Source organism: Chanos chanos, chromosome 1, assembly GCF_902362185.1.
Source record: "Chanos chanos chromosome 1, fChaCha1.1, whole genome shotgun sequence".
Taxonomy (NCBI): Eukaryota; Metazoa; Chordata; class Actinopteri; order Gonorynchiformes; family Chanidae; genus Chanos; species Chanos chanos.
Genome location: NC_044495.1, coordinates 38,159,388 through 38,231,476, shown reverse-complemented (window position 1 = coordinate 38,231,476; position 72,089 = coordinate 38,159,388). Strand labels below are relative to the sequence as shown.

The window sequence follows — 72,089 nt, the reverse complement described above, 5'->3', positions numbered from 1 at the left end:
CATCCCCCCCTCAAACCCCCCAAACTCCCTCCACGGGGCAGAGCAATAAATTACCTTCTAATATTAAATGCTAAGTTCTGTGGACAACCAGCCGTAGTGGGACATATTCCAAAGCTCATAGGGATGGCCTACCTTTTGGCTGGGCATACATGGGGTCAGTGGTGCGATGTCTCCTAAAAAGGCCTGAGGCTCCAGAGCTTTGACACAGCCTGGCTCTTGGGAAGCCCTATTTAAATAAGAGAGGCAGGTGAACGGTTGGCTTACACACTCTATCTGTTTTTCTCTCTCTTCCTCTCTCTCTCTCTCTCTCTCTCTCAAGAGAGCAACTTCTCTTCAGCTCTCCAGGGGTGAGTCTACCATCTGAGGCATTTTCCTTAAGCTGACCACAATGGCTCTCTTCACTCTAATGATTTTTTTTTTTCTTTTGGTCTCATATTACAAATGGAAGCAGCTTAGCAGAACTATGACACTCATCCTTATTAACAACACAATTTTTTTTTCTTAGCTAATTTGGACTGAATGTACAGTGGTACCTTAAAATTACTTTATGTAATAGAAATTGTATTAAAATGATAAAACAAATTACAAAAAAAATTATACTTTAGCAGGAGGCTTACATTAGCAAGATGTCAGTGATTAATGTTGTTATGGTAGTTACAATGCAATATCAATTCCTAAAGCATCTTGAGTGGGACTGTTTTGATTTTAAAAAGTGCTGGAAACATAAATTTCTGACATTTGTTAAAATTCTGAACTGATTTTTGAGCCAGACTAAGAACCCAGGGACTGAGTAATTATAAATGAAACCATGGAATAATTAAAGTCAAAGTTTTTAGTAATATTATGCTGGGTGGTGATAAGTTTCTTTATACATATCTGTGTGTGTGTGTGTGTGTGTGTGTGTATCTGTGTGTTGTTGTGTGAGTGTAGGTCCACAGCTGTCTTAACTAAACATGTGTGATGAGGAAGAGACCACTGCTCTGGTGTGTGATAACGGCTCTGGGCTGGTGAAGGCAGGCTTTGCTGGAGATGACGCACCCAGGGCTGTCTTCCCCTCCATAGTGGGTCGCCCACGTCACCAGGTGAGCCCCTCACCCTACCTTTACCCCCCTCAGTCCTGTCTTACATGTGGAACTTTTTAGGTGGAGTTTTGTGCATCACAGCACCGATCATTTAAAGATACAGAACTGTTTGTGTGAAATGCTAAGTTGTGAAAATGACTTTTGGGGGAAAAAAAAGCACAATTTAAAGGGAATATAATTTTAAGAAAAGTTTATAAACAGCTATGTAAACCAGAATTAGAGAGCATGGTAAGTAGGTGTGCTCACTCTGTGTGTGTGTGTGTGTGTGTGTGTGTGTGTGTGTGTGTGTGCGGTGTAGGGTGTGATGGTGGGTATGGGTCAAAAAGACAGCTATGTTGGAGACGAGGCCCAGAGCAAGAGAGGTATCCTCACTCTCAAATACCCCATTGAACATGGCATCATCACCAACTGGGACGATATGGAGAAGGTACACAGCTTTCTAAAGCTTTTTGAACTATCCTACTGAAAACAGCATGTGTAAAACAAAACAATAGCCAAGGCAGCACAACAATAACGTTGAATTATCTCTGCAAGAATTTCTATCCTGGTCATTTATGAGATAGATGAAGTATGTTTATCTTCACTGTGTCTGTGTTTAATTGTTTTTTTCTTTTTCTCTGACTCTCGGTGACAGATTTGGCACCACACATTCTATAATGAGTTGCGTGTGGCCCCAGAGGAGCATCCAGTACTGCTGACAGAAGCTCCACTCAACCCCAAAGCCAACAGAGAGAAAATGACCCAGGTGTTGCATCACTGTCTCTATAAAGGCTACCCATAGAACATAGGTCATTTATTTTCCTCCAGGGTTACATGCTATAAAGGCTGACCCCTACCCAAACATAGCTAATTAAAGTAATCAAAGCATCCAGGGAACCCACTCACAATTACATGCAACAATTCATGGGGTTAGATGGCTCGACTCTGATGAAAATCTACATCAACGACATCTGCAAGCTTGCTACAGCATTGCTGTAATGTTTCATGAATGTCTGGTGTTAGAGAACGGTACTGACAAGAGGTTTGTGCTTCACTTTCCAGATCATGTTTGAGACTTTCAACGTTCCAGCCATGTACGTGGCCATCCAGGCTGTGCTCTCTCTGTACGCCTCTGGCCGTACCACAGGTCAGAAAAATCCCTTATAAAATGTATCTAATTAGGGTGTGGGAATTTAAGAAATACTTAATTACTAGTGCTTCTAATTATAACCTCAGTGCAATTACGGAGACATATTCTAAGTGCAACGAGAAAAAACAACACAGGACAATTAAGGCATGTTGTTTTGAGGCACTGACATGTGCGCATGTATACCGTGCAGGGATTGTTCTGGACGCCGGCGATGGTGTGACGCACAACGTACCTGTGTATGAGGGCTACGCCCTTCCCCATGCTATCATGAGGTTAGATTTGGCGGGCAGAGATCTGACTGACTACCTAATGAAGATCCTCACAGAGAGAGGCTATTCCTTCGTCACCACCGGTAAAGTTGCACCGCGTTTTAGCGCAATACGCACATATCTCTCGTGTGGCCACATGCATCAAAAATTAAAGTAGTTCTGACGATGATTAAATAATCTGTCTGTATTCAATGTCCAAGCTGCATGAATGATCGGTTTAGATCGTTTTCATAGCTTTAATTGGAGTCATTGTTTTTGCGTCGCAGATAGTTTTGGCTAGTGTATAAAGTGCACGGGACCTCTGGCTCTTGCATTATTCATATGTTACGTCTACTTCCTCACACAGCTGAGAGAGAGATTGTGCGTGACATTAAAGAGAAGTTGTGCTACGTAGCGTTAGACTTTGAGAACGAAATGGCTACTGCAGCTTCTTCCTCCTCACTGGAGAAGAGCTACGAGCTGCCAGACGGCCAGGTCATCACCATTGGTAACGAGAGGTTCCGTTGTCCAGAGACCCTCTTCCAGCCCTCTTTCATCGGTCAGTCTTTCATCACTGTCATCACAGGAAACCACATACATTCTTTTCATGTCAAAAATGAATTTTGAGTCTACTTTGATGCATTTCAGAGTGAAAGTAACCTACATGCAATATTAAGGGGAAGAAAACTATTCATAATAGGTGACCTTGTGAGTGTTATATCATTATTATATCATTTCATTTTCATAAGTTCCCATGAGGTAATTGCAGATACTAGGAAATTTGCATATCAAATATATTTACTCTTTTGAGCCATGGCCAGACCTCCATTCGATTGATGAAAAATTCATTTCATAAATAATTCCCCATTATTCACCATCAGAACATGTGCAGGCAAAATGATTAATTCCTGGAACTAATGACAGAATGTGGAGGACTAAGGTCATGGGGCAGGCAATTATATGACTGCTTTTCAAAAGATGTGAACTTACTATCTTACACACACACTCGCACACACACACACACACACATACACACACACACGCACACACACACACACACACACACACACACACACACACACAGCTGAACCATTAGGAAAGGTGACAATTTGACGGATCACCTTTTGGCAGGAGCTAATTCAGAGAGGTGTTGGGTTATAGCTGGAAGCTCTCGGTCTATTTATGGAAGAGAAAAAGTTATTGGTCTTGTGTCTTGGCATTAGTCATTGTCGTCTTCTTGAAGTGAAATTGAAGTACAATTCCTTTACAACATTCTGTCCCTAACCAATCAAAGAGCCGTAAATCACCAAAATATCACAAACCTTTCTGCATTTCTATACAAATATCATATTTGATTTAACACATTTTCGACAAAATCGTAGCTTCAATCTAAAAGTGAGATAATGGGCTCTCTATTACCCTCTAGGACTAATACGACTCAGACTATAGTTGGGTATAGATGTATATAAACCATGACTATAATTATATGCTATTTACTTTCTATGACAACACTATGGTAATTTTCATCAGGTATGGAGTCTGCTGGTATCCATGAGACCACATATAACGGAATTATGAAGTGTGACATTGACATTCGCAAGGACCTGTATGCCAACAATGTGTTGTCTGGTGGCACAACCATGTACCCTGGTATCGGTGACAGAATGCAGAAAGAGATCACTGCTCTGGCTCCCAGCACTATGAAGATCAAGGTAAATCACATTTTCGGCTGCGGGTATATTGGCATCTTTCTGAGGTGGAAAAGGTTGTTGACATTTATCAAAAGGTTATGTGTATCATTCAATTCTGACTCACAACTTAGGGATGTGAAAGGCATAGATTAATGTTTGACTGTGCGAGACTAGACACGTGTATCCTCTATGGTAAAATATCCCTCTATTTTATGTTAAACTAATTTTTCAACTTTAGAAAAACTGTACATAGAAACAGCAGTAACACTGATGTCAAATCCATCTGGCAACCCCAGGCAGGTACCATTTCAGACCAGCAGGGGGCACTGTAACCATTTCATTCAGGGCTGTTCAGGTGTTGTCCTTAAGGGAGGCAGAGTCCTACTACCTTTTGCTCTTACCTCATAATGAGGATCTTTATCCAGCTGGGAAACAAGACCTCTGGGTTTGATCTGACCTCTGTCTTCTGCAGATGATTGCTCCACCTGAGCGTAAGTACTCTGTGTGGATTGGTGGATCCATCCTCGCATCTCTCTCTACCTTCCAACAAATGTGGATCAGTAAAGATGAATATGAGGAAGCCGGACCATCCATTGTCCACCGGAAATGCTTCTAAACCACCTTCCTCTGCTCTCCTTCCCTCTGACGGCCATGATCCCTGGACTCCTCCATCTGTCTTCTCTTGTAATGTTGTTTGTCTCTTTCTGTCAAAGACAAAAAAGCCCAAAAAAAGGTTTACTGTTTTGTCCAATGTGCTCCTGCTCACGGTTTTGTGCCCAAGTCCACAATAAATTGCCAAATGATCAAATTAAAGATGTTTTACAAATGTTGTTTCTCAAATGTGAGTGGTATACATTTGAAATCTTTTGGTTACTGAATAAACACGAAGACACTCCACATGTACTGGGAGGACCACACCTTTGAGTGCTGAACACAGATCTATGAAAAGGCCACTGGATGGCAGGCTTCTGCTATGAATGGCTTTAAGAAACCATTCATGCAACCTGAACATCTTGCCGGCTCAAGTTGTCACAATTCTACCCATCCCTATATTTACAATTGTGGAGACTGATTCTTACATATTTATATTACCTTATGATTCCTCTGTCTTACAGATCATTCAGACCACACCTGTAACAAACTAGTTTAGTTTGGCTACATACTAAATCGAAGTCAAAGTCTACCATAAGTCAAACTAGAAGTATCTGAAACTTCATCAGTTTCTCTGATCCAGCTATGACAGTAAAGGAGGTCAGCTCAATGTAGGGCAGAGACGTTGCCAATACAGGCTGACTAGACTATAGCATAAAACTGTCTAACCCCACACAAGACTCTCTCGTTAAGCTGAATTCATCTTGGTCAAAATGATAGTATCACAGACTGTTGTGACATATGATTAATTGCATTGATTTTTTTTTTTAAATGGACATCAGGATATTGAGAACTGAGTGAATCATAGATGAAGTTTAGAGTAACCTAAATGGTTCAGTGTCACCAGTTAACGTTTCTATATCAAGAGTGATTAGTTCGAGTTCACAAAAGGATCAAACGACACAGTTTTCCTCTTCTTAACATGTCCATTAACAGAGAAATAACAGCAGTCAAGAGTCCTCTGAGTTTCACTAATATTCTGAAAATGATGAATCATCAGAGAAAGACAGAGCCAGTGTCCCTCCTTTTGTAAATCTCTTTCCTTTTCTAACAGACAAAACCATATTGAGTAAAAGAAGGGCATTTTTGAATAAATGAAGAGGATTTTTTGAGGTAACTTGTAACCCCCTTTTTTGTTTACCATATCCTATTTCCCTGACATTTTAAAACATTCCAGCTTATTGTTTTCCCCATTAATAACGTCCAGCTCCACCTTTGTGGGACCTAAAGTTTGCATGTGATTTTTTACAGAGCGTAGCAGAAGGTTAGGATGCCAAACATAGTGCTGCTGCTGCTGCTGCTGCTGCTGCTGCTTCTGCCTGTGCCCCACTTTTGACGGGCAGAGAAGTCAAAGACAAATGAAGGTGAAGGCATCTGGGAAGGGCAAGGTGATTGACGGACTGCCACAATGTATCCCACTCTGCTCTGAGACCAGACAGAGAAACAGAGAGAGAGAATGAGATCTAAAAGGCAAGGAAAAAGAGAGGAGACAGAGAAGGGAGAGAGCTTGAAAACAAGAGAGAGTGAGAGACAGAGAGAGAGAGAGAGAGAGAGAGTGTTTTGTCACCAGGGGCAGTGTGCCTCTTTTTTACTTTGGCCCTGTGTGAGCAAATCTACAGTATGACTGCTAGTCCATAGGGACAGTGTGTGACTTGCTCTAATTATAGTGGTGTGTGGATTTACCAGAAGTCCCTCTCGACTGGAGGAGGTGTGTTCGTTAACCTTTTCTTTGCCAGTGTTAGGTACAAAGCGTTAGCCAAGACAGTACACATGACTATGAAAGCTGCTTATTTATTTAATTAATTTATTTGGCAGGGGTAGAAACCTCTCTGTTTTTGTCTGAAGTTTGTTGCGTCAGAGGAATGCACATAACCAGTGAAAAAAAGAATCATTACTTAGGCTGTCAAACAAATGGATGGTGTAAGAGAGAGCAAGCGTTAGCTCATTTTATCGGTCAGCAAGGTAAAGTGACTTTCTGATAACGCTTATTTTGCTATACATTTAGAACACTGTCTCCAAGAAATCTACAAAGCGGTTTCCATTCATCACTTTCAAATGTTCGGCCCATTTTTCATGGCTGTTCGTTCAATACTGATTTCAGAGCATCCCTACTCTATGAATATTTCAGGAACATCTCTCCTGATTCGAACACCTTCCGTGTTGAGCGGGTTGTTCGTTCGTGTAAGAGCAGCGGTGAGTCCAGCTCCTCCTCCAAAGGTAACCTCAGTTGCTGCGCTGTATATGTTTGTGAGGCGTGTAAATCTTCGGCTGGTATTTTCCCCTCCCCTCTTCATTCCCCAGTTAGCAAAATCTGCGCATCACAACACTTTCCATTTATGCGGACCATTCTGTCTAATTTTCTCGCAGAGGTGTTAATAGATTACTCCTCTAGAATTCTGCGGCGCGCGATCGACATTTGAGAAGAAAAGTGTTGTTTTGTCGCTCTGTCACTTTCTCTCCTATTTGTCAAGGGGTAACGCTGAGCGGTAAGTGTCTTCCATTGTTCTCCCAAGATGTGCACCAATTTTTTCTCACTTTTGCCACATGGTTGCTTGAGAGTGTAATTCGCCCTGCGGTAAGGATCGGCTGAACCCAAGAATGGAAAAAACAAAAACAAAAACAAAACTTGGATTTAATATGTCTCTAGCTCTTACCCATAAAATGTTATATTTCCCCCTCGTTGATACGCAAGGTGCAGAGTACCTTTTCGGGCTGTTGCGTTTATTGCGGTTTACAAATTGCATCTCATAGCACACATCATGCAGTTGTTCTTCGGCTGTACAGTAAGATTTTGTACTGTTATTTTCGTGTAATTACAAATCAGATGGCCAAATTACCGTTTCGAGGTATACTGTGGCTTTGCATCTTATTTTTGATATATGCGAGCCTGAATCTAAGACCTTTGTGAGTCACTCTAAAAACTAATTTCATCCATTAGTAAATAAGTTTGTTGTCAATTATAAGTGCCGCACTTCCCTAATTTGGCACAAAATCAAATTATGCTCCACCTGACACCACGCCATTGTATAAAACAACTTGCATTCTTCTTTTTTGCGTATGATGCACAAATTGCGCAATCTTGCAATATTTGCCAGTACCTCTTTTATTTGGCGCAACCCTTCTAAGGTTTGGTCTGACATGTCTTTTTGCTACGATTTCTCATAGCCTAAATGAATGACAAATCCTGCCGTTTACCGTCATCGGCAGAGGTGGCAGAGGGAGTAGGGATAGCCCATAATTTATAGCATCCTGACATATTTATCGGTGTCGTCTGAAAGTCGCCAGTACTCCCATATATTTGTAATGGGATGAAGTCAGCCTGGTTGTTGTCAAAAGCGGATGTGAGTTTATAACTCAGGCTGAAATTATACTAGTGGTTCCTTTGGAGACAATGATGATGCGTGACACTAAAAGACATTAAAGACAACAAATAGCACTGTATGTGGAGCTGTTGATAAGACTCTCTAATTGTGTCTTAATGGGCTGACACAGTACTTTAATGCACAATGTATGTGCTGGTGCATTTGCTTATCAAATAATTGGCGCTGAACAATTACACACACACACACACACACACACACACACACACACACACACACACACACACAGACAGAGTGAGTGAGAGAGAGAGAGAGAGAGAGAGAGATGTACAAAGAAAATGATATGTGTGTGTGTGTGTGTGTGTGAGAAAGAGAAAGAGAGAGAGAGAGAGAGAGAGAGAGAGAGATTTAGATATATATTATATGTCATTCTATCACTCTCTTTTCAAATCCATTGGTATTGTTTATGGTATTCTATTCTCAGTGTTTGAGAACCAGACAGAAGATTTTTCAGTTCACCAGGATCTCTGACAGTAATGAATGCGCTTTTACTTTCAAGAGTTTTTAGGTCAGCATTATTCAGACCCAACAATGTTATTCATATTCTCAGGTTTATTCTGGTTCAGGCGGGTCTCCTGGACTTTCAAACTGGTGACTCCATGGCAACGGACGAGGCAAAACTCCAGCTGTGACAGTCACAAACATGTTGTAGAATAGTGTAAGCAGGCTACGCCTGGACTGGGCAGTTAATCCACCAGTGCCCAGTGCGCAGGTTTCAAGAAAGGATGTGTTTGTTTCAGCTCCTGCTGGCAGAGAGTAGAGGCTTTGCAGTAGCGTTGTGAGTGAGTAATGACCTAGAGGGTATCAATATTTAAATCTATTAATGATCTCCCCAGCATGGATTTGAAACGGACAGGCAACAGTGGAGTTTCAAAAATGTCTCTTTTCACAGGGATGTGAATGAGAGCTCTTTGTTATTCTATTCCCTGCTGAGATGAAGAGAGAGAGAGACAGGGAGTGAGCTGGAACTCAGCATGCTTTGCGTTTTTACTCTGTAGTGTCCATTTCCAGTAGATTTACGATGAGTGGGCCACCCAGTGCTGAGGAGACACAGTCTAATATGCAGAAAGTGCTTCTCTTAATTTACAGAAGCAAATACAACCAGAGTTCCACTTCATCAAATCAGTGCACAGCTGTGCCAATATTCCCTCTGTCCTTCATGAGTTTTTTTTCCGTCTGGATGAGCAATGCTCTGTTCAGAGGGAGCCTCACAAATTTGAAGGAATTAAAGAAAATACTCAAATAGAGAGCACTTTTTTCAGCTTTTTTGAGATTTGCTTTAACTTGGTAGATGGATGGATGGATGGATTAGTGAGTGAATGGACAGATGGAAAGATTAACAAAACATACCTTTCTGTGATATAGATATGTTTCTTTTTTGTGCTGACTGACAAATCATAGTCCCAGTTTGGTTGTCACAGCACCTCTACAACTCTATGGCTTTCCTGTAATTTGCCTCTCAGAGGCTGTGCAACACTGCTACTGGAGCTTGCTTTGCCCTATTTACAGTGGGACCATGTTGCTATGAAGTCACCTGGGGTAAGCTGAGCGGACGCAGATCCAGGCCAGCGCTCCCCCTGTCTCATGTTTTTTCCCTTCACTGTCCCAAAGCTCTCTCTCTCTCTCTTTCTCTGTCGCTCTCTCTCTCTCTCTCTCTCTCTCTCTCTTTCTCTCTCTCCTCCCTCTCTCTCTTCCTCTATCTCCACTCTCTCTTTTCCACTCTCTCTGTCTCCCCCCTTCCTCTCTCTCGCTCTCTCTCTCTCTCTCTCTGGCTTCTCTTCCGCCTCCCTCTTTGGCCTAAATGAAAACCACTCTTTATTTAACACAAACAGTTATACCCTTCACCATTATGTCTTTCCCATGGTGGTTGTTTCAAGAGGATTTTGTGTTTTATTGGTTTTTAAAATGAAATCAGCAATATTGTGAGAGAGACTTACAAAAAGCTTGCAAGAGCATTAGACACGACGCACCCTCAGTGTTCCGAAGCATGGTTAGGAAATATGAAAGGATCCATGCAGCTGCTGCAGTTGTTATTTGCGACATTTTTCAGGGGATTTACAGAAATACCACTAATATATTGTTTTCTTTTGGGTCACTGCTTGGCTCTTTGCTGTAAAACTCTGTAGAGAAGGGGCTGTGCAGTTTGTGGTCCTGAAACTGCAGTGATCGGCTTATTTGGTTAGGCTCATTCATCTTACATGGATCGGAAGTGAAAAAAAGAAAAACACAGTAGAGCAACTAAACCCATGTCTTTATGCTGTTTTTATAACCCACACGAAATTGGATCTTTTTCCCTTTCCCTGATCTGTTCACTTTAATTTCTTTACCTGAGTCTGAAACACTGATTTATTGTTGTGTTGCATTACTCTGTAATATGCGTTCCCAATAGGGAGAACCCAGGTACTGATACATTGCCACCATTCAATTAGCCTTTAGATGAATGGCACAGTGGCCAAGCGTTGTTACGGGAGAACTGAGCTTTAAGAGCACTGAAACTGTGGTCTTACTTTAATCTGAGGAGTTCTCAGTAATGTTGTACTCAAGGGATCAGCTGCTTATAAAGTTCTCCGTGTTCTTTCATACAAATAAGCAACTGAAAACTAAAGGTGTAGATTCATTCTTTTTGATTGGCATACGCATATGTGGATACATCTTTAAGGTTGTCTTTTCACAGCTTGAGAAAAAGCTACATTGAAGAACAGTGCACATATGTGAGTTTAGCAGGCAAATCACAGTATTGTGAAATAACATAGCCATAAACATTGTGTGAAATTGCAGTAAAAATAGCAGAATTTGTTGTTAAAGTAAAGCAGGTCTTGCTTAAGGAGCAGGAGAGAGCATGCTGTAGTTTATACGCATCAGCTATGCATTTTCTGAGTTAAACAGAATCAAAACACAGTCCACAGTCCCAGAGCTGCATCTACAGGAGGTGCCAATCTTCATGTACATCAGTAACAGCACTCATGCTCTTATCTTCAAGACTGAAGTGCTACAGTCCAGCCATAAACCTTCATTTTTTTTCCGGTCTTTTCCTCACTGGACATTTGTGTCACTTTGTAAAGATGTGGTCTTGAAGTGATAAATATATGTGACTGTGAGCTCTGTCAGTGAGAAGAGGTGACAGTCCATACAGTACGGTTAGCTGGAACAAACGCACGCGGCACGCGGTAATAAGACACACATAAGCCGCTAACAGTGACGGATTTTAAAGCACCGTCAGGCAGCATTTGCCTCATTACTATGCGTCGTCAGTACGCGGGTCAAGTTAAGGACTGTGGCTTTCGCTTGAATATCCTGGCTTTTGCATCTCTGGATTGTCCTCACTTTCTCTCCCATTCATTTCTGTTGCTGTTGTTGTTCTTCTTTTTTTTCATAATAAGCTTTATTTCATGGTAGAGATGAGAAGACAAAATGAGGAGATGGAGGTGGTGTGGTGTGTGTGTGTGTGTGTGTGTGTGTTGGGAGGGTGTTCGTCTGATGAGAAAGATAATAGGACTCAAACTAAAGTGCACACAAGGGCATAAAAAATACTGGAAGCGCCTTATAAAACCATTAATTGCCTTCCAGAAAAAAAAGGGGCGAGAATGCTGACTTCCTTTGGTCCTGTTTTTTCTCTCGTCGCTGATTTAAGGGGTCAGGGAGAAGGGGTAGTGACACTGACAACGATGATGAATGATGGTGCTGTCTGGCCATACTCGAGGGACAGCCAAATCCTGCCAGAGCCTTGTTTTATTGAATACATTTATGACGGTGGACTGTGATCTGAAGGCTGAGAGACTGAGAGAACAGACTGAGAGAAAAATGGGTGCGCTCTACTGCCTGCTCATTTCCTCTTGAAGTGCTGGTTGTTTAATGTGACTGTGGACACTGTGTGGCAGAAAAATGAATAAGCCTCTGTTTGTTTGTTTGTCTGTTTGGGTTTTTTTGTGTGTGTATTTTTTATTGAATTAATTGACTATGAATGGGCTTGGTCAGACACACGACCTTTTGGCCAGTTGATTGAAATAAAGCTTGATCAATATTGATCTCACAATACTAGCACACATGGGGTTGCCTGTTTTATGTTATATTTCTCTCTTTTCCTCTTATATATGTATTTTTTTTTGTTTAAAGTTGTCAAAATTATAAGCAAGCTTAAAACTTATTAGAAATAAACTCTGACAAAATGAAATCTGCATTAACATTCAGCTGTTATAAACTTCATCTTAGTCTTAAAGGGCGTTACATTACCCTATTATACCTGACTGTTTCACTAGAGTATAAAAATGAGTTACTTTAATAGCCATGTAAAATCAATTTGTCATCCATCATCGAGACTCGCTCCCAGGGTGGGTTGGGGGTGGGGTCACAAATGAAAAAAGGCAAATGGTTGTTGACCTTCAAAAATCACGCAATGTGTATATATATTAAAATAAGAAAGTCTGCAAAAACCTAAATATGCCAATTACTGAAGCAGAGTAGTGCAATTATTTCCTTTTTTCCCCTCTCTGTCTCTCTCTCTCTCTGTTTCCTCATTCCTGTCATTTGTGCCACCAAGCTATCAAAACAAGTAAAAAAAAAAAAAAAAGAGGCATAACTGTTTGTTTGTGTGTGATTGTTAGTCTGTGTGATTATAAAGTGTGCTTCCCAGCAGGCTGTAAACTAGCTATTGTACATTTTATTAGGATGGATCCTGCTCCTTGGTGCTTTGAAGACTGTTCAGCAGGTTGTCCTCATTAAGTCTCTCTATGGCTGCTGACTTTCCCTCACTCTCCTGTTGCCTGGCACTCACAAATTAAAGACCAATAAAAAGGTAAGCTCATCCTCTGTTTTTGCCTACCTGGGCTGAGATTTATCCCTTATCTGAATAAAGGATATGTTTCAAAGAGAGGACTTCCACAAGCTCTGATGCAAACTAGAAAGGAATTCTTAGGAGTTAATGGGCAACACCACCAGTAGAGAATGCACCCTGAACAGGTGATTAATTTCAACCAGATATTCAGATATTTAGAACAGTGTATAGGAATAATTGCATCATGCTGTTCTGTTTGTTTGTGTGAGTGTGTGCATGTGTGTGTGTGTATGTGTGCGTGTTTGTTTTTGTATCTGCATGCTTTTAAAGTGCTCTCTCAAGCTCTATCTGTGTTGTGTTGTTTAATATACCTTATTAAATATATGTTTATTAATTTAGAGAATTGTGCCCCCATCCCTCGCTCCCTCTCACACACACACACAGCTGAGCATGCCGCGGAGCCCCACGTCAAGCGAGGAGGAGATGGCCCAGAGTTTCTCCGACTCAGGAGGCTCAGAGACGGATAGCTCCAGAGAGGAGATCCCTGTGCTTCGTCCAAGCAGCGGACGAATGCCCACCAATCAGAGAGACACCCTCCTCATCTGTGTGGTTATCCCTGACCTCCAACAGTCTGTGAGTCCTGCATAGCGCTCAGGAATATGCACACGCTTTCTGCTCTGAGGCCTGGGGCTATGAGGGCCATGTGGTTTTGTCTGAATCTTATTATCACAGTGGTGTCTGCTTTCTGTTTGGCCAGTCCTATTCCTCCTTAACCTCGGATGCAAACTAATGCTGCTGTAAGAGGAAAAGAAGAAGAAGAGCAGGGTCATTTTGAAAAAAAAAAGTGTAACAATATATTTAAAGGCCAAAAGACTAAAGTTAAGTAGTTGTTTTTGTTATGGTGTTTTGTTTTGTTTTGTTTTGTTTTTTAACGGAGGCAGACAATATGCCTTCAGTTTTTCGGTATTTTAGTTCAAATTAACTTCTTAAATGTAGCTTTTCTGTTAGGTTCCCCGTTTGAATAAAACTGATTGGATATCATTTGCACATATTTTTTTAAACAATGTGTTATATCATGAACCTGCTGTGTTTTTGGCTCTTTGAACAAAGACTACCTACTCAGAGTTGGCGGGCGCTGTGAGCCTATTGTTTGCAATTGTCCATCTGCAAGCTTGTCTTTGCCGATTCCTCCGAGGACCATGTCTCTCTTGGTCTGTTTCTTCGCCCAGAAATCGATGAGGTTCAGACCCGATGCCACGGTATGGGTTGCTAAGCAGCAGATCCTCTGTACACTGACCCAGAGTCTGAGGGACGTGCTAAACTACGGCCTCTTCCAGCCGGCCGTCGATGGGAGAGAGAGCGGCTTTCTCGATGAGGAGCAGCTCCTTGGAGACCACCCCTTGCCTAGCAACAAGGGTGTGCCAACTCTAGAGGTACTGTCCTATCTTGAAGTGTGAATTTTTGTGGGTCCATGCTCTCAGTGCTTTACTGTCAGTAAGATGGTGAACATCCTATGTTCTGTCAGTATGACCAATCACAGCACATTGGACAGAAAATGACCAGTTTATGACTTTGATGCAGAAACTATTGCTTAAACATACACGGCTTGGTGCAATACTTTAAAAGTGGTTTGCAATTTTTTTTTTTTTCCCTCGGGAGAAGCAACTAACAGCTTGTTTGTCTTTTTCATTTTGCAGTTCCGCTATAAGAGTAGGGTTTACCAGCATCCCAGTGTCAACGAGAAGCAGATTGCGAAGCTTCATACGCAAGTAAGAGATAAGAAATCAAACTATTTTCTGTCAGATTAAACTGAACCAACTGCGACTGATTTTCAGTGATGGAAAGTAAAATAGGAAAGCGTTTCTTTTTTTTTCATCAAGAGCATGTTTTTATTTTTCATGAAAAAAAAAATCCTAGATCATACTGCAGTGATTCACAGTAGTTGAATTAGAGTAGTACTTTCATTTAGTTGCAGAAGTGTATGCATAAGCAAAGAATTCTGGGATACGAGTGAAGAAGAGGAGAAGATGAAGGAAGAGGGCTGCAGCTGTGAACTCAAAAGCACCATGTCTTCCTTATCCAAGGGGGAATACTGAATTCACAACATTAACACTAGCTTTCATGAATTAATAAAATAAGCACGAATATTTGCGTTTTTTGACCTGCGACTTTCCATTAACTTGACTGAACTGGTAATGTAGATCGTTTGAACCAATATTTTTATAAAATCATGTTGGTTGTGAGAAGTTGAACACTCCAGCAGCTCTTCGAGCCAAACATCAGTTGGTAATTCTGCATAATTGAGTTGATCCTGAGATAAACTTTCTACGCTGGGCAATGTTCTTGCGGAAAAAGCAAATAAATAAATAAATAAATTGCTGGCTACACTGATGCTGAGAGTAGTTGCTTCTACTATAAAAAAAAGGGGAAAAAAAGAAAGCAAAAATGAAATAATTTAATCTCGCCGTGTGCTGCCAAGCTCGTAGTCTCACCTGGGCTTCTTCAGGAAAGACTGAACACTCTGTTGTGTGTTGAGTTTTCTCAAAGTTCTCTGGTGTTTGTAGTTCAGCCTACATTCCGCTTACTTCAGTTAGGATATTAATTCATTATAAATGTGATGTGGAAAAGGGGGTGGGGGGAACTTGGTTGAAGCAACAAGGTTGAATTTTAGGAATCATGGTCTAATATTTTGTCAAGTTTTTATTTTTAATCATTCAAGAGAGTCAAGGCTGAATTGTTTTACACCATCAGTGCAGATGTTATTAAATGTGTACTTGATGTTCTTCTCTTGTAGTTATGGTGATGGGTCTGAAGTCACTGCTATGAGTGGAGGTGTTAATTATTCAAAGGTAGCAGAATGTCTACTAGCGGGTTACACAGCAGCGGCTAAATAATGCACAGCTTTGTTATTGTTGTTGTGATGGGATAAAAAAAAGTGGTTTTCCTTTCCTCATGTTTTTACTTGGCTCTTCGCTTTGGCCATTCTGTAAATTTGTGTGTGTGTGTATGTGTGTGTGTGTGTCTGTGTGTGTACATGTGTTTGTGTGTGGTTGGGTAGTCGCTGTAAGTGTGTGTATTTGTGTAAATGGTCCAGCCCCCAGGGGGTCCCTATCCCTTTTCCTCCCTAGAGGCAGCTGTGTTTTCTCTCTCTCTCTCTCTCTCCCTCTCTCTTTCTCTTCCCCTCATTCTCTCTCTTTATCTGTCAAGCTCTCTTGTTCTATCTATCTATCTATCTATCTATCTATCTATCTATCTATCTATCTATCTATCTATCTATCTATCTATCTGTCTAACTATTCTGCTCTCTTAACGTCCCAGCTATCAATTTTTAAGTGGACTGCTAGAGCGTCTCAACATGAGAGAGGTGCTGAGCAGGGGACCCATACAGCTCATTCAACATTCATACTCCTGTCACATGTACACCCCCCTTCTGCCTTTACCCCTTCCCCACCCATTAATCTGAACAGTATCCATACCCTTCTGCTGGGCTGTCTCCTACTGTGGAAGACAGAACCCTCCCTACATGATACTGTGTGTAAGGAACGACTAGAAAACACAAGGTTCTCCCTCTCTCTCTCTCTCTCTCTCTCTCTCTCCCTCTCTCTCTATCTCTCTCTCTCTAACTCTATTTTTCTTTCTTTCTCTGACAGGTTAACCTGAGGAAGTTTATGGATCATATCCAACATCACCAGCTGGACAGAGTTACTAAGATGTTGGAAAGAGGCCTTGATCCAAACTACCATGACCCAGAAACTGGTGGTAAGATTTATTAGTACATATTAGCACAGCCCTGTTTAGCTTTAAAAGTGAGACAGCATCTCATGTAGAAACGGACTTGGTAATGAAAAAAAAAAAGAAAAAAAAGAGCACATCCACATTTCTGTTCTGTTTCATTGTGCTTCATTGCTTAAGAACCCTTTTTCGGGCTAACTAAAACGATCAAAAATCATAAAAATTGGATCCTTTTTCTGGAATTGTGTTTCCCGGCTTGTGGCTCATCTGCATCCGGGCCTGAGCCCTTGGGAGTTGCCGTATTCTTCAGCTAGAGCCTTTGACTCTGTTCCAGCACCACTTCCACAGTCGCAGTCTCTCTCTCTAAGACCGTCTCAGTGAGCTCAGCTGGAGATCACATCTGAACCCTGCCACGCTCTCTCCTTCTCATTGCAAAGGGAATGCTTAAGCCTGAAAAAAACTACCCAAAAATATTGTTTTCATATATTTTTTTTAACGATTTAAGAGCTTTTTAGCTCATGATGATTCATAACTTTTAGAACTCATAATTTTTTTGTCTATTATATTTGTCTTGCAAGAATAAGGAAATGAATTCATAAAAATATATTGTCACTCGTTCACTTTAGTTTTTTTTTCCAGCTTTCATCAACAACAGACACCGACCATAATGTTAGATGGTCATTTACTCCATTTTGCATTCCTGTATAAAGTGAATGGATGCTGATCTCTTCTTGCATTTGCTCATTCTGTTTGACCTGGTGAGTTCACACTGTGTTCTGAACCTCTAGAGACTCCGTTGACCTTGGCCGTCCACCTGGACAATATAGTGGAGATCATCTCAGCTCTTAAAAAAGGAGGAGCACATCTGGATTTCCGCTCCAAAGACGGGATGACTGCTCTTCATAAAGCTGTCAGAGCGAAGAATCAAATTGCTCTCAAAGTAACTTACTCAGTTCCTCTCTGGCTCCTTCAACTTACATTTTTGTGTATAAGTAGGGAGATCATTATAATTATGGCTCGAACTTTTGTGTTGTTAATAGTTTAATGACAAGAGTTTTCAGCAGTATCTCTTTTATTATTGCTGCTTCTAGAGCCAACACATTACAATATAAAGCATTACTGTGGTTTCTCTCAGTTCAACACAGCTGTTATGAAACTAAAAAGAGGGAATATTGCCATTACATTTGCATCTCCCTGGTGGAGCTATATAAAGCCTCCATCTCAAATTATACTCAGTTAGTGCTTTTGTCTCACTCTGACTTTAACTGTGTGCTGTTCACAGGCTGTGACTTTGACTGTGCTGTTCATAGGCTCTGACTTAAACTGTGTACCGATCACAGGTTCTGACTTTAACTGTGTGCTGTTCATAGGCTCTGACTTAAACTGTGTGCTGTTCATAGGCTCTGCTGGAGCTGGGAGCTTCCCCTGACTATAAGGACAGTCAAGGGCTGACTCCGCTGTACCACACTGTGACTGTAGGGGGCGACCCCAGCTGCTGTGAGGTGCTTCTCCGGGCCCATGCTGCCGTGGCCTGTCACGACGAGAATGGCTGGCACGAGATCCACCAGGTACCACCCACTGTGCCCGCACCTGTGGCACCTGTAGGTGTGGTTTTGATTTAGGGTATCCAGAGTACTTTGGATTGAGACACAAAGTATTTCATTTGGTCATCAGTTGGTATCATTGTTTTACTATTTTTCATGATAAAATGTTTTTTTATTGTGCTGTTTATTTATTAGTTAAGTTATGATGAGTAATATGTAAAAGAAAAAGATGTTAGTTTTGGGTAGAATCTCGTAGAAGCTTCTGTCCACTTCTACTAACTACACACTGACATCTAGTGTCAGGATTCATAGATTTCATGGTGTTGTCTTCTTAGAGCTGAGGAGGCAAATTGGCTTGTAATTCATTAAAAGTGTACAGTTTGATTCATTTAAGCTTTACAAGCAGGGGACTTGCTCATCAAAATTTAAAAAAAGAAAAGAAAAGAAAAGAAATGAAAACTCTAAAAGAACGATGCATGATTTGCTGAATCCTAATGATAAACCAATTTAATAGCGAAAATCAAAATGATACTTCAAATGTTGAGTGATTTTTCTGTTATTTCCTTTTAACGAAGCCATGCCAAGTGAAATCAAATCTCTGTAATCTGGTATCTAATAAGCCCTTAGCAACAGACAGTGTTTGTTTTACACCTGAGCTCCACATGCAAATCTGACATCTCTTTGTCCCCCCCTTCTCTCTCTCTCTCTCTCTCTCTTTCTCTCTCCCTGTCTGTCTGTGTCTCTCTCTTCCTATCTCTCTCTCTCTGCCTCCCTCTCTCTCTCTCTCTGTCTCCCTGCCCCCCCCTCTCTTTCTTTGTCTCTCATCCTGTCTGTCAGGCATGTCGATATGGCCACGTTCAGCATTTGGAACATCTGTTGTTCTACGGGGCAGACATGGGCGTGCAGAATGCCTCTGGAAACACTGCTCTTCATATCTGTGCCCTCTACAAGCAGGTGTGTCAAATGACCTCAGCACTCCCCTCCGCATTATGCCCACCCACTCCTCGAAACTCACTCTGTACAATAAGCACAGAGATTAGAGACCTTTCAGAAAGAATAACCATTCAGTGGAGACAGCCCAACATTTAATGTGTACATTTCATTTTTGTAGAAATGGTCACAGGTGAAAGAAAAAAAACCCCTCATCTGTGTCAGTTCAGAGAGTTAAGGCTAAGGGCAGTTGTGGTTTACTAGGGGAGGGAGAGAGAGAGAGAGAGAGAGAGAGAGAGAGAGCATGGACTATGTCCTAGATCAGTGGAGGAATTCACAGCCTTAAAATATCTGTTCCCCTGAGGACTGCGTGAAGGTTGCGGTGGGGTGAAGGAGAATGACGCTTTTGTCATATTCATATCTTGTTCAAAGTATTGCATTATTGAAATGTGTGTTTCCATAGAAATGAATAATTTAAATTAACGCTCGCCTGGTGGATAAAAGTAAAATCGGCGTTAAGCCTCTTCTGAATGAAAACAAGATCAAATGGCTCTACAGCTGTCATTCATATAGCTTGCTTTTATTCTGTGTGGCCAGAGAAGTCACCTTTGGGGTGAAATTTTATACTAGACTGAGTGGGTTGTGTCACTTGGATGGTTCAACATAGAAAGGGAAAAATGTTGAGAGGGTTTGTCATGATGTACAGTGGAAAGATACACTTGAGAGGATATTCATCCTTTTTTTTTTCCTTAGAAGAGTCTTCTCAACCTGACTGAAATGGGAGGAGTGCTTATTCTAAATTACCCTTTTAAAACATTCTCATTAATAAGCTCTATTAAATCCATATAAAAAGACATGTATGTGGTTAAGTAAACCTTCTAGTCACTGTATTGTATTGTGTCATTGTAGTCAAGCCATTTTTGCCATACCACTCTCCCCCAAGGCCTACTCACTAGGGATCTCATACGCACGAGTCTGATATGGTGTAACAGCACTGCAACAAGACCAATGCCTTTCAGCTAGTGCAAGGCAGTTGGTTCACTGTTTTCTGCCACAATTTATTTCACTTTTTATTGACAATTGCCGTGAGCCTTTGTATTCGGTCTGAAATTTTAATGTTTCAGTTCGGGTCTTTATTCTCTGACCTGCAGAGTGCAAATGATGTTTTAGAAGTCTCATAGCATTTAACTGTGAAAGACATGAAGGGATGGGCCAGCTCCCCTGCAGTTCATGGGTTCATTAACGATGGATGCAAACGAAGAATGGTTGCTTGTATCCATGGCGTAAAGTCATTCGAGCGAGTGATCTTCCTTATGGTCCTACAACAAGGCTCCAATCTGCACCATCTCCTCAAGGGTCACAAAAAAAACGTACTGTCTGGAAGTGTTTCAGAATTACCCTGAATGTAACATTCTGTCACCTTCCCGGCACAAACTGTAGGACCACATGCCATATCCTTGGATGTAGTTCTGCTTTTCCAGATGTTTCAGATGGTGTCATAGTTGCTGCTGTTTGTTGGGTTGAGGAATTGGTCGTTCCCTGATGCCATGCGAGTAATGGTCCGTTAGAAACGTGGGGGTCGGGGGTGGTCATCGACTTGCTGTGAATCATTCTGACTCTCTGTGGCGCCAGACGACTGGGTCATTAGTCAATGTAATCACAATCCTTTGTTTATCGTAATATACTGCTTCATCGACCTGTAGCCATGAACTCACCGCGTGAGCCTCTCCATCCTTAATTAATCACCTTCACTGTAAACGAAACACCTGTCCTGAAAGCACATATCGCTGTGGCAATTGGTGCGAGATTGTTTGTTTGTTTGTTGTTTGTTTGTATTTGAAGATGTGGTTCTAATCGTTGGGGAGCTGTGCCAAAAACAGGGTGGTGACATTTGCATGTGCAGGTAATGGAAGAAGCATTTATCCCTTTAACAAGAGCTGTCAGAGGCATTCAAAGTAGTATGAGCAGAAAAAGTGGGAGGGGAGCATTATGTGTGTGTATGTGTGTGTGTGTATGTGTGTGTGTGTGTGTGTGTGTGTGTATGTGTGTGTGTTGGTTTGTGTGCTGTGGCAATCCGTGGGTGGGCGGTTGAATTCAGCTGGCTGGAGTGGGCTGTAGTGCTACAGTGCCTCAGCTCCATAGGCACGTTTTTTCTTTTCCTCCCTCTCTCTCTCTCTCGCTCTCCTTCACTCGCTCTCTGTGCTATCCTGCAGATCCCCTCATCTTCTTCACTTCTCTCTCAGCTTTTGGGTGTTGATCAGGTTATTGAACTGTTCAGGCTTGTGTTAGAGGCCAGAATATGGTTGGAGAGCTCTGTCACATATGAGGGGGGAGAATTAAAAGAGGGTGAGGTGAACCAAAGCTTCTTTTCATTCATGAGCTTTTCTCAGGTTTACTTTGATGAACATCAGCGAGGAGGGTCTGGTTTAGAGAGCTGGCACGCTCACCTGAAAGAAGAGCAGATAGCTTTCTGATAGAATAGAATAGAATAGGACAGAATAGAACAGAATAGAATAGAATAGAATAGAATGGTACAGAATAGAATAGAATAGAATAGAATAGAATAGAATAGAATAGTGATGAGTGGGCAGCAAGTAATGTGAGTCTCTCAGTAGACACTGATATATATTTTTTCCTTCTTAAGGAAAATTGCGCCCGAGTTCTCCTGGTCCGTGGAGCCAACAAAGAAGTCAAGAACTACAGAGGACAAACGCCCTTCCAGGTATGGCAATGCCACACACACACACACACACACACACACACACACACACACACTCTGCCTTTTCTCTGTCGTCAGAAGTAAGCTGTCAGTGAGCAACCTGTTAGCATGCATAGCACTGTTTTATGTCTCTTTCACTGGTGAAATTGCATCCCAAATAATTTCCTTTCTCTTTTTAACTCTCTCTCTCTTTCTGTCTCCCTCTCTGTCCGTCTCAGTTTGGACTAGTGTTTAGTAGTTATGTTGAGCTGTTTAATTTTGACTTCCTCTTTTTATGATCATGTGTGTGAATTATTGAATGACAGAGTTCTAAGCCATATAAATGGAATAGTAATAGCAGTCATTATAATAATGATAATAATTGCTACAGCGTGAATAGTAGCAGTACCCTTTTAATGTATTATGTTGCTTAATAATTGAAAAAATAGATAAAAGAGAAAAGCAAAAAAAAAAAAAAAAATTTGGTCAGTTTTTTATTTTGCTTATTATTGAGTTGCTCACAGCTTTTAATTAATTAGACAGCATCAGGCACATAAAAACCATGTGGAGTCCTTATGTAAGATAGAAACTGTACAACAATACATCAGCCGTGGGGTAATTATTCATCTTTTAATGTTTGTTTACATGTGTAACAAGCACCTCTCCGTAATTAGTGAGGTGAACACAGAGAAACTGGGGAAATATTGAACTAACTCAAGTAGTGGATTGGGATTATTTGTGATTGGTTTCGCAAATCTGCGAGAAAGCATTCACCCTGGACAGTTTTGGTTTCACATTGACTCATACATGACCGTTATGGTTTGTGTACGAATTTTTTGTTTGTTTGTTTGTTTTGAAATGCTGTGTATGAATGTGTAGGCTATAATTTTGTACAGTTATTGTTTAGAAGGGTTACTTAACTTGCAAGATGCCTTTTTCGCAGTCACTGGATTTTTTCCCCCATCACCCCTATGCAATCTCTCGTTTCAATTTGGTTTCCTATAAAATTCAGATCATGCATGTATATGTGTGGATGTGACCCATAGGTACTGCTGTCACGAAACTTTTAATGCCTGACAAAGCTGAACAAATTTTACTTACTTTCTATGGAAGCCTTGGTTATCCATTAAACCTGAATGGTATTTTTCTTCTGCATAGAACTTCCACTGTGTTCCTCATGCATTGAAACCGATTTGGAACCGCACTCTAGGTTTTGAGAAATGAGCATGATACATATTTCAGACACATATCGTAATTGTCAGGGGTCATGTTGTCTATGTTTGCGTTAGTCTTGTATATTTGTATCTTTATTTTCTATCTTTTCTGTTTTTCGGTCTTCCGAGTCTCATTCTTCCAATAGAAGCTTTGTTGGTCAGGTCTCCCATGTCCTCGCGCTCTCGTCTGTGCCTTTCTGTCTGAATTTGATTGCTTTGGTCTGTTCCTGTTTCCCTGTCTCAGCTTGCCAGCTATGGACTGACCTCCCCAGGGTCTATCTCTCTCATGTAGGAGTGCTGTGTGTTTATGTAATGCTCGGCTCTGCAGTTCGTTGATGCATTGTTTAATGCTCTGTATTATTCATCCCATGCTGCTAAAATTATGTTTCACGCCTCAATAGCCTCCTAATTACAGCTCATTTGAGGAGTTCATAAGCCCTTAGCCTTGCAAGTGAAATGTACCGCTCTGCCTCGTTAAATAAGACTCTTCGAAAAAAAAAGAAACAAAGAAAAGCGTGCCATCACTGCTCTGTCATGTATAGCAATACCAAAGTCAGATGATCTTACAGTCCAAGACCATCAATGGACTTAAAGACTGCAGACACTGAAAGGTCCAGTGCCTGACTTAAATAGATACTATTGATAAATAACGGAGCACAAAAACAAAAATGTCCTAGAGAGGCCAAGTTAGGCAGGATTGTTTAATGCTCCATTGGCTTCTGTTTAAAAGCCCGTATGATCTTGGTTCAGACCCTGGTCCTGAGATACTGGCTCTGCTGATCCATGACAATAATTCAGCCCACAGTCATGCCTCTGATGTATGACTACTGATCCGTGCTTAGAAACAGAGAAATATTTCTCTCTTCAAGGTTTCCGTTTGCTTTCTGAAATCTCTCTCTTTACACTGAGTTGTGTCAGGAAGGATCACAGAATTTGTTTTTATTATTTAATATTGATGTTAGACTCTTTGGTTCTGGGAAGAGTAGTAGTGAGTTTTTTCCGGAATATTCCACCGCTGTGATAGCAGTGTTTAAAAGATGCATAGCCAGTGTCATGTTGGCCAGATTATCACAACAGCTTATGATAGTTTGCAATGAAACATTCGTAGCTGATATACAGCTGATGACGTGGATATTGGAAACAATCGCTACAAAACCATGGCAACATAGACACCAACAAAAAATTTTTTGTTGGCTCCTGTGTCAGAGAACAGAAATTTTCCTCAAAATAAGCCCAATACGTTATTGCCACTTTTAAAAAACGTTATGTCATTTTACTGGGGGACACAAGAAAAATGGTCTTTTTTCCTTTTTTTGTGGTGGTGTGTCTTCTTCCATGTTGGATTTACAAGTAAAGAGATAGATACTGTGCTGAAAGCAAACAAAGATCTTTCCAAGGTCATCTGTGCTTTGTTATACCATGAGATGTTTGCCTCTAAAGGCATAACAGAGATGGAGGTCTATGTTATGCAAGAACGGTCAGTGAGGCTTCAGAAAAGTATGGCCAGTTTTGTCACTGACTCAGATTCTCTTTTATTGTGTCCAACACCCACTATGCAGCGCAATGCGAGTTTTTCTTTCTTTTTTTAATGTCTCGTTTAAATCTCTGCAATATTCATCGTCAATAAGGGAAAATATCATATAGTGTTTATATGCTACAAAAGAGTTAGCTGTGTCCTTTAGAGACACAGCTGAGCTGTCCAAGCCTGAAGTTTTCAAAGGACGACAGAGTGAAGTTTGCTCTTCTTTGTCTGCCTGGAAACTCCCGTTAAAAATGAAAACCCACGGCTATGCAGTGATGTTGGCATGGAGAGCTTAGAGCATGGAGCCTTAGGCCAGTCTTACTCTGATTTTACTGGAGGTCAGAGGAAATTTCGGATAGAGAGATGGCTGTAGACATGGAGCCCAGGTTGATTCTTTCCATTGCTGTGCTTCGTGGTGAAATGCCTCCTCCTTTTGTAGTTCCTCTGTGACAGTGGAATGGACCTTGGGCAGTTATTGTTAATGATGCCCTGGTGAACTGGAGAGGCAGTTACAGGTAAAGAGTTGGGGAGCTGTCCTTGGTCCTGAATGAAGGACAGTACGAGCTGCTGGGTTTGGTGTGTTGACTGCTAATGTGCTGAAGTTGAAGCTTACCTGCATGCTGGGGTTTTTTTTTTGTTTGTTTGTTTTTAAACCAATTCAACATAAAATTGCTCAAGAGTAAATAATATAAGTAATAATGTAGGTAATGTTTAAATTATATGAATATTATGCTCATGTAATTATTGTGTTGGATATAATCAGAGAACTGTATACGTTGGGCCATTATAAACTATCTGAAATTATCTTGATATTATAATATTGATGTACTGTATAATTCCACTTAGTACATGCTGAGGATTTATTTATTTATTTGTTTGTTTTTGGCTATTTTAAACAGCAACAGGTTCATCTGAGACCAACTTGTGAAGATGTGTTGGTGTATTGTTTGGCAGCTTACAATGCACCACTAGGTCTTTGCTTTAAAAATGATGACACTATGTTAGAATCATAAAAAATGGTGTTTCTGGTTTCATGTGCTGAGTGTTTTTTCTGTGTTTTTTTATATATATATATTTTTCTTTCTGTGTCAAAGGTGGCTATTATCGCAGGGAACTTTGAACTGGCAGAGTTCATAAAGAACCATAAAGACACTGATATTGGTAAGTCCCTTTAATAACTTACCATATTCTTTTCATGATAATGATTCTTCTTTTTCTTCTTCTTCTTCTTTTTTTTCTTCTTCTTCTTCTTCTTCTTAAACATCTTATTCAGTCCTGTTCTCTAATTCTGGGCATTTCTTATGTTTCATGACTCTTTTTATACTAAGATATTCTATGTATGTTAGATGTGAATCTCAGGTTTGTGTCTGCCCCATCCTGTTTAGTTTCCTTAATGCTGTAAGTAAAAAAAATGATTGACAGGAGGTGGGGAGGGGGGCAGTTGGAAGAAATATGGATACTACTTCAGACTTTTATTTTTTTCATAAGAGTTCAGTTACACCAGTCTGACACTTCTAAAGATATGAAAACTTTTTTGTTGTTGTTTCTGGAGAAGGTGATGAAAGAAAGCCGGTAATTATAACGTGAGTGCATAATTCTCACTGTATTATTTAACATGCTTTCCAGTGCTTTAGCCAACGAGTGTGAAACTATTCTGAGCGTTTCACATAATTAACAGCCTTTGCACAAGCATATCTATAATTCACCACCTTGTTCTGAATAGTCAGATCCTGGTCTTTACATCTCAGTGTTTGGCTCGCCAGTCCAAGGCGACCGAAGCCAAACTCCCGAATTCATTCGACACGCTTCACGTATGGAACGGTTGTCCGTTATTCTGCTGCTGCGTACGGTGTATTTCCATAAGCTTTGGACGCATGCTGCAGGTGTCGGAGTCGGTTTTGCTTGCATTAAAATGCATCAGCCTATTTTGATGACGCTCCCGACCGTGAGGAGTGGAAATTTTGTTGATTGAACATGCTCATTTCAATTAGCAGAATGCATAATCAACTGCCTCATTAAAACGCGGGGAAGCATAACAAATTGAATTAATCATTAGATGGCATTAAACTCTGGTATTAAAAAAGAAAAAAAAATCAAATATTTTTGTGTCAGAATGAAGTGTTATGGAGAGGGCTTCAAACCATACTGAAGGAAGCGTATGTGATGTATATAATATATGCGTGTGATCAAAGATATGTATGTTGCTAAAAAGCGATTCTTGTTTTTTTTACCCCTGGAGGATGTGCTGTGATGAGGTAGGTCCTGTCAGCACATTCACCCTATAGATGGTTTCTAGTGCTGAACTGGAACGTGCATGCGGAAAGAGAGAGAGAGAGAGAGAGAGAGAGAGAGAGAGAGAGCAGGACTCAGTGGAGCTGACCTACATACATAAGATCCAGGCTGTACAGGAGAGAGAGAGTGAGACATATGCATGCATACACATGCAAGCGCACGCGCACACACACACAGATGTGCACACACACACACGCACATACATTCTTACACTGTCACACACATGCAAGCACGCATGCAGTCACTCACACAGTCGCGCGCACACACACACAGACACACATACACATACATGCACATACTCATACACATACAAATACACGCTCTCACACAGGCACACAGAGACACTCCCACATATACACACATGCAGTCACACAGTCACTCACACAGTTGTACACATACACATATGCATGCAGATACATGCTCACGCACGCACACACACACACACACACACACACACACACACACACACACACACGCAGACACAATGATTTTTTTGTGTTTCTACAGTCTTATTCGGGGCAGCGTTTGGAGCTGAATTCATATCCTGGAGTGATTATGTGATCAGAATATATCAGCAAAGTAATGTTCTCTTTTTACCCTTTCAGCTGACCTGTTTTTTTTTTGTTTGTTTGTTTACAATGCCTTTTTGTCTATATCTAATAAAGCCACTGAATGCTATAGGATAACTTTTCGCTTCCTCTATATTGACAAGAAAAAGACTTTTCTTTGTTGTTGTTTTGTTCTTGCTGTTGTCTTTTTTCTTCTTCTTTTGATCTTGATTGTCTCAGTGTGTGGGGTCAGCATGCTGTTCTCAGTCTAACTCCAGTCCCAGGCTGTGGGACTGGATGAATTGCTCCGTTCATTCTCTCCACATGTCAGTCTTCAGCCAGCTGTCAGAGGCTGCCTGTTACCCCTGGGTCATAGGGTTTGACAGTAACTTTATGTCAGCAAGTGTTTGGACATTCATCTGCCTGCAAATGTCTCCCCCTGCAAAAGTGTTCTTCACAGAGATGGCTTGTCATCTCTGAGAACATGATCGTTTTTCACTTTTGCACGTGGGCCTGTGTGTGTGTGTGTGTGTGTGTGTGTGTGTGTGTGTGTGTGTGTGTGTGTGTGAAGGTTGCTGACAGTGCTGAAATATTACTTTTTATGAATCAGAGTATACAGTCCTCATTATATTTTGTTTCAATAAGGCTCTAATTATGGTTTACCAAACCTTTTGAAGTGAAAAGGCCTTTTAATAAATCCCCACAGGTAGAGCACCTCTTAATGAAAGAGACTCTATTGTTTTCGCCTTGTCACGCCAGACCTATATGTTTCAAATCTGCTCCAACCAGCAGGCAAGTATGTAAATGACTGTCCCATTTAATGCCACCCTGTGGTTGCTATGGTTCCCAGATCCATGTGATAATTGGCTTAAGAGATCTGAAATTTGTCTAGCGCTGGCATGTTGCAATTAGGAAGGTGAAGAGTCATTTGTGCTTGTTTATCAATGCAGACAGAAGATTCTAGAATATGTAGGTATTTCCTTTTTTCACTGAGCCATGCTCGGGTGTGTGACGAAGATTCTCCTACTGGATTGATGTTGGATTACTTTGTGAAACTGGATACAATCAGAGTTAACAGTTATAAACGTGCGCTAATGTTATTTCTAGATGAAATAAGAGACAATGTGGCAAATTACATTTTCCCATAACATTTCAGTCAGCTACAAAACAGTCTGTTTATGCAGGGTTTTCACGTATTGCGCATCTAAATCCTGTTGGCTTAATAAGTTTATGTCTTTTCAATGCAGAGTCAGTCCACTGAGAACAGTAGAGTTGTTGTTTGGTTTTTTTTTCCATGTTAAGAGTTTTTTAATTGGGAGGAAAACACTATTCATCCTTTATTTTGTACTAGACACCAGTAGGATTAGCTTTTGCTGACACATATGAAAAAATGCTTTCTCCATTAGGGGAGCTATTAATCAAAGGAAACCAGGGTATGGTCCTCTCTCGCTCCAGAATCCTGTACATCTACTCACTAATGGTCTGGCTGAGGGAAGAAGAAGAAAAAAAAGAGCGGAAAAAGAAAGAAAAAAACAGAAAGGGCAGATTGTCTACAGGGTTTTTTCTTTCCATAGCAGGGTCATCATTAAGTTGTTTTAGAGGGTGACTCACTTTATTTTTGAGACACGTTGAAAAGATTACCTCCCTTCCAGATCACTGACAAAGCTCTTGTGAGAAATGCTTAAGACATTGGTTTTGTATAAATGTGAGATTAAACAATTGTTAGCTTTAATTAATTAATCTTAATCTAAAATACAGTGAGTAGAGCATCTTAATCCAGTGGATTAACAGTTTGAAACTTGAATAATTGTGTATTTCTCAGTCTTTCACAATAAGCCTTGCGACTTCTACACAAACAATATCTAAAGCACACAGTTAAATCAGTAAAGTCTTGTTTAACGTGGCGTCTCATATGTCCAATCACAACCTCACAGCCTCCTGGTGACTACGTTTGATTTATGAGGAGGTTTATCACTCGATTTAACCTTCTGTCAAAATTACAGCCCTGACATCACATTCTGACACACACTTCCACGTATAGAATTCTTTTTTTTTGTTGGTTTTTTTTTCAAACGTTGCTTTCTTTTCCCCCCTCTTATTTCTCAGCAAATGAGAATTGTGAATTGCTAGTGTGAAAGGACAGCCCACATACATGGGGACTTGGAAAATTTCACAACCGAGCAACTTGCGCTGACTAATTTAGACATCCTCTCTTGGGTTGCCTAGCAACACTCAGGGGCTTGTTTCCCATACAGCTGTTTCATTGAAAAGAGGGGTTAAAATCCAGTACCCTGACACCTTCTCATTTCTTTATATGTTTATTCGCTTATTGTTACTTCTCACAGTATACATCAGAGTTACGGGCCTTTGAAACGCCAATTTAAACCAAGCTTTCAAAGGAATTTATAGAAAATTATGATGTTTAACCCAGCACTTTTAATTATGCACAATCTTCCTTTGAGGCGAACTAGCATAACGTGATTCAATCCTTTGGTTTCATGTGTTGATCCAATCTCAAACCACACCTCCTTCTTCTGTCAGTGTTGACTTCTCCTCAGAAGCTTAGGAGCTGATTCTGTATGTGTTTGAGAGAAGGAGAGGACAGAGAGAGAGAGAGAGAGAGAGAGAGAGAGAGAGAGCGAGAACGTGCGAAGCTGGTGTGGTCTGTTTCTTCCTCTCAGTCACAGACAGCATCATGTGGGGTGGGTTCTGTCACCGCAGTGCCTGCCTAACCAAGCTCCCCAGAGGAACCTAAAGCTTGGAGACCTCATCCTTTTGCTTGTTCCTCGTATATTCTTGACTTGGGAAAAGAAAAGACGGAATAACTGAGCAATAAATAGAAAAGGGAGAGATGAAATCTTTACTGAATGCCTTCAAGAAAGAAGGTAAGAAGGTGACACTTGCTCTTGAGATGTTTGAACTGGAGATGTTTGTTTGGTGCTGGGTTTAATTTTTGTCTAATGGCTGTCACCTCTGGCCCTGGTAACTTGAACTTTGTGCTGTGTACCTACTTGCTTCTAAACTAGGAGTGCAGAAGTGTCCTTAGGAGGTGGTACTGTTTTTGACACAGATTTAAAAAAAAAAAAAAAAACTTGCTTAATTACTCAGGGTTCATTGGGGACTGAGAGAAAATATATACTTTTGGGCTATTGCTTGAACATTTTTTTTTGTACTAACATGCATGTTTATGCCACTTGTCACATTTCCAATGTAACAGTATCTGAAACATAATGTTTTGAGTTACTTTTCAAGACGTCTGCTTTGAGTGGAAAATAAAAGAACCTGGACTAGGAAACTTTAAGACTTCCTGTCTCATCCATGTTACTTTTATTTTTAAGATGATTATATGAAGAGTTGTGCATACTGACGAACTGCCTTAGCTTTCACAGTTTAGGATAATCAGTGAGTGACTTTCACGTGTTTTGTAAACGTAACGAGTGGAAAGAGAATGAATGAAATCGGTACTTTTGACAGTTTCCTTATACCAGTATGCGCCAGTTATCCAGTGTGACCATGATGTCACCGACTTCCGCCACCTTGGGAAGAGGAGAGCAGTTTGTTTTTCTGCCTTTGTGACGTGAAGGATGTGTTGAGTCTCCTCTAAAGCTGTGGTCGTTCTGGTTCTTTACTCGAGTCCTGTGTTTTGTTTTGGGTTTGTTGTTGTTGGTGGTGGTTTCTTTGCTGTTGCTGTTATTTTTTTGTTTTACATTATTAGGCTTTTTGGTTTTGTGTTTCTATAGTATAAGGTGTGATGTTGCAAGCACCCAGTAAGGTCAGGTTGGGGTGGTGGGGTTGGGGGGGGGGGGGTGTACGTAGAGGACTGATGGTGGAGGTTCTTAAGCTGTTGTGGGGGGAGGGGTACTTCCCACTTACAGCTGTGGTTTTATTCATGATAGTGAACATGAGGTTTGCTGAGAATCCACTGTATCATCATGAACGGCATGACAGTGATAACTGTTTTTACAGAAGAGGCACTGCAGGGCTACCGTTGCCTTGCTCACATTAATGAATAGAGCAAGTGAAACGTATGCATTTTTCATTAAAGGCAAATCTACGTCTAGTTACCCAGAGTTATCATTTAGCATGGAGGGAAAAAAAAATTCTGTCTTTGAAATTCAAATGTTTCTGATTTATAAGCTGCCTCAGTTGAACTCCTTCTAACCTCTATTTAGGCAACAGCAAAGACGTAAAAATCATTATTCATGTAGTTCAGAAAACAGGGCATCTTTCAGGCCTGGCTATCAAAGAGAGTTTAGAGAGGGTTTTTTGCCTTGTTTCTGTAAGCTATGGTAACCTCTAATGAGATGTTGAATGACTTGCCTGGTGCCTGATGTCCATCCCCACACATTTGTGAGAGCGTTTTGCTCAGGGTGAGAAAGTGAAGGGAAAAAAACCCCTTGCTTCACTTATCTCAAGTTCAAGTCAATAAAAGGTCAGTTCAGTTGATCAATATTCCAGTACTCTCTCTGTCTTTCTCTCTCTCTCTCTCTCTTTCCCTCTCTCTCTCTCTCTCTCTCTCTCTCTCTCTTTCTCTCAGTGCACTCCAGACCACAGGAGGTTTATTGGCTTTGTTTCATCACTTAAAACATGACCAAAAACAATGACAACAAAATGATAACTAAGAGAACAAATGAATGAACAAATAAATCTTTCTCTGTCTCTTCCATCAGTGCCTTTTCGGGAGGCACCGGCGTGCCCGACCAGCAGGCGGCAGGGTGGTAAAAGTACCCTCGCTGCCCCCAGAGTGCTGCTGCGTTCCAACAGCGACAACAACCTCAACGTGAGCAAGCTGTCTCCGAGCCGCTCGCGATCTCCGTCCCCCTCGCCGGCCGCCTCTCCCCTGCGCAGTCTCTCGCCCCGCCTGCCCCAGCAGATGCAGAACAGCCCCAATGGTGCGCTGAAGAGCATGGGCCGAGGCTCCCGCACGCCCCGTAGCCGCTCGCCCTCGCTGGGACGTCTGGGCGAGGAACCGCGCAGGCAGACTCCTCAGCGCCATGCTAGGTCAGTCGCTGACAAATGTATAACTGACAATCGCAGTGATGAGCAGTTGTTTGGTATCTTCGTGTATATTGGATAGCATGTTGTCCACCTTTTCTAAAAAAGAACTTTTCATTGGTCAGAACCCAAGAGCGTGTTTGTCACCTCAGTGTTCAGCGTATGACAGTGTTCATTGTGGAATGGAAGGCAAAATTTCATGTAATAAAGGAATGAGAGCTTGTTTATCATATATATATTTCACGTGACTTTTTGTGTAAACGTGCATGCACACTGAGGGATGGGGGGGACAACACTGTGACCACTTTAAGAAGGAAGAACTGTCTCTGGAAATGGACAAACTGAAAGTCTGTGCGTTTGTATGTGCAATAGCAGTTGTGTAGTTCTCAGCAGAATGTGAATTTGTGTGTGTGTGTGTGTGTGTGTGTGTGTATGTATCTGTGCCCATGGGTGTGTGTGTGTGTGTGTGTATCTGCGTACATCTGTGGGTGTGTGAATCTTGTCACTCATGGGGGGTTCTGAAATGATGAGTCTGATCTCAGTAAAGTGGGCCATGATGAAGGAAAAAAAAGGAAAGCAAAAAAAAAAAAAAAGTCATTTAATTAGATGTCATTTTAAAAGGGAAGAATTAAATCCTCTGGTATTTGACCTTATTCTCCTCCAGCTTCTCCAGTTCCACATTGTAGACTTGTGCTTTCTGTGCATCCGCCACCAGATTAGCAGGAAGCAGACCCGTGAATATATTATTGGCTCCCATGCCTGAATGTAGTGTTAAAATGGGACACCATCCCTAGTTACAGCAGCGGTTGCTATGGCTGAGGCCGTATGGCGCACGCGTTTTCAGTGTTTCAGCTCTGTGGTGTATTAGATAATGTGTCTAAACCATGGGAGCAAGAGGGTAACAGAAGCAGCTGTAGTCAGCTGCGATGTCATTGGCTAATTGCAGGTTGGCGCTGCTTGTGATCTCAGAGGACAAAGTGGAGTAGGTTTGTTTTTCCACTGACTTGCTGTTGCTGAAAGTCGGGAATACACTAATATTCGTGCTAATGCACAGTCTAGACATTCTTGTTTAAGGTTTCTTTCTTTGTTTTTTGGGGGGGGCTGGGTGGGGGGCACTTTGGTGTAGAGGTGCAGAAGATTTCACAGAGCTGTGGTGAGATAAGTTTGTTCTAAAGCTCTCATAGACTTCTATATTCACATTAATGATATACATATAGTCCTTAGAAGCCACTGTGGATAATGGAGTGGTGTATGTATGTGCGAATGTGAAGGTATGTGTGAATGTGTGTGTGTGTGTGTGCGTGTCTGTGTGCGTGTGTAAGCGGATAGTTGTGCACAGTTGTTATAGCTCAGTTTATAACCCTCCGAATAAATTGATAAATGGGTCAATTTGTGAAAAAACAGAAAACAGAAAAACAAATAAAACCCCTCAGCTGTGTTCTAGCCACACGCATGCACAAAAACACACACACACGCGCACACACACAATTTGTGTGTGTGTGGCGCTAAAAGACAGCTGTGGGGTTTTTTCAATGTTTTGATGTCCTTTCACAACAGTTCTCAAATGCTGTCCTGGCTCCACATTAGAAAAATTCATTTTCCCCTTACCCAGCATTCCTATACCTGATCCAACTGGTCAACAAGCCTGAATGAATAGCTAATTCAGGTTAGTATTTCTACAGAGCTGGGACAAAAGTGATCAGGTCTATTGGGGTATTTGTGTTTGATTTTTTTGGGCGGGGAGTTTTAAGCCACAGCCTCATCAAAACAGTGTTTGTTCTCATTACAAAAAAGAATCACAAGCTAAGTAGCATGACACACATTGCTAAAGAGACCACTTAGCCTACTCTGTGTCGTAAAGCATGTTTTAACATCATATGTCATAATTAAGACTGAAGCATAAAGAGATATCACCAGCTCAGTTGGATGAAAAATCTTTGTGGTTCACATTGAGGTGATTCTAACATGCCATGCTGTAATGGCTTCGTTTGATAACGTTGCATCGATTCGTCTGAAGATGCAGAGTCCTTGTCCTATCTCCTTCAGTGCTCAATTAAAAATAGATCCAATGGTGAGACTATTCATACGACGCCTTAACCAAATGTCTAATACTTGGAGGACCTGTTTCTTTATCCCTGTTTTGCATAAACACATCTGCCCACATTGACTTTTTCCAAAAATAAAACCTAGTGGAGCAGAGCTTATGTAATTGTCATAGGTTGGAGTTGGATATGTACGAAAGCAAGCTCCTTTTTTGGGTTTGACAACCAGGTGCATCAGCATCGTCTCTCTCTGTTGGGGCTTTCAGATCCCACAAGACTGTAACTAGACGAGCTAGCGACATATGCCACGCTAACACGTTTTTTTTCTTTCTCTTTTTTTAACTGCTTACGTTTAGTCGAGTGCTGAGAGAAGGCACAAATGAAAACATGCATGAACATTTCTGGAAATTCTTTTGTTTTGTCAGGGGAGACTGTAAGGTTCTTCTAATATAGCACCATAGTGGAGCTTTTTTTTTTTTTTTAGGCTAATTTGGTAGTCTCTCCACTTTTATTTTCCTAAACCTCCAAAGACTTTTTTTTTCTCTTTTACATTTCTCATTCTCCTGTGTAAGGCTGTCAGGACAGAGAAGAAATATGAAGGCACTTTGTTTATTATGTATCTTGTTCAAATAAGAGCTGTCATGTAAAACACAGCTCAACACATATTAGATCTGAAAGGGAACCAAAAAGGAAACCTAGGTATGTTCTTGTCTGTCACTGTGTAACTTTAAGAGAATAGCACAGTAGTACAAAAGGTAACTGCTCAGCGTCATGAGAGGTGATAAAGGATGTTCAGGTTTTCACAGTGTGGGTTGAGGGTAATAAAAACGCTGGCTGTTTCTTTTCTCGAGTTAGCAATTTCCATTCATTTGCCCTCTGTAGTACAGTATTATATCAGATGGATACTGGCAGCTTAATCGTAAGCTTTTTTCTTTTTCTTTCTTTCCTTTTTTCTTCTTTTTTAGATTATTGTGGATGATGTTTAGATTATTTGTGTATGCTGTTAGAGGCTATAAATGATAAAAAGCCTATTATAGAGTTAACTAGCTAGTTAGCTGCAGGAATGGCTGCCTTTGGCAGTGACATTGACTAGATCCCATGGGAGGCTTAATAAAGCTGAAGCCACAGAGGGCATGTGTAGGAACTATGTCCCAATTTCACCCTCCATGGAGCCTCTCCCCGTCACTGTGCCCTATGGCTGGAGCTGAGGAGAGGTTTCATAGCGTAGGGTATGTCGCAGTCTTAGTCCAGAAGATTTATCAAAGAGCTCTAGAGTCACAGGAGTTCTATTCTTTCTTTCTTTTTTTTTCTTCTTATATTATTGATTTACCCTGTTGCTGTTTTTATTCTTTTCGTGTGAATTGTTCTGTTTTGTGAATTGTGAAGAGTCTATGGTTGAATCCTTTGCCTGTATTGTCCATGTCAACCTCACGTATAAAGCTGATGTACACCTGGTTTGTTACAAAAAAAAAATGTTTTTTTTTTAAGTCATAAAGTTATGATTATGGTTGTCCGAGTTTTCCTGATTTCCTGGACTCTCTTGTATGTGGACTGGAATTGTGGGAGTTCCTAAACCATATAATGTTATGGCTTTTTTTAGTAGAGCGTCCAGCTGTCTCTGGCTTGAAAGGCTTTCGTTTCTGCGGTCATAAATCCACACATGTATTTCTTGTTACTTGTAGCCAGCCTCTGAATTTTCAGGGCCTAGGAAACTTGACTGATGACTTTGCCAAAGGACAGGGTTGCATTTTTAAGGACGGCAGCTGGTGCATTTAAAAATAGACAGATGATAATCATAACAATCATCAAATTCCGTAGCTAGTTCATAGACACGCTGATGTGATACTGTGGCGTAATGTGAGCAGCGATGATCACACATGATGATGTAGTTCTCTAATCTCTCTAACTGAATAAAGCTGGCCAACATGTTAAAGAACCTTCTGGAATTATGCATTGCACACTTCTCTTTGTTTCCTTGCTGAAAATTCGTTCACATTTTCTTTATGGACAATAAAGAGAGGGACAACAGGGGCTGGTTTATGGGCGGAGGAATTGTCAGTAACATAAAGGCAGGGCTTATTTCAGCTCTTTGGCAAAGATTTCTGATTGGTTTTCTATCTCTGGAGTCACCAATAAAAACTGCCCTTTCATATCACTTTTAGGAAGGCAAAGTTTACTGAACATTGAGAGGTGGAGAAAATGTGAGAACACAATACTAGCAAGACTACATACACACTTTATGCCAAAAAAGTAATTGTTTTCAGCTTTTTTTTTTTAAACTACATTATAGATCTGGGGTCAAGCTGTCATTACCGGAAATGAAAATTACATACCGTTTTAGTAATTGAGTGTGGAAAAGGAAGGAAATCATATGGTCATGACATTCACAGATGAGAGTAACTGCACTTAAGGATCTGATTAGAATTAGACTGGGCACGTCAGGAGGTTCCAGCTCCATCTGATGTCCTTTCTTTCCCTTTTAACAGTCACGCCTCTACAGTTATTTTCGCACTCAAATCTGAACTGTTGGAGCAATTGAAGTGGAAGAGACTGTTTGCATATGTTCTCAAACACCAGTCACACAGTTTTGGGACTCGTTGCCATAAGGACAGAATGATGACGTTGTACGCATGTCACAACAGACATCGTAAGCAGTCATGAGCAGCGATGAGTTCATTTTATTTTGTAACATGAGTCACAACACAATTGTTAGTTCTGACCTGTTATCACGCAGTTTGACACGGCAGCTTGTGGTAGAGGGAAGATTTTGCTCGACAGCTACCCAGTTTTGTTTCTTAGTTCTTGCAATGCTGTACAGTTCTGTTCAGTTTCACTGTCTCATAGTCGTTTGTTGTTAGTATTTGACATTTGGCATAGTTATATTTTTTAGTTGTGTTCATCTGAAGGTGTGCTGTGGTTTGGGGCCACAGGAGTGACTGTGTCTTGCCACATTGTTGAGGGCTGGTGAATAAAGTCGAGAACAATTTCAGTGGACAGGTGACTCCATACCTGCTTTACTAAGATGCAGGGCTAGCGTAACAATGTTTTGCTAGTCATTACAGTCACTTGGCAACTTTGCCTGTTACTATAACTTAATGATGCTTTTTCATTTGGTTGATGTGAATATATGTATAGATTGTTTTAAACAATAGGCCTATGACAGCATTTTCTTTTCCTTAACCCTTAACCTATGTCAGAGGTCTCTACATTAAAAACATATGGTACAGGAGACTATGTTATACTGTGCACTTGGTTTAACCTGCCAATCTCTGTCATAACAGATGATATAAGATTTGCAAAATCTGCTGACTGCCATGAGTTGTTATGGCAACCTGTGTTGGAAAATGTGTGTCAACAGCATCAGTTGGAAAACCTCTAACATGACAGACATCATGTGCTGATATTAATGCCGTGTCTCCTCATGGCAATATGTGGTGATACACGTGTTCAGTTATCCTTCTGGGACAGGGATTCAGTCAAAAAAATGCGTCAGAAATAAATGTGACAGAGGATGCTAGTCCTTCAAATGTGTGTCTCCTCCTCCCGTGATGCGTGGTTTTTGAACAGAAGATGGCACTGCAAATAAGTTTAATTCAGATTGGAACACAACTTGTGATTTGAAACGATGATCTCCATCCTTAATATCCAGCAGATGGAGCCCTTTTGCAACTAATATGTGCATTCTTTCATTTTTGAGTTTGAGAGCTTTAGTGCCGTTGAGTGAGTATTTTTACACTGCCTTTCAATTGTGTCACATTTATCTCACAGTGAAACTCTGAAGACTGCAGTCAACCACTCATATGCTTATGTAATTCAGTACGAGAGCTTTTTTAATGCTCTGTTACAGGGTGGGAGATCACACTTGTCTGCTCCTCTCTCTCTCTCTCTCTCTCTCTCTCTCTCTCACTCACTCTCTCTTTTCTCTTTCTGCCCTGTCAGTCCACGCGCCGGCCGAGAAACTGGGCCAGAAACTCCTGGGACCAAACGGAAGCTGTACAGTGCGGTTCCTGGCAGGCACTATGTGGTGGTTAAGTCTTACCAGGCACAGTCTGAGGGAGAAATCACCCTCTACAAGAACGACAGAGTCAAAGGTGAATGTCCCTTCAGCTGTCTGGGTTGAGACACTCAGAATGAAACTTTGCATCTGTGTTGTCTCAGCGTCCAGTGTATTAGGCATGACACCCTGTTTCATAAATGGATCACTCCTACAGACAGTGAATCACATGGCTGTCACTTGCTACAAGTAGTAGGCAGACAGGTTTGGAGGGATCCATTTGCCATTAGAATGATTAAGCATTAGAATGGGTAAAATGAATGACCTGAGTGACTTTGAACGTAGTATGATCAAAAACATTGACTGTAGTATTACAGAAAAAGCTTGACCTTCATGGACTTCCACCCATGCTGCTGACAAGGGTTTATAAAGAATGGTATGACAGACAATAAGCATCCAGTCATCATCAATCCGGTGGTAAAATAATTGCTTTTTGACAAGGTTGAAGGAGAAAGCATCTAACAGATGCATCTAAACAGGTCTGCAGAATGACGTCTCAGAATGCCAAACTCTTTGGTCCATTTCATCAGTAGGGTTATAGGACAACCACGTCGGTTTCACTCCGGTCAGGATGTGGGTCAGTGCTGGCATCGACAGACCGGGCTGGCGGCGTTGGTGTGATGGTGTGAGGAATGTCTTCCTGGCACATGTTAGGCGCGTTGATACCAGCAGAGCGGTGATGACCAGATGCATCCGTTCATGACTAGAGTTTACTCTTTGTCACATGGGTACTTTCAGCAGGATGACATGCCGTTTCACAAAGCATGTATGGCCTTTGGGATTCCAGGAATGTGACAACAACCTCACTTTACTTTGGTAGCCTATGCCATCCCCAGACCTCAACCCAGTAATGCATCTTCACAATGAGACGGAATAGGACATTCTCTGCATGAATGTGCCACTGTCCAATCAGAAGCCATTGTGTTATGCTGTTGTGTCGGCATGGACTGGCACCCCTGTGGAATGTTTCACACACCCTGTAAAGAGATGCTGCTTCTTAAGCAGGGGGAGGTCCACCCTGTTACAGTAGATGGGTGTATTTAATAAACTGACCACTGACTGTGTTTCTTGTTGGAGTCGCAGACCTGGTGCTAATTCTAGTTGGACTGTTCACACCCTGTCGTGCTGTTTTTTTTCTCCTCCATATTGTAGTAGCCTGAGATTTTAATTTATTTGGCCATTTGAAGGTACAGAGGTATACTTGTTGCTGATGGTTAGAGGTTCACGCAATATGTTTGAGGAGTGAGTTTATTCTAATCATTGTTCATTTCTAAATGTTAAATCTGTGATATTTAAAAATATGATACAATTATGATGTCAGTGGTCAAGCAACTGGGTCAAGAAAAAAAGGCAAAAATGTGTAATTAGAACCGTTTTGTGTGATGTCATTTTATATTACAGCCTATAAAATAATTTGATGTGTCATTCTAGTTTTAACCGCAGCTGTGTGAAAATATAAAATTGAAGAGGGCCGTAATATGCCTCATTCAAAATGACCGCAAAGGATGAAGCAGATTACTTGATTAAAAAGATTTTTAACAAACTCTTAAATCAACTTGATTTGTTATATTTACTCTTATTTGCTTGTTTAATGACGATGAGTAAGAGCAATTATGCCCATACATACATAAAGTTATATTAGTGAGAAATGTAGGACCACCTTGTTGTGCTGTTATCAGCTTAAATTGCGTTAATGCCTCTAAACCGTCACACGGCATGTGTTTATGACCCCTCTGTCTCTGTCCTTAACAGTTCTCAGTATCGGAGAAGGAGGATTCTGGGAGGGTAGTGCCCGCGGGAACGTGGGTTGGTTTCCGGCAGAGTGTGTGGAGGAGATTCCAAACAAGGCCAGTGAGGACAAACCCTGTGAGTTCACGCACACACACACACACACACACACACAGACACACACACACACACAGAGAAAGAGACTGTGCTACTGTGTGACTGATGAGAATTCCCAGAATCAGAAATTCAGCAGTCTCTTCATCAGAGAGTGGAGTGCTGGGCATATTACGCTGGTAACACCATTTGTCAGGCATTTTCTTTCTAACTTTCTACTCATTAAATCAGCTAACAGGGATCCATGTGACCCGGGGATCCACGAAAATATACAGAAACAGACCTCTATGGTTTGTCAATACTTTTTTGATAGGCTAGACTTTATAGCAAGAATTGACAGAATTGATAACTGAGCAGTGCGATGGCCAACATTCCTCCTCTCTTTCCGCTTTGTTCTACCCTCTCCATCTTTGTCTTTCTTTCTCTTTCTCCTTAACTCTCTTCATCTTTCTCCTTCTCTCTCTCTCTCTCTCTCTCTCTCTCCCCCTCACATTTGTTTCATCTCTAGTGCTGAACTCTCAGTGAGATGCCTAATAGCCAGAACATCCTCTGAACCCTTGTACACACATAACGTACACATCTCACACAGTGTCCAGACAGTACAGTAGCCTTTTCACAGGCACCTCTTATTGCCGCTGTGAATTTTTCAGAGCCTGTCGTGCTGTAAGCCATCCAGTGTAGCTGTACCAACACTGACACTGAAAACAAAACACCCCATTATTTCACACTCTGCTATACTGCCCCATCAAATCAAACATGCTCAATATAGATGTCACAGTTGTGTGTATTGTAGGCTATGAAATATTTGTTTTTGTATGTTTAGTGTGTGTGTGTGTGTGTGTGTGTGTGTGTGCTCCCTGCATTTTTCTGTACAAACTGGTAAAAAGGGCCAGGGGGAACATTCTGTTGCGAGTTGTTATTTTGGTCCACATGAATGCTTTCCACATCAGTGGAGCCAGTGTGTGGTAGCTTTGAAACAGAGTGTTGGAGGTTCCATGCAGTTGAGGCTGGAGGGTAAAGACCAGAGGTCCTCAGAGTCAAACAATCACACATAACTCTGTCCGTCCATTATTACCAGTGAGAACTCCATTTCAAAATGCTGACCGTTCACATCCGAGGGGTCTTCTGTTTGGATTTGCTGAGTGGAGCTTTGCTTTTTGTTTTGTCCTGTTCCTCAACAAAACTGGTCTAAAATTGGTCTGCAGTATATTTTTGATGCATTTGGTTGTTTTGTGCTCATGTATTTGTGTTACTGTGTTGATTTTATGATATCAGATGTGGTATCAGATGTTTGCATATTATTCTGCTTTGAAGCAACAATCACCAACACCATTTTAGTCTCAAAACTGTTTTATTGTGATATGCTGTTGAGTACCATGCTCAGAAATCAAGTGGATATACACAATGGATATTTAAGCTGTACTATACTGTTTTAAAACATACTAATCATTGAGATGTATGTATCATAAACGTCAACTTTATTTTCACTGGTTTTACACACAGCCATCATATGCTGTAGTTGTGTGTGGACTGACCAAGAGGTCGATGCAGGTAACTGTTCAGAGGGGATGAAAGTGGCAGAAATGAGTTGTGGCAAAGTTCTGAACAAGGATCTTGGATTTAGCTGACTCACTTCCTTAGCCAATCACAAGCCCTGGGGAGTTAGCATAGTAAGACTTCAGGTCGTGTAAACGAGGATTTCATTATGCCCCACTTATTAGCACCTTATCTTCATGTTTTTGACATGTGACTAGTTTGTGTGTTTTCAAACAGTGTTTCTGTTTCTGTGTGTTTCTAACATGTGAAATGAAAACACACTCTGTCTTACTATTAGTATGGGGTGGAAATATGTTAGCAAAGGCTAAATCGATACCTGGGGCAGTTACATTATGATCCATAGAGGTCTGACGTGCTGTGGTTGTGTGAGGAGCCAAAATGTCTTCTAAACAGAAACGTAATGGCTGTTTGCGCAAACAGTAGCATCACAAGTGGTGTTTGCCTTAGTGCAATCCAAAAGCATCAGTATGCAGTAACCTGCATGAGAGATGATGAATACAGGGGCGGAAATTGCATTTAGAGATGAAAATTAGTCATTGCATCCCCTTGATAAGAAAACTGTTGACCTACTTTAGTCTGCGTATTCACCTAACTAAAGTAGAGATAGGCACTGTTAGTTTTAACATTCTCTCTCTCTCTTCCTCTCATTTTTTTTTTTTTAATATGGTGCTTTAACATGGTCTTCCTCAAATAAATCGGTTTCTTACACCGAGACTTTAAATGGAAGATCCAGCAAGGGAAGGGAATTCCCTCATAGATGCGCTGAAGTACTGAAATTGAAAGCCACATTTAAATAAGCACTGCACTAACGACCATCAGGGTTGCTGCTTGCTGGTTTATAATAGCACAAGTAGTGTGCCAAAGTCTCTCGAACCTTTCAGAGCAACACTCATGTACATTCCTGATTGATATATTTCCATGGAAACATCCTCTACATTGTACAATCCTGTTGCTAAGGAGTGGGCCTTGGCAAGATTTTTTTTTCCCTTTTTGTACATCTTTTTTTTTCCCTCTCTCTCTCGCTCTCTCACTCTCTCAGCATTGAGTAGAGAGCTTACATACAAGCCTTTCATTGCCACGGTTCACCATTTCCTTTTTCAGTGATGATGAATGTTGGTTCTTATCTGTTTGTTTTTGGAGATTTCAAACTTTCTGGCTATGTGTTGGAGGGCTTGGTTGCCTGAGGGATAAGGGAGAGCTTACCTCACTAGCTTTTAAAGGATTGGGGTATTTCTTGGCTACAGCCAATCCGAACAGAAACTGGAGAGAGCAAGTGGGCCCAAATGGATGACAACCACAGGTCCAGGAAGAAGGTTCACTTTGGAGGTAAAGTGAGGGGTGGACAGGGGTTGGATTCTGATAGTGAAGTTAGCGCATGCCTGTTTATGAGTAAGATGTAAGAATTCTTATAGTCCTGTTATATACTTGATATCCTTGATTGTATTTGATTGATTTTATTGTTTGTTTGTTTGTAATGTGTATTTAATTGTATTGTTTATTCAGCCTGAATCTTGTGATTTTCATCAGAACTCAGAGTACATTCAAATATTTAAATATTGTCAATTTCAGTTCTATTTTCGTAGAGTATTACACTTATGAACTAATATAAAGTCATGTTTGGTGCTCTACACACACTCTGTCATGGTCTGTGTTACAAATAGCTGTCAGATGGACTCACAGAAGAAAAAAAAACACCGAAAGAGATATACAAAGCTAGCCAGTGAAACTAGCCTCTTCATTATTGAATTCTGCATGTGCTGTCACCAAGCTTCGCACCCAAGTCAAGCAACTTTTATTTATTTTTATTTTTTTTATCGATGTCCCCAGAAAAGAAAAGCAGTGTGTTTGCTACAGAGCTTTAACTGGAAGCAGCAGACACAGCTGCTACATAGAACTGACAAGGTGTTTCATTAGGAATGGTTGTGGCGAAATATGCAGAGCGGCTTAAACAAAAGTTGAAGTAGGGCTTTTTTTTTTTTTTTTCACTTATGTGTTACCAATATTTGGTTATTTGTAAACACCATGGGGCTGTGAATTGTCAGTATTACATTGCAGTTAGTCAGTTTGATGCATTTCATTCATTCATGGCTTGTTTACAAATCTGTAAACTGTAAGGTGACTTGACTACGTAGTAGTCAAGTCAATTTACCTAGTTGCGCTGGATACTTGACAGGAGCTTCATAAAAAATACACTGATAACGACTGCAACAGTTGTAAAGTTGTCAGAACAGATGTCATTTGTCAGGACTTCCGGCAGATCACCGTACTATGCATGGACACTTCATCAGGGACACCTTCATCATGATGAAGATATCATCCAGACATCTGCTAGTTCACATGTAATTTATATTGAAGATACCATCCAAACATCTGCTAGGTCACCTGGGATTTATGGATTCGGTGTCCTGTTTTATTACAATGCAACAATTAATCATACTCTACTGCTTTTTAAACTTTGGGATAAATTGCTAAGAAGCTTCAGAACTGACAAAGTTACAAAACACCAGTTTTCATAATGGGACTTTCAAGGAAACGGTTATCATCAGATTGACTTTATTGAACGTTACCCCTTCTTCTATTCACACCTGTCAAAATGTTTCAGCTCAATAAAGAAATTGGAGACTGTGACTTTAACAGCTAACCACTGAGTAGGCTGGTGAGGAAAAGTGTTGAGTCCCACGCATCCTCCTGACAGCTGATATCATCATGGATCAGCAGAACTGCAGAGAACAATACAAATGGTGCAGTTAAGAACTTCCACCTGCCAAAAGAGACTTAACATACTGTATGCTTCAATAAAGCACTTTGGTCTGAGGACACATTAAAAGAACATTGCGTGAACATTTAAAAGCGTGCTTTGACGGCATTTTATCTTATGGGGATTTAGTATGGGATACGTGAGGAAGGGCAGAATAGCTGTTATGATAATGTCTACTGTGTGTGAAAATTAACATTAAAATCAATGGTCCAGAAGGATCGGGAGTACGTGTCCTATAATATGTAGGTCACATGATTAAAGTGGAAGGGAGGGGTGGGATATCACTACACCCTTGGCACCAGCGTTCCCTTTAGAGATGCCGAGGTAATCATCAGAGTGGGGAGCAAGGACGGCTTAGGTCAGCACTCGGCCAGCTTGCAAGTTGTTCATTAGCTTTGCTGCTGCCCCCTCCCCCCCCATCTGCACTTGTACAGTTTGCTGTAGGTATCTGGCCCCATCCAGTACTCTTTGAGGTGATTGTGAGGTTGGTTTTTCTCCAACTATCCTGCATTGTGACTTTGTGTTGCTCTGTTTTTTCACTTCCACAGTCACACAGCCTCCTGTAATAGGATCTTAATTAACACAGGACTGGTGCATGCAACTTTCAGCCTCTCTTACTTGTATATATATTACTCAAGATATTTTAACAGAAGATTTCTCTAAAAATCGTTGGTGTCCTGAAACTCTCGTTTTTGTTTTGTTTTTGTTTTTTCTCCCAAATGACTTGTTCAGTTATTGGTGTTCAAGCAAGGGCCATGTCTTTACTGTATGTAGAATATTTTTGTGTCCATTGATTTATGGCTCTGAACACTTGTAACATCTAAAGGAGGTGCTTGGTCAAGGGGGCAGCTGGTTTGATTTTCAGCATGAAGTGGTTATTGAGTGTTCGCTTAATAATTCAGTTTGCAAGAGAATAGCTCTCGGGACTAAACGGCATATGGTGCAGAACTGGACTCTTTTGTGACAGCCCTGTTGCCCAAACTCTACTGACATGGGAACAAACAGTGTGACTTAAAATACAGTCCCTTTTCTTCGCCTGTTTTGCCCAATGATAATAATAATTATAATGATGATGCAATATGAAACATGCATAGTATATGCATTAAATATGAAAATAAAGTAAAGTTAATCTTAAATGCTGCTGATTTCACAGAAAATTTCCATATTATAAAGAAACTTTCTCTCTTTTCACTGAAATTTCTCCTTCTCATGCTGTTTGTCACAGTCTGAAGCTAAAGTGTATTTAAGGTCAGAGTTCAGAGTTATAGCTTTTGCTGTTTAAGCCAATGTCCATGCTATATCACAGTGCATGATTATTATAAGTGACCATCTTTGCCTGTTGTGTTTGTGTAGATGGCAGAGCAGACCGTTCGGAGAGGAGGAAGCTCTTCAGACATTATACTATGGGATCCTATGACAGCTTTGATGCGTCAAGGTAGGATTAAACCTTCCCTTAATCCTGAACATGTTTCAGCTTTCCGTCCGCTTAGCCTTAAAAATCATCAGAGGGCTTATCCCGGGAAGAATATTTCTTAGTCCTAGACACCCAACAGGGGAAACTGGAATAGTTTCTTTATTGTCGGTCGTTATAGTGCCAGGTTCTCAGAGGGATTCAGATGAGTCTACCGGGCAGTTTTCATTTCAGGATTTTTGGTGAATTTATTTAATTGTTGTCTAATGTCTTTTTATTATTTTGTCCTGATATGTGTTGTACCTCAAAAAATATTACATAAACTGTAGTAATATCTGAGCAGAATTTTTGAGTCTTTTTTTTTTTTTTACCTACCTGTGGCATGTCAGTGTTCAGAATGCAGGTATTTTTTTCTGTGAGGTCTTTTTTTCTGGTATTTTTTAAAAATGAGGTGTTATTACATGTGAAACTAAATTACTGGATGGTTTAGTCAGAACATTGTGATGCTGTATATGTTAAAGCAATTCACTGAAAAAAAAGAGAATAAGTACATTGTGACATTTAAGTCAAAAATGGTTTCGTTTGCATTTTGATTTTGAATGATTTTTTTCTTGCAGACAAGTGCAGATCTAGTGCGTACATAACTTTATCGCAGAGGTTTGTATAATTAGCTATTCAAAAATCTACGCAGGACAAGAGTATTAGTCAGTTGTTCATAGTCTGTGATACATGAAATGACTTCCCATTAGCCAGCTGCTTTCTCCATAACCTATTTTGAGGCGTACTGGCATTTGCTTGACTGATCATTACTCTGTATAGCCATGCAATAAAACCTAGTCTGCTTTAGCTAACATAATTCTTGGTTGCCTTATTTGGATCTCATTTACACTGTACAGATATTGTTTTAGCAATGACGTTCTGTTTGAATTAGCAAAGAGGCCTGGTGTTGGTGGTTTATCTCCAATAACCATGCACACAGCCAGGCATTATATGATCAGATCACCAGCAACTATAATAGTTAAAATTAATAAAGCTGTGCTTGGTAAACCATAAAGCTATTGTATGCTTATGGTATATACCTTTTAGAGCACCCTTGATCTGCTTAGGTATTAGTCCAGAATGCCAGCTGCTTGAAATTTATAGAAAACAACTGGTATTAGCACATTTTGCTAATGTTTGATTGGTGGGATTTAACAGATGTGAAAAGGTTTTAGAGATTTAGCTGCGTATATACCACTGCTTTACTTCTCCTGTGTGTTCGAGTTTGCTGACTGACAGGTTAAGACATTTTTTTTATCTTATTAACTGTTTTTGTATGTTTTGCGTTTTTGTTGTTTATGTTCTTGTAATTGTAGTTGGTAGGACTTATTCTTTAATTTTGACAGCACTTTCATACATCGTTAAAAAAACATATATGCTTATTCTTTGGAGTGTATATTTCAGTTGCAGTGAATATGTAAACATGTTTATAATTCTCAATAAGTGGTTCTCAGTAAGTTATATAACATCGTGAAAAAAAATTAAAACCTTGTTAAGATGTTTGTCACCTCAGTTCATTTCTCAGTATTCACTGAAAAATTTCATTGAATAGAATGTCATGTGATATTTGCCCCTTTGTAATGGGGGACTTTTATCAATTATCAGTGAGTGGCTGATTGAATCAGGGACCATTTGATTTATTCATTTATCCATCCCATTTTATCCATTCTCATTGTAACCACGGTTTCCACTCTGAACCCCCCAACCCCCCGATATTTCAGTTCCATTTCACACCATGGACAGCAGAAGCCTACTGTTTTTCACTGGGAAAGGTTTGAAGAGTGTGAAAACGCTTACGGTCAGATGGTTGGTTACATAAGCAGTGCTTGAGCACAGGGTCACTAGTGCTTATCAGAAACAGTTTGAAGGCATCAGAAAAAGACAGCTCCATGATACTATCTAGGTCTGCTATTTTCACAATAAAAAAAGGAAGAGATTTAATTTAAGAAGTTAGGTATACAGGACCTGAGAGACTAGAAGAACGTGTAATGTGATAGTTGAAATCAAGCGGAACAGTAAGCTTTGGGGTTCAAATAAATTGTTAAGTACGAATCCCTCCCTCCCCTTTTTTTTTCTCCTAAGGGTTGCCTGTTAAAATCACGTGAAGTTGAAATAATAAAATTGAACACAGAAGAATGAACATATTTCCTTTTCATTTGTGTTACTGGCACAGCCGATTTCAATTTCAGACAATTCAGTTTATTTCAGTTCAGCTTACAGTTTAAGCTGAAATGTTTGCTATGCTAGCTGCCGTGGCTGCACAATTAAATCAACACCCTAAGCGTAAAATCGTACAATTTGGGATAATGTGTGGAACAATGTTATGGCATAAAGTTTGTCAATATGGCAAACTATAGGACACAGATAAAAATACAAAGATCCTCTTACATTCGGCTGCACTCCTACCCAGCTGACACACCCGTGCGCAGAGCAGGTTGTCATGGAGACACAGAGAGAATCCATGGCGGTGCAGTGCAGACTGCTTCCTGCAGTGGCTTGAATGACAGGAATGAAGAGATGTGGGTCTTTTTAGGTGAACTTTAAGATCTCAGCCTTTAGCTGGTTGGAGTTTCACACGTGTAATTTCAGAGACATTGCTCTACATTACTCTCGACAAAACCATCGCATCTATTTGACTGTAGAGCCCTGGAGTATAAAATATACTATGTTAGGACTCTGATATGCTTGATACTTTAATTTGATGCTAAAGTCTAAGACTGTTGGTTTAGTTAACTGTTATTTTCTCAACTCTCAACCCAAAAGAAAGGGAGAGCTTGATGAACAAGCTTGACAGGTAAGCATCTTATCCATATATCTATAACCACATATCAGTTACATACACCAATTGGCACACCAGGTACTATTATAGCTTTAACAACAGTGCAAATATTTCGAAAAAAAGGTGAAGAGACAGTCCTTAATCTCATTTACGGGAGCTCAAGGGTCTAAATTCCCATAATGATAAAAATAACCCAAATAATACTCTGGTCATTGCGCTGCCATAAGCCTGACTCTGATTTTAATGACCTTGTTGCTCTATGACAACGCCACAGCGTCCCTTCAAAGCAGATTATGTTTCTATGGTAACCATGCATCATACTGCTGGAGTCAGCTTGCCCCCCCCCCCTTCCAACGAAGAACACTTTCAACATTCCAATTTCAATCTCTGTCTGATTTGTCAGAGAATTGGGCTTCTATTCAATGACTGTAAATTACACACATCAACATTCAGCAGTACTGACCATCATGTAGGTATTGCACAGATCAGGCAAGTTTCGTATCTCTGGATCAAGCACTGTAAATGTATAAAAGAACATAGTCACAGGCCCTGTTTCTGCTCAATACTTTGAAAACCTCCCTTTCATTATCTCATCTCCCTTCTAACCATGAATATGTCGGCAGGGTCAGAGAAAACGGATAGATTCTATATCCTGAGTGCAACAAAATAGCCCTCTCAGATGTCAATTTAGATTCACGGTCAAATTGGCCAAGAAGACAAGGAAATCAGTCCATTAATTGCCCTGGAATAGGAACAGTCATTGATATGGCAAATGTTTAGAGGGGGTTCTCTGCTTAAGTTTGACTCAGGTCTTGATGTCTATAAAGGCTGGCTTTTTCATCAATTGTCCTAGGCCTCAGTTTCTAACAAATATTGGAATGTTTCCTCATATTTGTTAATGTGAACCTCTCAAAACATGGAAACACGTCAGCCTAATTTATAGTTTAGGTTAGTCAAAACAGATCGAGTGACGGTGGGTTCACTTTTCCTGGTTGGCAAATTTAGGACATGATAACACATATACTGTAGTTGCTATAGTATTACTTGTCTAATATGGTAAAATACATCAATCATATTTTAAGTTGTATTTTGGCCCCCTCTGAAAGATGCTTAGCATATCCTATATTCCAGATGTACTGTAGAGCTTGTCCTGATTATATTGCTGACTGCAGTGTGTATATATATGTACAGAGACAGAGAGAGAGAGAGAGAGAGAGAGAGTAGAAACTAAAAAACTGAAGATATGAGGCATTGATATAGAGTAGTCTCTGTAGTGGATTGTAATTATCATAATTACAATGGCACTGATTTAGAGTCTCCCAATTTGTCAGCAATATAGCTCACATAACTTTCGTTCATTATTTTGTTTTCTACGTTTATTTTGCTCACTTCTTCCACTCATTTGTCCATATATGCATCTGGTATTTGGAGACTGCAAGATATCTCTCTCTCTCTCTCTCTCTCTCTCTCTCTCTCTCTCTCTCTCTCTCTTGTCACACAACACACTACCCTACTCACACATATTCACTTCCCCCATACCCGCTTTTTCGCCGAGACTGTCTCTCGTGTATTCCTGTGATTTTCATCTTTTATCAGGTGGTTATGTCTCGCTCTTACGACAATCTCTTTCGTGGGCTCAGGCCCTTGCTCTTCTTACCCAGCGTCACTGCTCGTTCGACAGTTCAGGTGGAGGGTTTTTTTAGGAAGTGCTCGCCGACGGAACAACTCTGCCACATCGTAACATCAAACCGTTAGTTGTAGATGATTAATTCCGCGTAACATTCTGCCGACGCCTGTCATCATGAAGCACCACTCCGGGCGGGCAGCTGTTGCGATGATGAGGATGATAGGATGTAATAACGGTCGTTATGCGCGGAATTTTCTCCACAGCGATTGTGTTATTGACGAAAAGACGGTAGTGCTGCAGAAGAAGGATAACGAAGGATTCGGGTTTGTGCTGCGCGGGGCGAAAGGTAGGAGACGGACCCTCCGAACTGTCTGTCTCTCCCCATCCCCGCTCGTCATGCATCCTTTACCATGTATCTACCCCAGTTGTGTCTCTTTGTTAATGCTCTTTGACAGCGTATTAACAATATTATTTTGCCGCTATTGTCTTTAAAGTCTCGTTCCATCCCTGCCAACTTTGCATTTTGATTTTTCACTCAGTGGCATTACATGTACTATATGTAATCATTGCAAGTTCATGGTCATGTAAGTCCCTGATCTTTAGATAATAAACAATTAATGAAAGTAGGTTTTTATTCTATATCTTTCACTTAAGACCTCAAAAAAAAAAGAGATTTTGTGCTATTTTGTGTTGCTTATCAAATCTGTTGGCTATGTACAAAGTTTCCGTGACAGTGACAGTTTAGTGGGTTGTAAACATAACCCTCTTCCCCTCCTCCCCTTGTCCATGTGCTCCCAATGCATGTCACTAGGGATACAGCTACCTGGGGAGAGCCACACTGGCTATCCAGTTTAGCCTTACTGACCACTGCACTGCACTCCCTCTCCCAGCACAAAACTACTATCATTACCTCTCTCTCTCTCTCTCTCTCTCTCTCTCTCTCTCTATATATATATATATATATATAAGAAAAGATCCCAAGTACTCTGGCTTGGGTTCACTTTAACTCAGATCTCTAAGACTACCTTAAATGATTAGTCTCAGATTATTTTATTACATGATTTCTTTTTTTAATTGAAACATAAGCCTACATGAGCCTATAACATCCCAAGGAAGCATCCATCCCCCCTACATATGCTTCTGTCAGAGTTGGAATGTTGCCATTGCTGGGAGTTTGGACTACTCTAGGGAGTGCAGCACTTTGGACAGCCTTCCTGTGGCTCTGTCTGTGTTCTCAGTCCTACGTAGTCAGGGATTTAGATCTCTGAATCCTCTGACGCTGTCTGTGGCAGATACACTCATTCTTCTTATGTAAACATCCTGCATGCACTTGTAGTGTTCTGGGATGTTCTTCTGTTTTCTTTTGTCGTTATTGCTCTTTTAATCCTGAATGCATCATCAGCCTAGATGTTACCTTTTGTTACACTCATACATAATGTCCCCTTGGTTCATTACTGCCCTTTGTCAATAAGGTGTTGACGTATGAGATTGTTGACAAATTTTGAGTATTGTATCTGTGACGGGTTCCTTCAGGATCTCAGAGGTTCAATTTTCACATTCTAGAACAGTCTCTCCACGTTCTTCTCCCTTCTTTAATGAGCACTGTTCTCAGAGGAACGTCCCCCCCCCCCCTTTTTTTCACTGTTTTTCATTTTTTTTATTGTACAGTCCTTCTTTAAAGCAACTCTCTGATGTATTCCACTGTCTGTGATTGCTAAGTTTCAAGGTGCTTACATTAGCATCCTTTAGCTAGAAACAATTGCAGTCTATGACTCAGAGATTTCTGCTGATATGAATTGTAAACGTGTCACGCAGAAATCATCAAACCAACCAACCATTGTGCATCAGTGTAAGACATAAAAAAAAACCACCCAAAGAAAAATATTACAGCTAAAGGTGATGCATACCTGTAGAACTAAAGCTGGTAGTACATTTCACCATAACCTGGTAGATTTCCTCTGTAATCATTATTAAAGTAGACAGGTACCCCATAATTTTAAACACCATTCCATTATATTTTATGAAGTGTGTGTTCTTATGCTAGATAGCATATTTCCATACGGAAGTTTACAGTACTCAGGATGTGTTGGCGTGGGTAAAATAATTTGAAGTGCATTTCTGTTTTAGAGACCACTGGAAACATAATACTGTTGTTTTAAACACATCCCATATTACGGTGTCTTCTTTTGATGAGCCATACTGGCATTACCAGTTGGCAATGACTGATATGTTGGTAATTATATGAGAGGTTCTGATATGAAAATGTATAGCCCCATACATTCCTGTTGTTTCCAGCTAAGGATGCTAATGTTAGCATTTTGAAACTCAGCTATCACAAACAGAAGAATGCTTCAAAATCCCATCCATTAAGTTTCAATTAAGAGCACGTAGGTGAGAAGTTGAAAAGTATATGTGAGAGCAGAATGGCAGAAATTCTGTTAGGCTCACCCATGGTGGTTGGATGAAGATTAGCGCATGTGAAGGAAACAATGCAAAGAGGAGCATAACAGAGTATTGGAAATGAATGTTGGAACTGTGTTATTGCTCCTCTCTGTGCGCTCACTTTTGTGTCTCTGACTTCATGTTGGCCTGGACCTGCTTCACTAAGCTGACACACCGATTGAGGAGTTCACTCCGACCCCAGCCTTCCCTGCTCTGCAGTATCTGGAGTCTGTGGACGAGGGAGGGGTGGCATGGCAGGCAGGTCTTCGGACTGGAGATTTCCTCATTGAGGTAAGGCCACAAATCAGAGTGGGTTAAACTTCTTCCTCATAAGTTTGCTATTACTGTACTATACTTGGTGGAATCAACCAGTAAAGATCTAGGGTGATCTAAGACAGAGTGAGACACGGTCTTGTGTGATCATAAGTCGCCCTTAGAGAAGATGGTTATCTAAATCCAGTGCTTCTAAAACTTGAGGAAAGAGCTTTGTGTGCCTCATTAATGAGATGCTAAATTTCACACGAATGTTTACACGCTTGGAAGAATCCGTGAAAGCACACAGTTTCTTTTTTGTTCCTGCAGGCCAGTAAGAAAACACTACTGAAGGTCACATTAAAGCTCTTAACCTTGACATATGCTCCTAGTCATGGTCTTTAACTGGCCATTTTCACACTCGAATACAGTCAAGTGTTTTACACATAATCTTGGTTAGTGTACATCATCAGAGACTTGCATGTGAAGTGTTGAATTATGACTTAGACAGTGGATTCATCTGATTGATGCCTGGTGATCTGCCTAAGTCTTTACTTGTTTGTTTTAAGCTATGTCATAGTAAGTCTTGATCATAGGTAAAGCATGGTAAAACCAGAACAGGAAAACTAAACTACGAAGAAATTTCTGTTGCTGCTTAGAAATGAATCCCAAGACTGGTACAGTCCTATTCCAGTGTTGTCAAGGGGAGTGGTAAAAAATCCTAAAATACTGTGGTTCTCTGATCAGGCTGACAGGCGTAATATTGCTGAAGAGAATCTAGAACAAGAGTGACCATGAGGTAAAAAAAGGAGACTCTAGCTTCATATCTACATCAGCAAAGTAAACTCATCTGCATGCAAAATTCAGGACAGCACTCACTTTGTGTTAAAGCATCAGGCGCAGATGCAAGATCTCTGCAGCATGTGGAATGGACTGCAGCAACGATAGAAGGAAGGAGGAAGATAAAGATTGGTCTTCATGAGTAGCAATGAGATGAAATTCATGAATTATTTGCCCTTTGTGGTAATTGGCCAGTTTGCATATATATATATATATATATATATACTTTATATGTTATGTACACCTTTTTAAAGAACTGACTGTCAGACAGGGCCTGCATTGAGATAATGTAATAGCAATGCAGAAAAGTTGATCAGTGTGTGTCTCTAAAACATAAAGATGTAGCATTGTTCTACTGATCTATCAGCTGTATGGAACAAAGCAATGAGCTGACAAAGTCATAGTCAATATTTTGCGGTCTGTATTGGTGACAAATTTTTCCCAAATTGATTTGATGTCACCCTCGCAGTACTGCTCCATTAGTTTCATCTCTGTGTATTTTCTCTGTCTGTTTTTATAAAAATTATAATAGAGAGCTGTTGTGCTGGAGAGAGTGTCAGCCCAGTCTGTTTTATGCTCAGTCATCTTCACCCGTCTCTGATGACCTAGCATAGCAGAAGCGTAGTTTAATTGTCCAGTGGATGGCCAACATTAATGGTGTCTTCCCCTTTAGCAGGTTAGCAAACTTCACTTGCTGTTTCAAGAAGCCAACGGGCTCTTTTGCATTTGTGTGGTTGAGTTTGCGCGATGCATCACAAAAGCCTTTTCCTGTGCCCTAGTCCTCCTTTTACACCTAGCTAGCAGGACTTTTAGCCCAAACTAGGACAGACAGCTTTTAGCCTACTGTTCAGACTCTTTAAAGTATTACATGTGTTGGCAAAGAGTCTCAATTTTTTCTTTCGTGGGAAATAACTATTTTTGAGGGGAGCTGTTTCATGCTCTGAAGGACAAAGTTTATAGTACAACACTCCCTACTTTTCTCTTGCTTTGTAAAGTCTCCAGTTTAAGGACTGGTGTCATGGTACGTAATATGATTGTGAAAAGTACTTTGATGGAGTGTTGCGAACAGCCTGAACAGTGTCAGTAATCCACTAAGAAAGTACAGGAGCAAAGCCATGTATTTACTGAAAATATTACTCTCTCTCTCTCTCTCTCTCTGTGTGTGTGTGCGCGCGCATTTCCAGCTCCTGTCATCTGAGTCAATACAACTTTAAATCAATAAAAGTTGAAAAGCTGGTACATGCCTTTTACCTCTGAAGTTCACGATAATCTTTTTGGTAAATGATCCATGACCTATACATTCATGTGATTTAGTGTAATGTAAAATAGACCTAGGTGAGGTTTTTTTTTTGTTTGCTTGTTTTATGTCAGGCAAATTTGAGTGTACATGAAGTACGTTCAGCCTTATGGGAATTACAGGACTGATCACTATCAATAGAAAAACGAGCCGTATTCTTTCTGTCACAATAAAATACACCAAGACAGCACTCTGTAGAGATACTCGAACACACTTGAATTAACTACCGTAGGAAATCTCACCAAACATCGGGAAAATACAACCTGCGTTCACTGGATGGGGGAGGTGAGTGAGATTTTATACGGAGACAGACTGTTCTGCATGCGATTATATTTTTCTAGTACAGTCTAAGCATCCTTGCTCTCACCAACCATTTTAATTAGCGATTCTTTTTTGCTGTACTTTTTTTGTACAGTTACTTCAAACGCAACTGTTGCTTTCAGATCCTCAAAACTTGATTCGAAAGGTTGTAACACTAGCGGCGTAGGTATTTCATTGCGCACGTTAGCAACAGTTCCATTTATTCTATTTAGCATGACTATCGTTTAGGTAATCTAAGTCCTTGATGATTTTTGGCCGTGCCTCTGTCCTCTTCTCTGTGGTGCTGATCGTCTCATGCACAGCGAGCAGCAGGAAGGCAGTCTGTAGACTGCAGGAAATGCCTGCAGGCCTTCTCGTGGCCTAATAACTAAATAATCACACAACCTGTCACCAAACCTGCTCCTTTATACATCACTGCGTTTTCCAGAGCACTGGACTAAGCTCACAGTTTAAACTTAATGGCCAAGCAAAAGGAGTTTTGTTCGTTCGATCTGCCGAGCAGATTTTCGACAGATTACTTTGGACAGATGAGATATGAATATGAGCGTATTGAAGATGCACGTATGTATCATATGATTTATTACTACCAACTGTGATAATCAGTTGTATATGTTCAAAAACATCCCGGAGTGTTTCTACTGCCCTGTTTCATGTTCGTGGTGGACCAGGTCTCACGTTGCAACACAGAGCAACGGTCACCTAGCAACCAGTAGCACATTGTGTCTGTGTGCTGCGATAAAAGCGAGAGACAGCTGTTTGAGATTCTCAAGCACCAGCGCTGGGCCTTGTGGACAAATGTTTGGGTTTGGCCTCTTGCTATACACACACAGTGAATACTGTACTGTGCTTGCGTTTCTTGCCAGAAATGTCATCTGATAACCGGAGACACATTTTATTCAGTCTCTTTCTGCAAGAAATTTATCTCCCTTCACAAAATGGCATAGACCAGGGTTTCATTGTAAGGTTTTAAATGTGTGTCTCCAGCATAGACGCCGACTGCACTGTTTCAAAGCGGAACACTTCTTGCCTGCAGCCGGAATAAGGATTTTGCTTCATTTTCTTTGTGTAGTGGCATCTTAAAATCATGCAAGTCAAGTTCATTTTCCTATGACTCTGTTGTCTAATGTCACTGTTGTCCTGTTTGTAAGATATTTGTAGTACAGTTCAATTTTTCACAAGTTTAATAAGGAAAACTGTTTCATAAAACGGTGTTTCATCACTAGTTTCCCAGGCAGTATATAGTTTCTGTTGACTGTTGTACTAGAAGTCACAAACTGTTACTGAAGAATTGTGATTTGCTTTGAGGTTTGCCTCAGACTTAAATTCTGAAGAACTATTTGCTGGTTTGTTTATCACTTTTAGGGCTTGAACATGTTTTTTTGGCAATAGGTTTATGCGATTTACTTTTTTTTTTTCAACTTCATTGGTCTACGCAGTATAAACCATGTGGAGGGCTTGTAGAATATTTTTTGGGAACATATAGCAGACCATTTAATGAGAACCCAAAAACTCACATACAGAGAGTACTACCATGCAAGCACTATGACTTCACAATCTTTTCATGCCAGCAGTTCAATCTTCCCCACTTTCTGTGAAGTGAAATTGTGACACTTATATCTCTTGTGCATTTGGATCTAACTCCTCTGTCTGGTTCCTCATCATCCACAGCTTATCATTTGACTTTTGCCCGACTGTAGGTCAGGCCCTCTGCTGATAAGCTATGGTGAGGTGTCACTCATTTTTTCGGCTCTATAAAAGGCTGCGAAATGGAGAAGGCAGTTGGTAATCTCATGGAGCACATCCTCTGTGCTCTCCCATAATTAGCCCACTCAAGACAAAAGAGTCCCATTCTCTCAAGAGAGGTTTGAGGGGAGATTTCATTTGGACGGTGGAGTTTCAGAGGGACCTAGGTGATTGACCTCTGTTAACCTCTCTATGCCTGTCCTTTTGGAGCTGGGCAGGGATTTACACTGATTGCAGACTCATCTATTTTCTTGGTTGCTTGGTAGGTTGGTATTGTTCAAACTGAAAGAGCGCTCAGGTTTAGAGCTGTTGTAACCGAGGAAAATATTGCATAGTCATGGGTGATTTTTGGAGGCTGTTCAAGTGTCTCTTCATTGATTTTGGTTAAAGGTGTCACAGATAAATGAAATAGAAATTTGGCAACAACGGGAGTTCAGTGTGTCTGTGGTGATTCTTGATTTTTATGAACAATGATGAAATTTTTACTGAAAAAATCTCAGAACATTCCATCCAACATCACTGTTTTTAACCAGTGCCCAAAAAGAACCCGGTTTAAGCAGAATATTGTCCAGTATGTAATTTCACTTGTATCCTTGAAAAGCATTATGTACCAGTGTCTGACAACAGTGTTTAGCTGTTTTTATTTTCACAGTTGTAGCACTAGCGAAGCTACACTGTATGAATCTCATATTCGTTTTATACCAGGGTGACTGTTTCTGGTATTACTGAAAGGCTTATTACTGCCTAGACCAAGTTGACTCTGTCTCTTGCTGGGATACCTGGAGAGGCCTCCTAGTTCACTGAGAGCCATTATGTAACCGGGGGACAGTACAAGGAGTAACAGGGTTATGTAATAGCAATGTGCGTGTGTGTGTGTGTGTGTGTATGTGTGTTTGTGTGCATGCTGCAGTGCACATCTTTATTCTGCTGGAAATGACCAGTAGTGACATGAAATCATCTTTATGGGGAAAAAAAGAGAGTGCACTCTCACACATGGCCCTTGGAGAATTTGAGAGACTTTTTTTCTTGCTTATATTTTATTATCTGAAACAAAGCCATCTGTGTCATGCAGATCATGTCTGCAGGGCTTCTATACTATGTGTTGTACACTTTTGGTTTATTTGTCTATTTATTAGGATAGAGATTGCTGATTGTGAGACAGTTTACCCAAGATGACCCTGAACGTAACTTAAATTATTAGCCAAATGGAGAGCTTATCATTTTCAGTCCATTTCCTGTGCACTGGCTTCATGTCAAGAGGATAAATGCTCACTAATTTGATCTGATTGTAATCAAGGTTGTAATAAACACCGCAGAACAACACGCTAGCTATGTGCATGTACGTATGTAAGTGTGTGTGTGTGTGTGTGTGTGTATGTGTGTGTGTGTTATTACACTGACGGACCAGCTAAATTGATAAACACTTTTTTCCATTAAATTTTTTTTTTTTTTGAAAATGTTTGTTATTTCAAGTTTTTCATCACAGTTGCATAACAAGTTGTTTTAGCTGTCAAGCATTAATTTTAATGTGTTTAATGGCTGAATGTGTGCTGAGCCTTATCCAGGGTGAGCTGCTGTCTTCTTGCCGCTTGCTCCGTTTGGCAGGACGCATTTCTGTCCTGCTTAATAAGATTATCCACATGAAATGACATCAGTGAGATTGTGCTGTTTCAGGCTTTTTTTTTTTTGTCTTCATCTGGTCGCACCACTCTGCATATGAGCCCCAAATCTCATCTCAAGTCTGTGACACACTAAGTGTTTGAGGTCAGAGGAAGCAGTTTTTCCCATATTTGCATGTCGCTGAATGAGGGACACTCTGAGACGCATGATTCCATGAATTATTACTGCATGTCATCTGCAAACATCTCTCTCTCTCTCTCTCTCTCTCTCTCTCTCTCTCACCCTCAACAAAGATGCTACATGAGCTGATAACCAGCTTCTTTTTTAAAGATTTAATGGTGAGGGTAGAATCTCTATATTATTACCAAGATAGTGTTTTTGCAGCTACTCATGGATAAGGCTGCAAACATTAAATGATGTTTTGATTATGATTTGACCAGTGATTCAGTGATTTCTCATCACATCTGACAAGTCCAGTTATAGATTTTAAATCAAATGTCTAACCACTCTCAGTTTGCTGATTTTTGACATTTTATTGGTTTGGTAGCTGACCTCTCCTTTTTCCACTTTTGTTGTCAAGGCATGACATGTGCCTTTAATGCTAGTTTGTGTCTTTAATTCTACACAGTTTTGCTTTTTTAAATGGCTGACTTGGTACCACTTTGTTAATTAAATATCACATAAATAAGTAAATTAATCAGTAAACAGTAAAATATCACAGCAGTAGTGTAATGGGGACATCAAGAGACTTTATGTTAATTATTCAAAAGCTGAAGGCAAACATATTTACTTACATGAAATGGAAAAAAACAACACCTGAGAAATTCTACAGTCAACATCACCTGCATCACCCTTACTTTCCTTCTCTCTCTCTCTCTCTCTCTCTCTCACATACACATAAAAACACACATTCGTTCACTCACTCAATTATATGGCATTTATGATTCACACAAACACATGGGATAATAAAAGGAAACATCTTCGTTCTCTCTTCTCCTGTGTGGACATCTTCAGCTCTCTGAGACGTTTCCTAGGTTACCACAGCTTATTCATGTAACATATCTCTTACGTTAGAGGGACACTGTTGAAATGTCTGATATTTCACTGTGTGTTTGTCTGACTTTTCTTCAGTGGAGAAGTGTTTTTTTCTTAATGATTTGGTCCTGTATGTAGTACTGCTTTAAGAGGGGTAAAACTGTCTCCTACAAGGCATGCATCCTTGTTTAGGGCATGCTGTCTCTCAAGGCTATATTCAGCCCAGATTCCTGTTTGAGCTGAGGACTGCGCAGGTTTTTGTTAGCTTTTCCAGTTTCAGTATATGCCATATTGTAACTCATCCTCTAACATTCCTCGTTTAAAAAGTGGAAAGTATGCAATAGAAGGATCTAGAATTTTGTTTGTTTGTTGCGGCGTTTTTTTTGCTTTTTTCATCTCATGTCTCTACAAAGGAATGTGTGTGTGTGTGTGTGTGTGTGTGTGTGTGTGTGTGTGTGTGTGTGTATGTGTGTGTGTGTGTGTGAATAGCTGATCAACTATGCCTAGCCATTTCATGCCCAGTAACTCATTCATTATTGTTCATTATTGCAGTTATTATTTTGGAGCTATCGTCCTTCTGCTTGACAGAAGTATAAATCACTAATTCCTTTGGCTTGACATGTCTATATAAGTTTTTTTTAATCTAATAATCTATTTTTTATCTAAATGTGCTCAGTTCAGACGATTAGAAGGGCTAGCTTAATAATTTATGTAATATTAACTGTCACTCTCTAAAGAGTGTCTTCAGTTCAAATGCCTTTCGGGTGCACATACAGTGTAGGTTAGCTTTTACTGTACTGTAGGAATGATTTGTAATTACTCATCCCTGTAAGAACACAAGCTGTTCAGTATAAGTGGTGTTGTGAGGAAATGCCACAATGCTCAAGATGTCCTTCTGAGAAAGGAGAAGACAGTCTGTGAATTTTCCCCATGACTTTAACACTGTGAACTACTAGAACACAGCTAATAATTCAGTTGTAATTGCTGGATCTTTACAGAGAGAACTGTTTATAGAACAGTGGATATTGATATTGGAGGCACAAAACAGTGCAGCCTTTTTGCCTTGTTATCTCCTTCCATCTTAAGGAAATCCTGTCACACTGAGAGGTGATATAGTCAGACATTGAATATCCTACAATGTTCACATTTAAGATTCAGTATTCAATATACTGACAGAGAATTCAGTGCATTTGGTATGTTTGACCATAGTTTAATTCATTCATAACTGACTTTTCTACTGAATCCCATTGGCTTAATTATTGCTGCAATGTCATAAAGGTCTTTCGGCTAATCCTATTTCTGCATAGACAAAAGTGAAAGTTAGGTAAATTTGTACGATTATTAAATAGTTGAAACAGCTGAAACGACTACAAAGGGAATTGGTATACTATGGCTTTTCAAACACTGACATAGCTACTATGGGATTAGCTATTGTACTTTGCATGAATATGCTGGTCAGACTGGACATTGCTAGCATATTGGTCAGCCTAAAAAACTGTTACTCTACAGTAAAGTATTCCAATCTTTGCTCTCTACTGGTAACAGTGATTTTTTTTTTTTTAGTAGGCTGAAAGTGTCATGACTCATGAGTATCAGCTGTACGGTCATTCTGGGCTGTAGTTTAGAAAAGGGTTAGTTATTTAAGGCTGGACAGAGAGAGAGAGAGAGAGAGAGAGAAAAAACTATGTTTAGCTCTCCCTCATCTTGACTTGCACAAATCCAGCCTGATAAAAGGTAGCATGGAACAGGAAACATGTTGCACTTCGACATTAGTATTGATACAGAGATGTTTTGGAAGAAATGAAATAGCTTAGAGGAACATGGCCTCATATAAAAAAATACTTGGGAAATAGTTGCTGATGAGTTGATCCACAGGGGACCTCTTTTCTTTTATAGGTTAATCAAGACAATGTAGTCAAAGTGGGCCACAAACAAGTGGTTAATATGATCCGACATGGGGGTAACCACTTGATCATCAAGGTCGTGACAGTTAGCCGAAATCTAGATCCTGATGACACAGCACGAAAGAAAGGTAAACCTTTTTTTTCCATGTCATTCAACCAGTTTTTTGATGAAATAGGCTGACTAATGGATTGCAAGGACTAGTTTTTCAGGTTGTTGACTATGGACTATCGTTCATAAAGATGACTTTATAGTCCTTTATAGTGTGTTAGGTCAATGAGTGTTTATGGAGAAGGTCACAAGACAACCTTACTGTGCCCTCTCAGAATTACTGTAGAACCTGACACACCTCACTAACTTTACATGGATTACTCTAGTTTTGCTCTTTCACATTCATGTTACAATTATAACCACTGCTTGTCCATGATGCTGACTCTAATAATACTAATGTAACATTACTAACATTACTGTTGCCCAATCGTTCAACAGAGTGCTTTTCTCCCCATTTTTATTTTCAGTCTGATTTTCTTTCAAACAAGTATTTGTGTTCTCTTGGTATACTGAAATGCATGAAATTCATCTGGTGAACTTCGAAAAGGGAGGTAAAGCACACATTCTACCTTTTGGTTGTTTCTATTTTGTTTTGTTTTTTGTTCGGTTTATTGCTGTAGCTCCACCACCTCCAAGGAGGGCCCCCTCTACTGCCCTGTCTATGCGTTCTAAATCCATGACCTCAGAGCTGGAGGACCTAGGTAAGCAGAAACAGAGAACGTTTAGGGTGAAGTTTTTTTCACTGCATCTCATTGGAACATTGCATGCTACTGGCATTTTTTTCATTTTTTCCCCACTTGACAGCTCAGTTATTAATGTTACTGCTGCAGTTGTTAATGTTTTCTTCTTTTTCTTCTTCTTCGTCTTCTTCTTGTATTCAATTCTCCCCTCCTTTTGTACTTAAAAGTGGATAAAGGTATGACTGTTGTGTTTAGACATTGTCCTGGCCTTACATACATTCCTTAGTGCTGTTTAGCATTTGAGCTGTGATTGTACTCATTAGCGATGCATGATGGTCTCATTTTCAATGGGCATGTCTCATTTGTTTTTACACATACAGTTAGTAATGAAATTTTACACATAACATCATTGACGTAAATTCCTTTCATGCAAAGAAAACAAAGTAAATGCTTTATTGTAACAGAAAAAAAGTCACTGTTGAAATTGATATTTTGCATAGCTTTGCTTGTCCTCCACCACCCATTCGCTCCTGTTTGCTTTGGCAAGTTTACACCTTTCTGGATGTGTGACCTTTCTCTAAGCTGGAGCGCACCAATCAGGCCAACAGTCTGATAGGTGAAACTAATGTGAAATCAGTCAGTGGAACCGACGAGGGTTCCATTTCCATTAGTCCGTGACAAGGTCATGAGAATTTGTCATTAGTAGGTGCAGTGTTTCAGCTTGCTAATACCTTACCGTATGTTGCAGACTTTAATTACACCGTAATCTTGTACCATGTCCTGAATTTAATCACAGACATAATGTTGTTTTGGTTGTCACGTGGTTATGTGGTTGTTCTCAGACACAAGTGATGACAAATCTCTCTAGTTATAGTTCTGTTGTGGTTTGTGTTAATTCGTGAAAATATATTATAATGCATGCATTTATTCTTTCTTTCTTTCTTTCTTTCTTTCTTTATTTTTGGCGGTTTGATTTCTGTGTAATATGGCATTACATACTATAGAGGTCAATGCCATGAAGGGGAATACAAGGTATTCCATTTGCTTTGGTTGTTAGCCCATTTAAATGCAAAATTTAAAACATCCTGCACTGATTTGAATGATTTGTCATTCAATTAAGTTGAAATGTTCTTTCATGTTAAAGCCACTCTGAGGAAAAAGAAGGGTGGTAAGTTCTAGAGGCATGTTTTATACAGTATACACTATGTTTAAACTGTCTGTCAAAGTTTCATGCACCCCTACGTTAAACCAAAAGCAACTGATGAGAGAGACATGTTTTCAAGATGAAATAAGATAAACAAAAATTAACAAGATTTATAGATAATTTGTACCTCTATATGCTTTTCCGTCACCTTTCGGTACTTCAGAACATTAGGCTAGTTCCTTATTTAAGAATGCTCTCTCTCATTTTTCGTACCACTAACTAACTAAATATGCCTTTAATAACACTACTAATCAAATATATATTTATATTTTAAGAAAGGACAAACTTTGTGTCATTACAACAAAAAATGATTTATTTCCCAGGATACACATTCCAAAGATGTTTTCTTTTAGTGCACAAATAGCTAACTTTTTAGCCGTTATCATTCAAGAGCCCTCCACAGCTTTGAGTCACTCTGAAAAAAGGTGTTGCCATGGTAATAATACTGCATATGTTTAATATAGTAACATTCCACCAGCAAAAAGTGTAATGCCATATTTTTAAGTGTGAAACTGCTGCTTCTTCTTAGAGCAATTCTTGAATGTGCAAGGATGCTAAACTAGGAAAGAAATGGGCAGATTTGACTGCACTCTTACATCTGGGGCATTTGTGTCGTAATGACCTCTATGGGTACTGACGTAGTCATTTTAGGCCACCATATTATGTTCATGGAAAATCTGAGTGCACTTATTGTGGAGCCTTTGTGACATAAAAATCTTCAGGTTAAATAACTGTCATGTGTTAAGGCTGTTTATCTTAATTTGCCTTATTATGTAGAAATGTGCCAGTACTGAGCGCTAACATTTTTACAATGCAAGATTTTTGGCCTGAAGGTGCTTTCTTGTTCTATTACATTACTGGATAAGTAGAATTTCCTTCTTCCTCTATTTCTGCATAGATGATCAGTCTTCTCATATTGTGGGTCTGAAGAAGAGGATAATTTTTCAAGTCACTCTAAGTAATTCAGCCTTGCATGGGAGCTGACCATATGAATGCTAGCATGTTCTTGCAGTGGCCGCTGAGACCAGTGCTAAGAGATCTGCAGGCAAACCATTAACCAACTGCTTGCACGGCTTTGAACTTTGACAGCGTCAGTGTGACCGATTTTGTTCCCTCTCTGCTTAGTTTGGACTTTTCTCAGGAGCTGTGAAGGGTGTAATGGCTTTTTAATTTCACTGATACTGCATATGTACCATTTGATGACCTTTTGTACTCTTAAATAGGAAAAATACTGACCGTTTTACAGATAAGGTTGAAGAGGTCATGCCCCCCCAAAAGCCTGTATGGGACAATTCAACTGCAGATGCAAGGGTAGCCACCGTGAAACCACGCCCAACCAGCAGGTGCTTCGCTGTGCCACAAGAAATGAATGTGAGTCAGCTCTGATATTTCCAATGAGTAGTTTGGCTATAGCAGCAATTCTTTTTAAGTCTGGAACATGAAATGGATATCTGATTGATTTTTTCACTGCTCAGTTAATCAAATAATGAATAATTCAGGACATAGTTTAGAATCACTGTTAAGCATTTGGCATGATTGAGCGTATGACCGCAAAAATGAAAGCAAAATTTAATTCCTGTAATTTCGTCACTACTAACACTGCCATCTTTATCCCCTCTGAATCAGTCCCTGTGCAATAGTCAGGATGTGGCAACGGATTCTCCAACAGTGCCTGGGAGCCCCCAAGGCCCCTACTTGGGTGTACCTAAAGGTACCATTAGGCGGCAGACATCTATAGGTATGTAGTACCTGTGTATCCATACAAATCAGATAGGCTAACCATTATGTCTGAACATATTTGGGTATGTCCTATATTAAAGAGTACTCATTAAAATGTTTATGATACCACACACTAATACCTCTGCCCAGCAGTGGACCATGTATAGTTCTTGCCTGGGGTTTGATTTAATATATTTCTCAGAGGATGTGCCACAAGATGATTTTTTTGTCAGTATACTTGCATTACTGCCCCCACATTTATTGATGTTGACCTGACATAACATTTTGCCTCTGGTGTCCTTTTGTTCTTACCATAGGAGTGACTGAGGAAGAGAAGCAGTTCCTTACACCTCCTCCTCTGAAATTCACACGAAGCCTATCCATGCCAGACACGTCAGAGGACATCCCGCCCCCTCCAGCCATTTCCCCTCCATCCCCTCCTCACAACAACCCACCTGCATCTGCTGGGCGGGGCTATGGCACTATTAGATCAGGCCTCCAGCAAGGCCCTGCCTCCAACAGCACAGCCCCTGAAAGAGGAGACTCTGGCCTAGGTTCGGGATGGAAAGAGCAGGGATTGTATTATAGAGACAGCCCCCCAGAGCAGTATGACTCTGAAGGTTATAACCACAGTCCCACTGCTCAGCAAAGCCTCCACATGCGACGGGCACAAATCCCCGAAAACCCCTATTCTGACGTGGGGAAACTGGGCCACTCAGGCCTATTTGTACCCAACAAACCAGCCAGGAGAAAGGGTATGCTGGTGAAACAGCCCAACGTGGAGGATAGTCCTGAGAAGACCTGCTCTATCCCTATTCCTACTATCATCATCAAGGAGCCCTCTACCAGCAGCAGTGGCAAGAGCAGCCAAGGCAGCAGCATGGAGATTGAGACCAGCACGCCTGACCACCCGGGACAACTGCGGCCCGAGGATGGGCTTACTGCTGGCAGCCCCTTTGTGGCAGCGGTCACTGGTGCGGTGCGGGACCGAGAGAAGAGACTGGACACTCTTCGGAATTCGCCGTCCTTCAAGTCTACTGATCATGGTGACGAAGATGTGGCTCCCACCCCGGCTCCACGTCTCCGTCATTCCAAATCCATCGATGAAGGGATGTTCAGCAGCGATGAGCGGCTACGGCGGCTCATGGCCCCGCCCTCCTCCCTTCTCAGTATCCCACGTGGTGGAGGTAACGTGATGGACTTTAACAGCCCTGAGCCTACCACAGTGAGGGATATTCTCAACTTGCGCACGGGGCACAACCCTATCAGTCTACCTGCTCACAAAACCTACAGCTCGGGGGGTGGTAACTATGTTCACCCAGTCACTGGCAAGCCCCTTGACCCCAACTCACCACTAGCATTGGCACTGGCTGCCAGGGATCGTGCCATGAGGGAGCAATCACAGCCGATGCCCCTAAAGAGTGAGCCAACTAAGCCCGACCTTAACAAACCGCTCTTTATTGACACTAAGCTGCGGCCCACTATGGAGGTGAGCTTTTCCAGCACAGCCACCATGGGCCGACCACGAGGCGGCCTCCGCAGGCAAATGACTGAGTCCAAGTATGAGACGGAGTCCAAGTATCAGCTGGACCTTGGCAAGCCAGAGAAAAGGGTTGAGGAGAAGAAGAACATGTTGATAGACATTGTGGACACCTCACAGCAGAAGTCAGCCGGCTTGTTGATGGTGCACACAACTGACGGCGCAAAATCGGAGGAGAACAGCCTGTCAGAAGGCGAAGCTGTCAGCCCTGACAGCACTCCGGGTGAGCTCCGGGACCCCAATCAGCCAGCTCCCGCTAACCCCCCTGCCACTGCCAAGCCACTCTCTGCCGCCCCACATGGCAAAACCATCATCACTGTAAGTTCAGTGGATGAACCTGTCAAGCTACCATTTGGCATCCCTCCTCCTCCATTGGCCTCCGTCGACATTGATGAGGAATTTGTTTTTGGTGAGCCCCTACCACCCCCCTTAGAGTTTGCCAACAGCTTCGACATCCCTGAGGGCCAGGCAGGAACCATGGCCGAGCTGCTCAAGCAGAAAAGCAATGGCACACGTGGATCCTCTCTAGCCCCTTTTTACCCCCATCTAACTACTGGCAACAATGAGGTCAAGAGGCCTACGGTTCTCACCAACTGTACGCCTCCTAGCTTCCCGCTGGAGGCTTACGAGCCCATCACTGACTCGGGCATTGAGGTTGACAGCCGCAGTAGTGGTGACCCCCAGCTGGAAACAACTAGCACTGTCTCCACCGTGTCCAGTATCTCCACGCTGTCTTCAGAAGGTGGTGAGACCTTGGACACCTGCACCGTCTATGCAGATGGACAGGCTTTTCTAGCGGACAGGCCCCAAGGCCTGGCCAAGCCAAAAGCCAAGCCTGCCGTCAACAAGAGCAATGCACTTTACAAGGATGCCATGAATGAGGAGGGTGGGCCTGGCACTTTCCGTGTGCCTGCATCCATCCCTCCTCCACCCCCAGGAACTGCACCTCCAGATCCTCCTAAAACACCGACACAGAGAACTTCCAAACTCTGGGGCGATCCTGCAGAACTGAAGAACCCCCTTGCCCCAGAGACAAAACCCCATGGGATAGGAGAGCTGAACTTGGTTCTGCAGCACATGAACAAGGACAAAGCACCAAAGCCAGGGGAGCCATTAGAATCGCCCTCAGGATCCAGGACTCACTTTGGAACAAGGTATGTTTCCTTATTTTTTTTCATTTTTTCTTATCTTTCACTTAGGTGCTCAAATTTGTCTGTGTTTGTGTCAGTGTGTGTAGCAGTGTGTGTGTGTGTGCGCGGGTGCGCGCGTGTGTGTGTCCTTGTGTGTGTGTGTGTATGTGTGTGTGCTCTGCCCGTGAACGAAAGCGTTGCCTAGCAACCTCATAATGAGAGCAGCCTTGAGGACGAGATGAGCAACGTCAGTGTGATGAACATAGACCAAACCATCGATGGGGGAGGTGTATATGTGTGTATTTGTAAGGTTCAACAAAGTCATTCGACCCATATTACGAATACTGCTCCAATAAATGTTTTTTTTTTTTCAACACTTGGTACCAGTTAGGGCAGCAATATGAAAAGAAAGAGAAAGACTCCTGCGAAGGATTTTTGTACTGTATTGACCTATTCAATCTCTCAAGCTAGCATGGTAGAGCTAAAAAGGCAGACACCAAAGATATGCATAAATCTCTGATTTTGTGTTCCATGGCTATTTTAGAAATATGTAAGCGGATGTATCTTCTCCGTGCAGTTCCAGTACCAGCTTCTTTACAGTAATGCCTAGTGAAGTCAAAGCTTCATGTATTATGAAAAGCTGTGGTTATTCACAGATCAGGAAGCTGACCCTAAAATGCACTGGGTGTCCAAGCAAAACCATTGTTTATTGTACCAGCCATGGTGAAAAGAACTGAATGTGGTTAATGTAAATGTTGGAGAGAACAGAATCTACTCAGCCTTGATTGCTCAAAGTGCACGAAGCTATTTCTTGCTTCAAATGTCTTTCCAAAGAATCAGCCATCACCCTGTTTTACAGGCAGCATTTAAAAAAACTGATAACAGACACACATAAATACCCGGCTGCGAATTAACACAGAGTAGGGTTCAGCTCCCTCCTCTTTGTTGGAATTTTTTAAAAAACCAACACTCCCCCTAGATTACAGAGATTACAGCATATCTCTGTTGATGGTTAGCTTTTACAGGTCCTGCTATGTGTATTCCCTAGTCTAAGAAACTATGTAAAAAGCCTCCATCTTTAACCAGGGTGAGAAGAGAGGGAGTGGGAGACTGATTGTCAGTTACTCACCTCTCAGTGGGAGGTGTAACAGCCTGTGTATCTATTTCTGTGAGAATACTGTAAATCTGTATTTGTTTGCAGAGGTGTATATTTTCTGTGTTTTGTTTATAACGAGCATCGCTTTCATATTTTTTGTATATAACCCTGTTTTATACGTTTACATTTAGAGAAACTTGACTTTTTGCTACCTTAAGTTGACACTCTCTCTCTCTCTCTCTCTCTCTCTCTCTCTCCTTCTCTCTTTCCCCCCTCTCTCTCGCTCCCTCTGTCTGTCTGTCTCTGCCTCAGGAATCAGGATGGTATGTCTCTCGTCTCAGGTCAGCAGCCGACCACAGCTGCTGTGTTCTCTGCCCAGTCTGGCGCCACAGTGCCTGTGCCATCGCCATGCCGACAGGCAGAGAGTCTGCCCCCGCACCAACCCCACCACCCCCACCACCAGTGTGCCCCAAGCCCCATTATGTCACCTCCAGACTCGGGGCTCAGCTGTGCCTCCTCACTCCCAACCTCCGTTCCCTCTCCCACTATGACGGACGTGTTTGGCCTGCCGACGCCTCCCCTCAGCCTTGGCACAGGGCGCAGCCGATCCCCTTCACCCCTCACCCTAATCCAAGCCGCGTCCAACAAACCCTTTGCCACCAAACCCGTTCTTGCGTGGACCAAACAGGATGTTGCTGACTGGCTGGAGAGCCTCAACCTGGGTGAACACAGGGATGCTTTCATGGACAATGACATTGAGGGCTCCCACCTCCCTAATCTCCAGAAGGAGGACCTGATCGATTTAGGAGTGACACGTGTCGGCCATCGAATGAACATCGAGCGGGCGCTCAAAGTGCTTTTGGACAGATGAGATTGGGCCACTTCTCTCCCTCCTCTTCTCTGGAACATTTCACAAGGCTTCTCTGTTCATAATTTTCCTTTCTTTTTTTTTCTTCACTTACTTTTTTCCTATCATACTTTTGGTGGATTTGTAAGGACTCACATCCTGAAGAAAAAAGTTTTTGACACAGGTCCTGCTAAAGCACAAGAGCTTTTTCCTGAGAGTGTGGGATATCTAAAGAGTTGGCCTCAGTGGCTAGTCCAAGAGAATGAACTAAATGAACTACTCACTGTACAGGATCTACATATATGAGTGGGAACTAATTTCTTTGGCTTGCAAAAACCTTGGGAAATCAGCCTCCTTTGAATGCACTGAAACCAGCAGAGCTGGGGGATTCATTTTCTATCTTTGCTAGAAATTATTCAGAGAATATTTCTTCAGGAAAAAAGGGAACGTTTGTCATCTTTTCGTATCAGTTCAAAATATCTTGGGCTTTTTTTTTCTTCCTACACTCTTGACTGAAGAGTAGATGAGTCTCTGTTACATGATTGGTGGAAATCATGTCCCTCAGTTCACATGCAGACAGTCCCAGAACGGGCGTCCTCAGTAGTTAAAGAGGTCACTTACCCACCGGTATCGCTATTGTGAAAGGTATCAAGCTGCAGGTCTCTTACATTCTTCTGTCTTTGGTTCTGGGAGAGAAATGTTTTAATGAGCAATCAAACTCAAACTCTCTTTGTAGAGGTATGAAGGATATAGAGAACTTAGTGTCTTCCACATTACGCTGTTTGTTGGCTTTTGCGTCAATTCCATTTTGTCTGGCTCATATGCACACGCAAAGACAAATGCACACACAATTTGCTTTGAAGACAGTAGTGCTATTGATTCAGTGCTATTTTCTCTCAAATTTGCTTTATGGTGAGAGACATTTGCACAATCACATTGGCTGTTTACAGATTCGAAATGGAGCCAGTTACAAGAAGAATTTAGCATTTTTCAGATTATTTGCACTCTCAGAACCAAGTACATTACCCGCCTTTTAAAATTCGAGACTTAATTGTTTAGTTTGATGATGTTGGTGTGTGATGTTTGAGGATGAAACTTAAGAAATGTTCCCTGGTGACAGATCAGTAAATAGTAAATAGCTGAGTGTTCAGAATCAGAGTAAGTGATTTATCATTGGTTTTGATGATTATAGTAGACTCTAAACTTGCAACAGAATTTGAGAAGAAATGTATGTATTCTTTGGTCCTAACTGAAATACTGTTTCTGAGTAGAAAATTTTAGGCTTTTAGAGAGAAGAGATTTTGGCTATAGTTGTAAATGTATTTTCTCATTCATTTCTGAGTCAGTATTTTGCAAATGATAAGTGCATTAAACAGACATAAATGAGACTATAAATATTTTCTAAAGCTCTGTGTAACACTGTCCTAAAATTTTGTGTCCTCAAAGCTGCTAGGGCTGTCCTGAATACCAGTTTTTGGTCTCCGCAGCTTCGGTAGCAATCAACAGTGAATATTCGAATTCGATCTCGAGATGGACGGCATAGCGCTGCAATACGTTTCTTTCAGTTTACTTAATGACATTAATTTTAAGGATTCTGTTATTCTACAGTGTTGTTGTTTGTATTCTTATTTGTTAATCAAAAACATTTTCCTTTTGCTCTGTCCACACTAACCCGGGTAAATTTGAAAATGCATAATTACTATAAATATAGTACAAGATAAAGCAGTAATAAGCACTTGATTATAATAACTCCCTATAATTTGGTCTAAGTAAATGAACTAACTAATTAACTAAAGTATTATTTCCCACCAGTACAAGAGATAAAAACACCCCT

The 72,089-nt window shown here is 40.9% G+C and overlaps 2 protein-coding genes across 4 annotated transcripts in view; both read left to right on the top strand.

Annotated features, from left to right (window-relative positions):
• acte1 (actin, epsilon 1) overlaps window positions 1-4,766 on the top strand; it is a 9,478-nt gene extending 4,712 nt beyond the window's left edge. The window contains exons 2-9 of one of the 3 annotated variants that reach the window (XM_030768949.1): window positions 966-1,082; window positions 1,381-1,509; window positions 1,717-1,827; window positions 2,124-2,208; window positions 2,402-2,563; window positions 2,827-3,018; window positions 3,990-4,171; window positions 4,623-4,766. In XM_030768949.1, the coding sequence (XP_030624809.1) occupies window positions 966-1,082; window positions 1,381-1,509; window positions 1,717-1,827; window positions 2,124-2,208; window positions 2,402-2,563; window positions 2,827-3,018; window positions 3,990-4,171; window positions 4,623-4,766 (1,122 nt within the window). Of the gene's footprint in view, window positions 1-941; window positions 1,083-1,380; window positions 1,510-1,716; window positions 1,828-2,123; window positions 2,209-2,401; window positions 2,564-2,826; window positions 3,019-3,989; window positions 4,172-4,622 lie in introns of those variants that run through there. The other 2 variants (XM_030768966.1, XM_030768957.1) reach the window with 2 other exon arrangements.
• An 8,636-nt stretch (window positions 4,767-13,402) lies between these two features.
• On the top strand, window positions 13,403-70,279 carry shank2b (SH3 and multiple ankyrin repeat domains 2b). The gene is made up of 23 exons (XM_030778604.1): window positions 13,403-13,585; window positions 14,182-14,385; window positions 14,650-14,721; window positions 16,603-16,711; window positions 17,473-17,624; window positions 18,085-18,252; window positions 19,066-19,182; window positions 21,803-21,880; window positions 25,687-25,753; window positions 32,103-32,486; window positions 38,438-38,560; window positions 40,276-40,389; window positions 46,034-46,115; window positions 50,800-50,882; window positions 53,145-53,269; window positions 61,983-62,118; window positions 62,660-62,740; window positions 62,947-62,955; window positions 63,864-63,884; window positions 65,170-65,294; window positions 65,550-65,661; window positions 65,960-68,336; window positions 69,721-70,279. The coding sequence occupies exons 1-23, from the start codon at window positions 13,403-13,405 to the stop codon at window positions 70,277-70,279; spliced, it is 5,481 nt and encodes a 1,826-aa protein (XP_030634464.1).
• The last annotated feature ends 1,810 nt before the right edge of the window (window positions 70,280-72,089 follow it).

What these genes read in the sequence shown, in the direction of transcription:
- shank2b (XM_030778604.1), top strand. Translation starts at nt 13,403, where the DNA reads ATGCCGCGGAGCCCCACGTCAAGCGAGGAGGAGATGGCCCAGAGTTTC. An exon ending in TCTGTGCCCTCTACAAGCAG is followed by an intron (nt 19,183 to 21,802) that starts GTGTGTCAAATG and finishes TTCCTTCTTAAG; the next exon opens with GAAAATTGCGCCCGAGTTCT. An exon ending in CAAGAACGACAGAGTCAAAG is followed by an intron (nt 38,561 to 40,275) that starts GTGAATGTCCCT and finishes TGTCCTTAACAG; the next exon opens with TTCTCAGTATCGGAGAAGGA.